Source organism: Myotis yumanensis, unplaced genomic scaffold, assembly GCF_028538775.1.
Source record: "Myotis yumanensis isolate MYYU_CA2020_CCGP unplaced genomic scaffold, mMyoYum1.0.hap1 SCAF_6, whole genome shotgun sequence".
Classification (NCBI taxonomy): Eukaryota; Metazoa; Chordata; class Mammalia; order Chiroptera; family Vespertilionidae; genus Myotis; species Myotis yumanensis.
In genome coordinates this window covers 96873567-96940648 of record NW_027223757.1, presented here as the reverse complement: position 1 = coordinate 96940648, position 67082 = coordinate 96873567, and the positions used below count along the sequence as shown (strand labels likewise).

General features: G+C 51.4%; 6 protein-coding genes and 1 non-coding gene across 14 annotated transcripts; 4 read left to right on the top strand and 3 right to left on the bottom strand.

The window, feature by feature from the left end:
* Positions 1-23856: 23856 nt before the first annotated feature.
* Positions 23857-24975, top strand: MCCD1 (mitochondrial coiled-coil domain 1). Its single transcript, XM_070418960.1, has 2 exons — positions 23857-24075; positions 24547-24975. Exons 1-2 carry the CDS (start codon positions 23908-23910, stop codon positions 24727-24729), a joined length of 351 nt encoding a protein of 116 aa, XP_070275061.1. The 5' UTR covers positions 23857-23907; the 3' UTR covers positions 24730-24975.
* Positions 24966-37868, bottom strand: DDX39B (DExD-box helicase 39B). The gene is made up of 11 exons (XM_070418959.1): positions 37762-37868; positions 36385-36714; positions 35193-35320; positions 34815-34907; positions 31154-31337; positions 30009-30127; positions 27743-27874; positions 26232-26341; positions 25994-26138; positions 25718-25865; positions 24966-25194 (listed from the first exon to the last, which is right to left on the bottom strand). Exons 2-11 carry the CDS (start codon positions 36593-36595, stop codon positions 25178-25180), a joined length of 1287 nt encoding a protein of 428 aa, XP_070275060.1. The 5' UTR covers positions 36596-36714; positions 37762-37868; the 3' UTR covers positions 24966-25177.
* LOC139013342 (small nucleolar RNA SNORD83) lies at positions 37052-37128 on the bottom strand. Its single transcript, XR_011471994.1, has one exon. It is a non-coding gene; the product is annotated as a small nucleolar RNA SNORD83 (small nucleolar RNA).
* A 961-nt stretch (positions 37869-38829) lies between the features above and the next one.
* On the bottom strand, positions 38830-41560 carry ATP6V1G2 (ATPase H+ transporting V1 subunit G2). Of its 3 annotated transcripts, none has more exons than XM_070418957.1 (4): positions 41537-41560; positions 40729-40812; positions 40365-40465; positions 38830-39892 (listed from the first exon to the last, which is right to left on the bottom strand). In XM_070418957.1, the coding sequence occupies exons 2-4, from the start codon at positions 40808-40810 to the stop codon at positions 39719-39721; spliced, it is 357 nt and encodes a 118-aa protein (XP_070275058.1). In that variant the 5' UTR covers positions 40811-40812; positions 41537-41560; the 3' UTR covers positions 38830-39718. The 3 variants fall into 3 exon arrangements, with proteins under 3 accessions (XP_070275058.1, XP_070275056.1, XP_070275057.1); XM_070418955.1 differs by lacking the exon at positions 41537-41560 and adding an exon at positions 41314-41530; XM_070418956.1 differs by lacking the exon at positions 41537-41560 and adding an exon at positions 41318-41530.
* NFKBIL1 (NFKB inhibitor like 1) lies at positions 41102-50520 on the top strand. 3 transcript variants are annotated; one of them, XM_070418948.1, is made up of 4 exons: positions 41102-41207; positions 42120-42395; positions 48388-48609; positions 48757-50520. In XM_070418948.1, exons 2-4 carry the CDS (start codon positions 42131-42133, stop codon positions 49317-49319), a joined length of 1050 nt encoding a protein of 349 aa, XP_070275049.1. In that variant the 5' UTR covers positions 41102-41207; positions 42120-42130; the 3' UTR covers positions 49320-50520. The 3 variants fall into 3 exon arrangements, with proteins under 3 accessions (XP_070275049.1, XP_070275046.1, XP_070275047.1); XM_070418945.1 differs by lacking the exon at positions 41102-41207 and adding an exon at positions 41717-41783; XM_070418946.1 differs by lacking the exon at positions 41102-41207 and adding an exon at positions 41837-41872.
* Positions 50521-55291: 4771 nt separating this feature from the next.
* LTA (lymphotoxin alpha) lies at positions 55292-59170 on the top strand. Of its 3 annotated transcripts, none has more exons than XM_070418950.1 (4): positions 55292-57418; positions 57737-57836; positions 57918-58017; positions 58236-59170. In XM_070418950.1, the coding sequence occupies exons 2-4, from the start codon at positions 57744-57746 to the stop codon at positions 58646-58648; spliced, it is 606 nt and encodes a 201-aa protein (XP_070275051.1). In that variant the 5' UTR covers positions 55292-57418; positions 57737-57743; the 3' UTR covers positions 58649-59170. The 3 variants fall into 3 exon arrangements, with proteins under 3 accessions (XP_070275051.1, XP_070275052.1, XP_070275050.1); XM_070418951.1 differs by lacking the exon at positions 55292-57418 and adding an exon at positions 57440-57517; XM_070418949.1 differs by lacking the exon at positions 55292-57418 and having other exon boundaries at positions 57531-57836.
* Positions 59171-60782: 1612 nt separating this feature from the next.
* On the top strand, positions 60783-63380 carry TNF (tumor necrosis factor). 2 transcript variants are annotated; one of them, XM_070419471.1, is made up of 4 exons: positions 60783-61104; positions 61648-61705; positions 61880-61927; positions 62233-63380. In XM_070419471.1, exons 1-4 carry the CDS (start codon positions 60919-60921, stop codon positions 62652-62654), a joined length of 714 nt encoding a protein of 237 aa, XP_070275572.1. In that variant the 5' UTR covers positions 60783-60918; the 3' UTR covers positions 62655-63380. The 2 variants fall into 2 exon arrangements, with proteins under 2 accessions (XP_070275572.1, XP_070275570.1); XM_070419469.1 differs by having other exon boundaries at positions 61645-61705.
* The last annotated feature ends 3702 nt before the right edge of the window (positions 63381-67082 follow it).

Sequence of the window (67082 nt, the reverse complement as noted above, 5' to 3'; positions counted from 1 at the left end):
CGAGCTCCACGCGTTGTGCTGAAGTGTGGTTAGTCTGAAAAACAAAGGGTTGATTATTGATAACTAGGGCAGCTGTGCCATTACTAGAACCATCAGTAAACACCAGAACTGCATGAGAAATTGGTTGAGCCTTGACTACCTTGGGGAAAATGAAGGAATGCTCTGTAAAAAATTGTATGAGTTTATTAGATGGGTAATGAGAGTCTACTGTACCGTGATAGCCCAGGAATGAGAGAGGCCCTTTATCATCCATATGAAATAGCCATTGCCTTTGTTGAGCCTTATAGGGTACCACGATGGTATGGGGCTCTTGACCAAAAAGTTCCAGAGATCTGAGACGTCCTGCAAAACTAAGATCTGCTACTGCTTCTGAGTGAGGATAAACTTCCTTTTTCGGGGAGGCATGCGGATGAATCCCCTCCAAGGGTCCCTGTTGCCATAAGAGGCCAGTAGGATACACTGGCGTAGCCAATACTAAATACAGCCATGGCTGTGAGTAATCAATTTTTTGTACAAATTGTTTCTTTAAGGCAGCTTCTATGTGACAGATAGCCTTGCGAGCTGCAGGAGTAAGCTGATGAGGGGAGAGCGGGTCGCTATCCCCACGAAGAATATCAAATAAAGGTTTAAGGTCATTAGTAGTTATGCCTAAAGTTGGCCTAATCCAGTTAACATCCCCTAAAAATTTTTGAAAATCATTTAAAGTCTCTAACTTGTCTATCCTGAGTTGAATCTTTTGAGGACGAATTTTTCTTTTTTCTTTTTTAATATATTTTATTGAGTTTTTACAGTGAGGAAGGGAGAGGGATAGAGAGTTAGGAACATTGATGAGAGAGAAACATCGATCAGATGCCTCCTGCACACTCCCCACTGGGGATGTGCCTGCAACCAAGGTACATGCCCTTGACCAGAATCGAACCTGGGACCTTTGAGTCCGAAGGCCGACACTCTATCCACTGAGCCAAACCGGTCAGGGCTTGAGGATGAATTTTTCTTCCTTCTATGATGTGTCCAAGATATAGGTAGGGGTCTCGTCTTTGAACTTTTTCAGGTGCAATAGTTAATCCAGATTTAAGAAGAGCCTATTGTAAGTCATCAAACACTTGTTCTAATTGACATTCCGTATAGTGAGCTAAAAGGGTGTCATCCATATAGTGTATGATACAAGCCTGCGGATGTTTCTCTCGAACTCCGCGAATTGCCTGACTAACAAACTTTTGACACAGGGTAGGGCTATTAGCCATTCCCTGAGGCAATACCTTCCAATGATAGCGGTGCATGGGTTCCTGAAAATTAGTAGATGGGACACTGAATGCAAATCGTTTGCAATCAGAGGGATCCAGAGAAATAGTGAAAAAACAATCCTTTAAATCTAGTACTAATAGCTTCATCCCATTAGAGATTGCTACAGAGGAAGGGAGACCAGGCTGTAAAGGTCCCATAATTTCCATAGTCTTGTTTATTGCCCTTAAATCCTGTAAAAGGTGTCAATTTCCTGATTTCTTTTTTATGATAAAAATAGGAGTATTCCAAGGACTGGTAGTCTCTTCTATATGCCCTAGCTGGAGTTGTTCCTGTACCAACTCATGAGCAGCTTGCATTTTTTCTTTGGAAAGGGGCCACTGCTCTACCCAACAGGGTCGTCTGACTTCCAAGATATCTTGTCAGCTGTGTGGATAACAGGAGAAACAATGACCCCCCCTAAAAACTCCCCTGAGCTGGGGTGGTAACAAGGGCAGCACCCAGGGCAGACAGAATGTCTCGTCCCCATAAATTCACAGGGATCCCTGGCAAGACATATGGTTGAAATAACCCAGAGTGACCCTCATTGTCTTGCCACTTTAACATTTGTGAACTCTGTAAAGGAGAGTTGGCCTGACCTATTCCTTTCTCTATAGGGCCACTGTTTAGGCCAGTGAGCCAAGCTTATGACAGAAATATCTGCTCCTGTATCTAAAATCCCTGTAAATCTTTCCCCTTGTATAAGTAAGATTCTCTCAGGCCTTGCATGAGAAATAGCTTGTACCCAATATGCCTTGTCCGAGGAGCCAAAACCCCTGGCTCCCTGAGACTCTGTGGAAAGTAGATTGCCTGTGGCCAGCAGAGGGAGCAAAATCAATTGAGCAATTTTCATGTCTGAGGTGATGGTGATATCTCTGGGGGCAGAGACCATAATTTTAATTTCCCCCTCATAATCTGCATCAATCACTCCTGGGAAAAGTTTGCAATCCTTTCATAGTTAAGCTGCTTCTACCTAGTAAAAGGCCAAACATCCCTTTAGGAGTAGGTCCATACACTCCTGTAGGGATGGCCTGTGGTCCCAATTCTGGAGTTAATACATATCGCCCTATGGATCCAAGGTCCAGCCCGGCACTTCCGGGGGTTGCTCGGAATAACTCTTGTATCCGTTTTGCTCCCTGGGGCAGCCAGCTGGCCTTGAGACGGCACAAGCAGAGAGCGGCGGGAACGGCCCCAGCGGCTTCTCTTTTTCTTGCCAAGAAGCTTTAATGTTTCTAAAAAGTGTTCTAACACATCCTCCATATCACTACCTCTTCAGTTCCAGCAGAAAAATATTCTTCCTCCTCTTTTGCCTGAACAACACCTGTATCATCATCATGATAAAGGGCAGCCGCTTCCTCAAGATCCTCCTCACCTTGAGGATTTAATTTGTCTTTAAAATTTACATTATTCCTTTTTAATATACTCTCTTTTTTAGAAGCCTGTTTTGTGCCATCACACTGCTTCTCTCTTTTTCCTGGCTTATGAGATGGTTGATTATGGTCATGCCTGGGATCTAAACAATCCCGTATCAAATTCCATAAGGAAAATGCATCAACCGGGGTCTTACTTGGCCCAAGGGCTTCATAATGATTGAGCATTTGTTCTCCAACTTTCTGCCATGTTTCTAAGTTAACGGTTCCTTCCTCAGGAAACCAAGGGCAGACCTCCTGAATGAATTTGAAAAAATTTTCTACTTGCTTGTCATTAACCTTAGTTCCTTTACTGTTGAGCATAGACTTTAACATTTGCCCATAAAGGGCATTTTCCCGAGATTCTAACTGTCCCATGCTTTACTCCCGACTATCAAAAAATTGCTCCTCCCTTACCTTAATGAGTGCACTCTTTATCCGGAGGAGTTCCTCCCATCTGCTTCCCAAGTCCTCGGGTCCCTGGCTTTCGGGCGCCAATTTGTCAGGGCCAGCCTGTCAGGTTGAGCCGGGCTGAGATAGGGAGGTGGGAATTGAGAAAAGAAAGAAAGACAGAAGAGCGGGATCGGGAGGACTGCAGCTCAATCGAGGAACTGCAGCAAGTTTATTAACCACACAATGCTATTTATACACAAGACACTGAATAGGAGGTCTGTCAAGAGGAATGTATTCTTTGTTCCTCTTCATCTCTAAGGGAGAGACAGAGCAGAAGGACAAGTTCTCAGTACAGCATATCTCAGTAAATAGCTACAGACTTCTTGGTAAGCCATGAAAGGCTGTTCTCATTCTACTGATAACCGCCATCCAAACAAGTCAGGGAAAACTGTGTGGGTAAGGGTCCCAGCCTTGCTAGCCCCTTCAGGTGCAAGGACCATGTCAGCTTACACGCGGTCTCCAACAATTATGAAAAACGGTATGGAATTTCCTCAAAAAATTAAATATGGAACTGCCATTTTACCCAGTAATCCCACTTCTAAGAATATATCCCAAGAAATCAGAAACACCATTCAGAAAGAATGTATGTACCCCTATGTCCACAGCAGCACAATTTACAATAGCTAAGATCTGGAAACAGCCCAAGTGCCCATCAGTGGATGAGTGGATAAAAAACCTCTGGGACATTTATACCATGGAATACTATGCAGCAGTAAACAGAAGGATCTCTTACCCTTTGAGACAGCATGGAGGGATCTGGGGAGTATCATGCTAAGTGAAAGAAGTCAGTCAGAGAAAGACAAGCACCACATGATCTTACTCGTGTGGAATCTAATGAACAGAATAAACTGATGAACAGAGTGGATCCAGAGACATGGAAGCATGGAACAGAGTGCAGAATCTCAGAGGAAAGGTGGTGGAGGGTAGGTGGATGGCAGGAGGAAGCTGATCAATGATGCTCTTTCCCTCCCTCTCCCTTCCTCTCTAAAACCAATTAAAAATATATTTTTAAAGGATGTACTGATTGGTTAGTCTCAGAATGTGAAGTAACAGTATAGGGAACATAGCCAATAATCTACACTAATAAAAGAGAAACATGCAAATTGGTGTCACTCCGCTACGCCGACCAGCCAATTGGATGAGTATGCAAATTAACCCAACAAAGATGATGGTTAATTTGCATATGCAGGCACGGAGTGGAGACTGAAGGCTCCAGCCAGAGTGAAGACTGAAGACGGAAGACTGAAGACTGAAGACTGAAGAGGCTTGGCTTCTCCGCTGCAGCTAGACCAGAGGCCTGGGTCCCAGGTGCCGGAGGAAAACCGGTGCCAGCAGCCAGGGGAAGGAAGGCCTATTGCATGTTGTTGTCTCCCTTGAGCGGTGGCCACGGAGCTGGAGGCTTGGGTCGCCCCTGGCAATGGAGGAAGCCAAGCTTCCAGCCCACCCTGGCTGCCGCTCGAGGGAGAGAACAGCACACAGGCACAGCCAAGAGCCTGAGAGATCAACACAGAGGGGCACCTGCTCCAAGCCTCCGTGGTGTGGCTGGGGGCAGACCCCCAGTGGGGACACACACACACACACACACACACACACACAGGGTGCTGCTCCGAGCCTCCGCGGTGCAGCTGGGGGCAGGCCCCCAGCGTATACACATACACACAAACACACACACAGGGCAACTGCTCCAAGCCTCCGACGCGGCTGGGGGCAGGCCCCCAGTGGACACACACACACAGACACACACACACACACGGAGCAACTGCTCTGAGCCTATGTGGTGCGGCTGGGGACAGGCCCCAGCGGACACACACACACACACACACACACACACGGGGTGCCTGCTCCAAGCCTCCGTGGTGCGGCTGGGGGCAGGCCCCCAGGGGACACACACACACACTTACACACACACACAGGGCAACTGCTCGAGCCTATGTGGTGTGGCTGGGGGCAGGCCCCAGCAGACACACACACACACAGACACACAGACACACAAACAAATACACACACACACACACACACGGTGCCTGCTCTGAGCCTCTGCTGCCACACTGGGGAGCGGGCCTAAGCCGTCAGTAGGACATCCACTGAGGGCTCCCAGACTGTAAGAGGGGGCAGACTGGGCTGAGGGACCACCCCCCAGTGCACGAATTTCGTGCACCGGGCCTCTAGTCCTATATAATAAAAGTCTAATATGCAAATCAACCAAATGGCAGAACGACCGGTGGAATGACCGGTTGCTGTGACGTGCACTGACCACCAGGGAGCAGACACTCAACTCAGGAGCTTCCCTCAGCCCGTAGGCCCCAGGCCAGCCAAGGCAGATGTGAGCAGGACCCCCCGATCGCCCTGCCGGTGACCCCACAGATCAGCCCTGATCGCGGGCCAGGCCTAGGGACCCTACCTGTGCATGAATTTTGTGAACCGGACCTCTAGTATTGTAATAACTATGTATGGTGTCAGGTGGGTACTGGACTTATTGGATGGATCACTCTGTAATTTATATAAATGTCTAACCACTATGCTGTACACCTGAAACTAATATAATATTGATGGGGGTAGCTTATAATCTGATAGAGCACCTGAATTAATATGAAAAATAATTATATTATTTTACATCTTAGAACACATATACTTATGTGAATAGAGGTAGAGGCTCAAGTTTTTTATGTATGAATAGGGGGTTAAATTTTTCTTAAAGTTTCCTTTTCAAGGCCTGTGCAAATCAATTGAGAAGGTGACTCAGCTGTGAATCTAGCAAGCAGAACCAATAAACATGGTCAGGTCAACCCACCAGGAGTCAAAACATCATCTCGTCAACATCATCTCATCACCTGATGACTAAGGACAATAACTGACATCTACAGACGCCCAGGCACGTAGCTGCATTCCTCACCTTAGCCCCTTTTTCTACACCTTGCTGGAAAACAGGATTTGATGACTGTAAGCCCCTGTTCTCTTGGTTGGCTGGCCTTCTCAGTGAACGCCTAATATGATTCCACCCTGCATTCGTTATTGGACACAGTGACAGGCAGCCCGAGCCCAACCAGGGGTTTCCCAGGAACAATATTGCATGTCAACCATCATTGAAAAATAAAGAGAGGAGAGGAAGGTGGCTGCCGACGGGACTGCAGGCTGCTAGATGGTGTGGGAGTGAGGGAACGAGGGGAGAGTGCGTGGACGTGCGGGAGTGTCAGTATTTGTGAGTGAGGGACAGCTATACTCCAAGGAAGTGTTGGGGACTGGTGGACTGGCCCCCATGACCGGGCAGCCTCTACTGCGGCTGGAATCTCTCCTGGAGGGGCCTGCTCTGCCGCAGAGGCCGTGCCATCTTGAAGGGGAGACAGCTGAACCCCAGCCTTACCTTCAAACCGGGAGATCTCGGATACCTCCCAGGACCTTACAACCACGACGCCCAGCGACCAGTTACCTCAGCTGCGAATCCACAGACACCAGAACTCCAACCTCCCTGACCACAGGCGCCTGGGAAGTCTGCTCAGAGGGAGAAAAACGTGCGAATTCACAGTGGGCCCTGCGCCTTCTCGCAAAGCAGAAGGAACAGCTGAATCAAAGAGCACCCACCCGGAACTGGCGAATTGAACACAGCTAGCATTGCCTAAAGAAAGGTGAGATTTGGGATCAAGGCTGGAGGGAGAAACACACGCAGTGGAAACTGGAGCCTCGGAGAAAGACTGCCCCCCACAAAATGTGTGGCTGTTGGGGTCAGTGTAGTCCTCGAATGTGGAAGGGGGTCCACAGGGCTGCTGGCAGAAGGGGATTCTGGATGTTAACCCACAGCTGGACTGGACCCAGAAGGGCAGCCTGAAGTACTGAACCGGCTGCGCAGAGTCATACACAGAGTTGCGCACAGAATTGGTGCAAAGCCAGAGAGGCCTTTTAGCCCCGGATATTAAGACAGAAACACTGCCACCCAGGGGCTGTAGCAGAAATGGACTCTTGTGTGTAAATACAACTAAAGACAGGCTGAGAACCAAAGAGAGCAGAGAGATCCCGCCTGCTTGAAAATAGGATTGTGGCTTAGACACAGAGGAGCGGTGGATCGCAGGGAACTTCAATACTGTGCTGACTACCTGCGGGAAAAAGACGTGCCAAGCCGAGCAGTGGAGGAACTGAACGACCTTCACTACTTCACATTTTATTTTTTATCTTTTACTTGAGAAACTAATTTTTTCTCTCACTTGATTTTACCTTATTTTTATTATATTTTTATCTATTAGTATTAATACTATTATTTTATCCTTTTTTAAAAGTTTTATTTTATGTTATTTTTCTTTATTTTATTTTGGGATTAGTGTTATATATTCTATTTTGATTTTCCCTTTAGCATTATTTTACTCTATCTCAATTTTTCCTTTATGCCAACACTCTCTTCACCACTTTCCCTCCTTTTTTAGTCCTGTTTCTCTTACCCTGTTCTGCTTTAGTTTTTCTCTACCCTTTTTTTTACTCCCTGTTAAAAATTGATCTTACTCATACATCTAACTTCCTCTCCCCTGCTCCAAACCTATACACACTTCTCTCTTCACTTTCTTCACTATCCAAATTCTTTTTCTTTTTTTGCCTTTTTTTTCTTTCTGTCTTGTTGCTGTTTGTTTGATTATTGGTTAGTTTTTTGTTTGTTTGTTAGTTGTTTTTTGCTTCTGTTTTTCCTCTCCTTGCTTGTTCTCTTCTTCTACTAATTCCAATCACCAACTCAGGCCTATCTACTCTCTATCCTCCTTTTCCAATAGCAAACAAATACATAGATAGATAGATTAAAGAAGGAAGAAAATTATATTTATGTATATATAAGTTTTCTTTTATATATATTTCAATATATATTTTTCTTTTTTTTGTATTTAGTGTTTTACTTTTCTTCTTATACACCCATTCTCTTTCTGCCTCCTCTATACTGAATTGTGGCTATTTCCCCATTCATTCAATTCCTTGACCTTACCTCCTGGAAATAAGCTCTGCCTCCTCAGATTCATCTGGTTATTAGTTGTTTGGAGGTTTGTTGTTTGCACTTTTTAAAAAAAATATATCCTATTTATTTTTTACAGAGAGGAAGGGAGAGAGATAGAGAGTTAGAAACATCGATGAGAGAGAAACATGATCAGCTGCCTCCTGCACACTCCCCACTGGAGATGTGCCCGCAACCCAGGTACATGCCCTTGACCAGAATCGAACCTGGGACCCCTCAGTCCACAGGTCGACGCTCCATCCACTGAGCCAAACCGGTTAGGGCTTGTTTGCACTTTTTTGGTTAGTTGTTCTTTGTAGTTTGCATTCATCTCTGGGTGTTTGTTGTTTGCATTTTTTGGATTAGTTGTTGTTTTATTGGAGTTTTCTCCTGGTATACATATTTTCCCCCTTTTTTTCCTTCTCTCTCTTACATTTTTTCCCTTTTCTCACTATCATTTTTGCACTCTTCTCTATTCCCTAATTCTCTTTTCTCTGGTGGTCACCTTTATTTAGGGGTATTAGTATTGTGAATGCATTTATGTTTGGTGCCCTGTGTGTTGTGTCTTGTTGTGTTGTATTTTATACCTTTAAGTCAACGCAGGAGAGAGAGAGCTACATAACCAGAAACCCTGAGAGGAGCGATCATGGGAAGACAAGGAAACAGCCCGCATACGAAAGAAAAGGAGGAATCACCAGAAAAGGAAGTAAAATGAAATGGAGGCAAGCAATATGAAAGAGAAAGAATTCAGAGCAATGGTCATAAGGTCACTGAAAAGGATGGAAGACAAATTCAACAATATGTGTAAGAACCAAGAGGAAATGAAAAATGACATCGCTGCAATAAAGAACTCAATAGAAAGCATCAACAGTAGACTAGAAGAAGCAGAGGACTGCATCAGTGAGCTAGAAGACAAGGTAGGAAAAAATACCCAAGCAGAGTAGCATCTAGAAAAAAAAAAACTTAAACAGGAGGAGAGCCTAAGGGAACTTTGGGACAACACGAAATGAAACAACATCCACATAATAGGGGTATCAGAAGGAGAGGAAATTGAGCAAGGAATAGAAAACCTGTTTGAAGAAATAATGACAGAAAACTTCCCTGATATAGGGAAGAAAAAACTCACACAAGTCCAAGAACCTCACAGAGTCCCAAACAAGATGAACCCCCAAAATGGACACCAAGACACATTATAATAAATTGGCAAACACCAATAACAAAGTAAGAATCTTAAGGCTTCCAGAGAGAGAGACAGGAAGTTACCTACAAAGGATCTCCCATCAGACTATCAACTGATTTCTCAACAGAAACACATCAGGCCAGAAGGGAATGGAATGAAATATACAAAATCATGCAAAGCAAGGGTCTGAATTCAAGAATACTGTACCCAGCAAGACTATCAATCAAAATTGAGTGTGAAATCAGGAGCTTCACAGACAAAAAAGGACTAAAGGAGTTTATTACCACCAAACCAGCAATGCAAGAAATGCTAAAGGGTCTGCTATAAAAAGAAGAAATAGGAAGGGAAGAAGGAACACAGGCATAAAGCATAAAAATGGCGACAAACAAGTACCTATTAATAATAACTTTAAAAAAAATAATAACTTTAAATGTAAATGGATTAAGTGCCCCAATCAAAAGACATAGGGTAGCTGAGTGAATGACCCATATATCTGCTTTCTACAGGAAACTCACCTTAGAACAAAGGACTCACACAGACTGATGTTGAAGGGATGGAAAAAGGTTTTTCAGGCAAATGGAAATGAAAAAAAAAGCTGGGGTAGCAATACTTATATCGGACAAATTAGATCTCAAAGTGAAGGCCATAACAAGAGATAAGGAAGGCCACTTCATAATACTAAAGGGAGCAATTCAAGAAGAAGATATAACTCTGATAAACATATATGCACCCAATACAGGAGCACCCAAATACATAAAAAACTTCTGGAGGATATCAAGGGAGAGATTGACAGCAATACCGTCATAGTAGGGGAATATCTCAGGGAGTGCAGGCCTGGGGACAAGGAGGGCCTGAGACCCAGCAGCCCTCCTCCCCTGGTAGAAGGGACGGGGGAAGGGGCCTGGTGGTTGAGAGGACAGGGCGGGGGCAGGGGGAGGACGGCTTCTGTGGTCTGGACCCAGGCAGGTGGAGACTAGAGACTTGCCTTCCCGGGTCCCGCGCCCCCGCCGGGTCCCCTCACTCCTCCTCGCAGAAGCCATTCCCTCCCGACCCAGCACTCACCTGCCTAGGGTCGGTCAGGACCAGGGCCCCCCAGAGCAGCAGGAGGAGGGTTCGGGGTCCCGTGACCCAGATCCTGAGGGCCTGAGGAGAATGAGTTCCAGTAGTTGGTGAGGACTTTACCACACAGAACCGCTGGTCGGCTTCAATAGAAACCTGACACCCAATGGGAGTGAGAACAGCCCCCATCATGAGTATCCAGGAAGGAGGCCCCCACACAAGTTGTGAGAGGAAGAAGTGAAACCCAGGGAGATGGGACTCCCCAACACTTAGTTTCTCTGCCCTCGGGCAGAGACCCTGAGAGGCTGGCCTGGGAACCTGAGACTTGGCCCTCCCCTCTGCCCCCTTCCCACACGGAGAGCTCTCTGTCGCCTTGTCTCCCTGAGTTCTGGCTGAGGGGCTGCCTGAGGAAACCAGGGAGAGACCCCCAGGCTGAGCCCAGCCCCCTTTTCCTCCCCTTCTCTCTCCGGATTCTCTCTACCTGAGCTGTACTCCTACTCCTGAACTTTCCCCTGCCGGAGTCCAGCCTCAGCAGTCCAGGGGTTCCCAAAGGTGTGAACGGAGTAGGCGAAGAATGAAGGACATGGAGATAGCATTCAGATGATCAGCATGGCCAGGTTCTCTCTTTATTCTCCTGTTACATCTGTATTTATACCATTTCATCCTATAAGCATGCCTCTATAGCAGACGTGGGCAAACTACGGCCCACAGGCTGGATCCGACCCATTTGAAATGAATAAAACTAAAAAAGACCATACCCTTTTATGTAATGATGTTTACTTTGAATTTATATTAGTTCACACAAACACTCCATCCATGCTTTTGTTCCAGTCCTCCGGTCCAGTTTAAGAACACATTGTGGCCCTCGAGTCAAAAAGTTTGCCCACCCCTGCTCTATAGTCACATCATGGTATGTTTTGGGTCCTGCCTTGACCTTCTATAGCAGGGGTCCTCAAACTTTTTAAACAGGGGGCCAGTTCACTGTCCCTCAGACTATAGTTTTTAAAAAAAAACTATGAACAAATTCCTATGCACACTGCACATATCTTATTTTGAAGTAAAAAAAACAAAACTTAAAAAAAAAGCTCTCCTAACTTCAAAAAAAAAGGCCCTACTAACTGCAAAAAAAAAAAAAAATAGACCTCCTAACTTCAAAAAAAAAAATCCTAACTTGTTCTTACCTCGGTCCTCAGGCAGCAGCAGGCTCTGCACAGGCAAGCTCTTGACTCGTCCAATCACACCCCAGACTGAGAGGAGGAGTCAAGAGACAGAGAGAAGGAGGGGAGTCGGAGAGTGCAGCGCACATTCCACACATGCACACTGCGGGCCCGGAACAAGTTGGCTGCTAAGCAATGTTATCTCCGTTCCAAAGTCACTACTCTACTGTTCTGTTAAGCTACAAGGAAGTAACTGAAGGAGCTTATCCTAAGTAAAGATTATGTAGCTTAAGCATGATTGTTCATAGTTAAGGTGATTAACTACCCGCCTGGCACTTAGTTAAGGGGTTTTACTGACTTATTCTCTTCCTTAGTCCTGTTAATTCCCAAATCCAGGGAAACATCCCCACCTGGGGAAACAACCTTTCTTGGGGAGGTGGCCCTGGTTAGAACACATAGTGCTAAGAAGGGGAGCAAACATATTGAGAACAGTATGCCAGGTCCCTTGAAACATATTCTTTGCAGATGTTTCTTCCCTGCAGCGACTGTGTCAAGCAAAAAGGATGGACCGGCTTCCGGCACTCCCCCTGCACCCTCGTGGAAGAACACTCACTCCCAAGGAATGTGATGCCAATACGAAGCTGGCCTTGGGAAAGTCGGTGAAGAAACAGTAAACCTTGCGCAGCCAAGGGGCATCAGTGCCAGAGGGCACCATTAGAAACTCCTTGTCTATGAACTGCAGTGGGGAACACAAGCTAATCTGTAAAGCTGTGGTTTTACCGTTCACATATAAACGTGTCTAAATAGCTCTGCAATGACTAAACAAAGCTCTTAAGTTTCACTTTACCAAACCAAGACTCCAGGTTTTTGTATTTTAAAACTCATTTGGAGCCCTGAGTTTGTGTGAGTCTTAGACACCTTCAGTCCAAAGAAGCACATAGGAGTATAATTTATTACCATGTATGATCTGTGCGGGGCCTTTATTTATAAAGGTGATTGAGTGATGCCGGGAGAGACTAATGCCATCGACAGAAGATTGTCTTACCACATTTCCCAAGAGGAAGGGGCCAGCACACCACACAGGGCCACATGGGGAGGCACCCAGATTGGTGGGGAGGCAGAAGGAGAGGAAGACAGCATGGCTGTCATGGTGTCCCATAGCTCCCTTAGGCTCTGTTCATCTGTCTTTAATTTTTTTTCTCTTTCTCAGACTTGATCATTTCAATTGTGCTATCTCCAAGTTTACCAATTCTTTCTTCTATTCAAAGCTAATTTTAAAACCCTCTAATGAATTTTTCATTTCAGCACCAGAATTTCTTTTTGGTTTCTTTGTATATTTTTGTTATCACTTTATTAATATTTTAATTTTGTTCATATATTATTTTCTTGATTTTCTCCATTTCTTTTTTAACTCTTTGAGCATCTCTTGGAGAGTTGTTTTAAATGTCACCTACTAAGTCAATCATCTGCTCTTTCACAGGAAGAGTTTCTATTTTCTTTTCCCTATGAATGGGCCATATATTCCCGTTCCTCTGTACATCTTGTAATTTTTATTGAAAACTGGACATTTGCATTTTTATTGTTGTAGGCTATGTGCTAGGAACCAGCCTGAAGTGTGAACCTGCTCCTTCTCATGTCTTTGCTGAACTCAGGCCTTCCCCTACATTCTGAATGTGGGTGATGACTTTCTAAATTCCGCCATGTAGGCATTTGCTTTTTAATGTTCCAGTCCTTAAATGTCTGGCTCCCAAAAGGGACAATGTCTGGCCTTTTCATTTCCCTGAAAATTGCCAGAGAGGATGGACTTGAACAGCATCAGTGAGGGTTGCAAGAGTAGTAGCCCACCTCAGTGTCTACACCTCTGCAATCAAATCAGTAATCATATGTCAGCACATCGAGCCCTTATTTTGAAAGATAGGGTCCTTATGGCCTCCCTTAGCTCCTGCATCTGCAAGCTGCTCCAAGAACTTGAGCAGGGCTGCCTGCCATAGGCTGGTGGGTGGTGGGTGGTACCATCTGCCACACAAAGAGCTGGAATTGACCGTGACATATTGTTCAAACCTTTCCATGGAAGTTACATGCCTTCCCATAGACTACACAGTCCCAAATTAGTTACATCAAACAAATTCTGCCAGTACAATTGCTGTCTAGATGTGTAGACAGGATTCCTGGTATATCCTACTCTGCCATCTTCCAAAACTCCTCTCTTGCACCCTGAATCCTTGCCAGCTTTATAATCCACGTTCTGAAATGCATGTTTTGTTTACCAGGGCCTCCGCCATACTTTCCACCTCTTGCTCACCCAATTCAATCAATATAATGTTGTCAATGTAATGAACTGATGTAATATTCTGCAGGTGTTCAGATGGACCCGATCTCCAAGGACTATGTTTTAAATGGCACTGAGATAAACTATAAATAAATACTGTGGTTTGTCCCACATGAATATAATCACCCCACATGCACTTTTCTAATTGAAATGTAAAAGAATATATTCACCAACTGTGAAGCTGCTTACTGCATGCGTAGGCCTTCTCGATCTGCTCCAGCTTGGTAGCACACCCGGCACAGCAGCTGTAATCGGTACTTCTGCTTGGTTAAGTCTAAAGTGATCTCATTCATTGTTAGGATCCATCAGGATTCTACAGAGACAGATTGCTTAATGAAATGGCAATAATAGGCAAACCCAACACCACCCTGCATCGTGTCTCCAACGTTGAGCCTAGTTTTCACAAGATCCACCTCCTGAAACACTGTTGTTTCTGATTTGAGCAGGATGGGGCCAGTTTCAAAGCTTCCTCTTAGCCCTTCCATTTGTTAGAGTCCTTACTCCACAGACCAGGGACCCATTATGAAGACTACTCAAACTGCAAAGTATATCAATGCAATTATCTACTCAGGGAATGGAAAGATGACTCGAGGTACTTAATATACCTAATTATGTACTAGGAGGTTCTGAAACATGGTCTGTTTTTGAGCTGGAACTTGATCGGGACTCCATTATTACTTGACCTCTGAAATCCCCCATTATAATAGTAGGACTTAATTGATGCTGTGGATGTCAATGTCAATTAAATATAATGTCTTATAGGCCTTGAAATGTATGGCTGTTCTCCTTTCTCCAGGGTACAGTCACCTGAGTAAATGGTGTTAAGCTCTTTCCCACAAGGACTGGGGAAACTGTCATAATATATACTTTCATGGTGCTCCAATTTCTTCCTCTTGGGGATATGAATATCTCTTCAATCAATGGACTTTGAATATGAAAATTGGCTCAGTTCTGGCAACTGAGAAAGGGATCATGATATTTTATGGATGCAACAATCTGCAGCCTCCTTTTCCTCAATTCTTGATTTTTAAAATTGTAGACGTTAAGCAGCAACCATATTGACTATCCCTCAACATCAACTATCCCAGGGTGTGGACACTTGAGACACGATGCTCTACAAGCCTCCTCCACAAGTGCCTGCAAGTCAAGCTCTCGAGGCTACTCCCCCAGAGTTGTCATACTTACTGTGGCCTCCTGAATTCTAGGCATTAATGGAGATAATAGACAAAACCAACCCACCACTCAGCCTTGAATTCTTCGGGGTCATTCCTTTCCCACCAATATTAATGAGCCCACCTCTATGACCACTTTCCTACCGTCATCCCTGGCCTTCAGAGCACAACACTACCAACCTTCCTGGTGATGCCAGTGCCTCTCACCAGCACATTCCTGATACCTTTGGTGAAAAAGGTGTCCTCTGGGTCCTCTTGTGGAGCCTGACCCAATGGCCCACTTCATATGCAAGCTTCCCTCAGGCTCTATCCTCTTCTCTACCAGCTGCCAGGGCAATTAAGTCATGCCTACTTTATTGAGAGCTGGACATTGTTGTTTCAGGTCCACACAGGCCACCCCCGCCTCGTTCCCTGCAGTACTTCATGAACCCATGCCTTGAGAAAGCCAATCAAATTTTGCTTCTCTAGCTGGCATACCGGCCTTTCAAAATCCAACCTCGAGGTGTTCCTTGGGCCCCTACATGTACATGCTGGCTGTGCTTGCAATTAGTTATAGGTAAAGCCTCTCCCCCTACCAACTCTACTATGTCCCTGTTGGATGATGCTGGGGTTTTAGCCCTAGTTATTGGGCTAAGGAGGCGGGCAGCTAGTGAGTGGGATATCCACAGAGGTGAGGCTGCTGCAGTATCTGCCCGCAGAGTGGAAGAGCTAAGCATTCCTAGAGAAGGGCAAGCCTCCACAGAAAGCCCAGGAGGTCCAGAAAGCATCCATCAGAACCACCTGTTCCAATCTGCAGAATCGCAGGCCCTGACTTTTACCTGACAAACCTGACTTGGCTGAGTGTCCAAACATCTAGAGCAGGGATCCTCAAACTTTTTAAACAGGGGGCCAGTTCACTGTCCCTCAGACCTTTGGAGGGCCGGACTATAGTTTTAAAAAAAAAACTATGAACAAATTCCTCTGCACACTGCACATATCTTATTTTGAAGTAAAAAAACAAAATGGGAACAAATACAGTACTTCTATTTGCATGTGGCCCGCGGGCCGTAGTTTGAGGACCCCTGATCTAGAGTGTATGAATCATGTACTCAGTAGCCATTCAACTCTACCTGCTGCCCTGTGCATGCGATAAAGGCGTCTCTATAAACTGCTGCAGAGGCTCTCACACTCACCAGTAATGATTTGTTAACAATCTTCAGATTCTCATCCTCCTTCCTAGGGCATCAATCCAGCTCGCAGTGACCAGCCAACTCTGCTTCTTAGCAGTCATTCCACTGCCTCACTCTCACTATTGACAAACCCTTCTATCATAAACACTTCCCAGAGCATCCCCTGAACCAAGACATTTTCTCAGCTCACCACAGTGACAGCCAGCTGTTCAGCTGCCATCATGTGCCCCACCTACCAATTGGACGACACTTCCTTGGCCTGCAGGCAGTGGGAGAAATAAGCTCAAATCCCCGTCTTTGGCCTGTGTTATTGGACCACTCCTGACACCACTGTGTTAGTGCAAAGAGCAGACACTAATACAGTATTAAATGTGTGCGATATTATTAGAGAAAACACCTGCAAGAGAAAATGGGAGGGAGCCAGAAAGGTTGGGGGAACCATCAAATCTCGGATGCAAGTCTGCATCCGAGTGGAGGAGAGAAAGGAGGAAGGTGGGCTGGAGGCGTCCTAGACCCAGGGCAGAGTAAGGAAAGTTCAGAGAGGGTGTCAGGGGGCCTGGAGCCCAACTCAGTCCTCAGAGGAGCGATGGACCTGCCTTAGTTTCCCTGCTGTTCTCAGTCACTGGCCAGATCAGCCAATGGAGGTGTGGCCTCAGCATAAATATGGCAATAGAATTCGGACGGTCCCAGCTGAAACCATCAGTCAATTATGCTTCTTCCACCTAAGGACTGTGGTGTGCATTCTCATGGTGTCCACATGCATCTATTTAAGAACAAAAAAGGATGATAGCCCTGGCGGTGTTGCTCAGTGGATAGAGTGTCGGCCTGCCAACCAAAGGGTCCCGGGTTTGATTCTGGTCAAGGGCACATACCTTGGTTGCAGGCTCTTTCCCGGCCTGGGCCCTAGTCTGGGCTTATGCAGGAGGCAACTAATCGGTGTGTTTCTCTCACACTAATGCTTCTCTCTGTCTTTCCCTCCCTCTTCCACTCTCCTTACAAATCAATGGAAAAATATCCTCAGTCCGTACTATGGCTATGTGATGTAGGAGATGCTGGGAGTGCTGGTGCCACTTTGGGTACCTGCTGTTTTTCCATAGATAAGTAGATCCATAGATAGATAAGTAGATAATAGATAGATATGAATTTCAGAATATTGATATATTTTATAACTTAATAAAACTGAATAAATATTTAAAAAAAGAAAGAAAAATATCCTCAGATGAGGATTAACAAAAAAAAAGTAATAATAAAGGACAGCAAAGAAGAAGAACTGCTGGACCAACACCTCTCAGTATACGAGAGGGATGAGGCCTGAGCGCCAGCAGGGACTGACTCGGGCTAGGAGTGTGGACAGCTGGCCTGTGGGGAAGGTCTCCAAATAGACGGTGTTGGAGATTTCTGTAATAATTGTCTTCTAATGTGCTTAGTTTTGTCAGTGACGCAGGCAACAAGGGCACCAGCAGTAAGAGATGGGGAAGGAGGCTGGATGTCTAGCAGAGGATGGGGGAGACTGAGGGAGCCGTGCAGGGCCAGGATGACTGTGGGCAGCGGTGTGGCCCCGGGTGGTCTGGGTCATGATGTTAACGTGGCAGCGTCAGGTCGCTGTGTGGTTCTCCGCCTCTTGTAGCTCATGGGGCAGGTGCAGGCCAGGCAGAGGTAGAAGTCACCGGCTGTGTAGTTTTTCCAAGCGGGTGGCAAAGCAAGGGAGAGCCACAGGAGGGCTCGAAACGGTACATCATGGAATGTAAGGAATGAGGAGAGGATATCGAGGGGTGAGGACAGAGAATGGATGGCAGGATAACAAATGGGGATCCCGTGGGGTCAAAGGATTGTTGGGGTTAGTGTAGCACAGGATGGACTCTGGCCTGGGAAGCAGGCACATTTGTGATGAATGGGCTGCCGATACTACATTACCAGACCCGATCCCGTCATCGCATCGGTTTCCAGAGCTTAGGCCGCCCTGCGGGGATGCCGGGGAGGTGGTGGCACAGCGTGGGAGCGGGAAATGCCGGCGGTGGAAGGGCGGGCTGTTGGCAATGACAAGGGCGAGGGACGGCAAGGGAGTTGGGCCCGGGAGAGCCGAGTGGAAGGTCAGGGAGGAGTGAGCGGCCGGCTGAGAGCACCGTTTCCGCTGGACGTGCCCTGTCCCTGTTGTAAAATCCCCGCCAACCGAGTGGCTTTACGCGCGGCCATTCATTATCTCGCGGCTGCAGGCTACACAGCCCCGGCCCTCACGGGGCCAGAACCAGGCGCGACAGGTCCCTGCTCCTCACGGGGCTCTGGAGGCACCACTGCCCAGCCCGGCGCTTGGTTGTCTGAATGCAGATTCCTGCGGAGCAGGGCTGAGGTCCCCTTCCTTGCTGGCTGTCAGCTGGAGCCCCCTGAGCTCCTAGGGGACGACTCGGGCCCTGGAACGTGCCCCGGCGGCACCGATCCTTCCCCCGTGGAACCTCCCTGACCTCCTGGCCCTCATCTCTCCTGCAGCGTCTCCCACTCCAGCCGGAGAAACTGCTCTGCCGGCCCACTCACCCAGCGCTCCCTGTCCAAGGTCCTGAACCGCAATGCACCACCCAAGTCTCTGCGTGTAAGGACACTGCCCAGCGGCTCCAAGGATTGGGCTAGACGTCTGTTCAGCCTTCCACGTCTGCTTGTGCTGAAAGCACCGAGGATCAAGGAGGGAGCACCCTGGGGAGAGTGACAGCAAGCGGGAGCTAAAAGGAGTGGGGGTCCCTGCAATGAGGGGGTGGGGGCTCCAATCTGACGATGGATTAGGGGGTGTTAGGGAAGAGGGAGGGTCAAAGCAGCTGAGGAGCAAGCACCCCACCCACCACAGGCCCCGAGGCACAAGGTCAGAGGGAGAGGAGACCCCATGGGAGGACCTCAGAGGAAGGGTGCCCTCGGGGAGGCCCGGTCTGTCAGAGCTGCCAGTGCAGGGACCTCCTGGGGAGGGCTGCGCAGGCTTGGCTGATCCTGGGCTGAGAATTCTGGGGGTGCAGTGGGAGGGGCAGGAGAGAAGACAGAGAAGGGATGTGCAGGCCTGTGGAGATGAGTGTGCAGGGTGTTTGGGGACCAAGGATGACAAACAAACAGGGAAAAGGACAGAATGAGGTCGGTCCTGGTGGATTCAGGGCAGATGGTGGTGTGTGAGGGGGTGGGAGGAGTGGGGGGCTGGGCTGTCACGGGGCTCTGGCAATGGGAATGAGGTTTGGGTGGTCGCATCTTAGTTCCTGTGTGGGGAGCCTTTCTTGACCCCTCGTTATGGGGTGCAGTGCCTGGGACAGAGGGGTCTTAGCAATGTGCATAGCCCACTCTTACCCCGAGGTGGGGGGCTGTGCTCACACCAGGTCAGTGTGGCACCTGGTGTCAGAGGTGTGACCTTGGGGCACCAGGAGTGACCCTGCGTGGGACCCTCTTGTCCTGCTGTGGGGCCAGAGGCCGGGGAGCCCAGTGCCTGCCCACACTGTGGGATATTGTGTGGACAGGGAGATGCTGTTTCCAAATAAGAGGATCTTATTTCAAAGCCTGAGTTAAAGCACAGAAATAGGGAGCAGAAGGAAATGTCTCTACTCTTCAGTCCCCCGAGGTGTTGCCATGAGGGGATGGAGGGAGGGGTTGCCGGGAGGGCTGGGACCCTGAGCGGAAGGGCTCTTGAGCGCCGCTCTACTGCAAACGAATGGCGGCAGCGGTGCAGGATGACAGTCTTATGTCACTGGAATTTTATAACACTAGGGAATTGCCACTATCTTCTTCACTCTAATAATAATAGTGTTGGAAGAAAAAAAGGTTATTTTTAAAGAGACAAATACTGAAATGTGTAGGGGTAAAGGTCATGATGTTGGCAGGTGATTTTCAAATATTTTAGCCAAAATTATCGAAATTCTATATAATAAAACCTAATATGCTAAGTGTCCGGTCGTCCGTTCAACCAATTAAAGGGTCATATGCTAATGATATGCTAAGGCTGTTCAACCACTCACTATGATGTACGCTGTCCACCAGAGGGCAGACACTCCAACTGGTAGGTTAGCTTGCTGCTGGGGTCCAGCCGATCAGGACTGAGTGAGATGGGCTAGACATGCCCTGGAGCCCTCCTGTGGGAGTCCCTCCCCAGCTGGCCAACCTCCCACATCCCTCCCCAGGATCATGCACTGGTGGGGTCCCTCAGCCTGGCCTGCGCCCTCTCACAATCCAGGACCCCTTGGGGGATGTTGGAGAGCTGGTTTTGGGCCAATCCCACAGGCCAGACTGAGGGACCCCACTGGTGCATGAATTCGTGCACCAGGCCTCTAATAATTACATAAAGAAAATATGGCAAAATATTAAAATGATTAAGCCAGGGTGACCATTGTGTTCTTCTTTCACACTTTAAGTATCCGAAATTTTTCACAATAATTTGGAGAAAAATTTTTAAATAATAATGCACAATGACATGGGAAACATTCACAAGATAATGTTCAGTGAAAAGTAGGCTTTAATTATGTGTGTGTGTGTGTGTGTGTGTGTGTGTCTGAATATGTGTCAGTGTGAGAATGTGTATTAGTGAGTGTATGAGAATGTTAGTGTGTGTCAGAATGTATATTAGTGTGAGCATATGAGAACGTGTGTGTGTATGTGTACCCATGGGTACGGTATCTGTGTATTGGGGTGTAGCAGTGTGTGTGTGAGAATGTGTGTCAGTATGTCAGTGTGTGTATGTGGGTGTGTCCCTGTGGGTGCAGTGTCTGTGTTGGTGGGGCAGTCTGGGGGTGCCTTCACTCATTCATTCATTCAACAGATGCTTTAAAATCAACAACCAGGCCCTTTTGGGACAATGGAAATGGAGCTGTGAAAATAGAGTCCCTGTCCTTGGCCACAAAGCTTATAATCTCAAGGAGGTACAGACAGTAAACAGAGAAATATATTAAAAATGTGTTAGTAACCCAGCTGGTGTGGCCCAGTGGTTGAGTGTCAACCTATGAACCAGGTCACGGTTTGATTCCCAATCAGGGCACATGCCTGGGTTGTGGGCTCAATCCACAGTAGGGGGCATGCAGGAGGCAGCTGATCAATGATTCTCATCATTGATGTTTCTATCTCTCCCTCTCCTTTCCTCTCTTTGAAATCAATAAAAACATTTTTTTAAAGTGGTAACCACAGTGCCGAAACCTACCAAAGGCAAACCCCCACAATATCATATGCAACAGGGACAAGAAAGGTCATACTGGGCCAGCAAGAGGAAAGGAAAATTAAGGGAAAATTAAGACTAAAGCCAGGTCAATAGGTAGTTTTCAAGTCAGGTAGGCCTGGGTATGAACTCTCCAGCTGTGGGGCCTGGAGTGCACCACAGACACCTGCTGGATACATGAGTGCTGAATGAAACCCTCCAAGCCAGCTTCCTCCTCCGCAAAACCAGACACAGTGGAACCTCAGTTCTCCAACTTAATTCGTTCTGGAAGGCTGTTCAAGAGCAATCTGTTTGAAAACCATTTCCTTTAGAAATAATGTAAAATGAATTCATTACAGACCCCCAAATGATTCCATTTTGATCTTTCTTATGTACAGTGTATGCCAAATGTGCTGTCTAATCTATAAACAGACACTTCTCTTCTTAAATGTATCGACCCACCCCTACTAGCCTCGAGAGACACTTTCAGCACTTGGTCCAGGGTGTCTTTCTGCTCAGCGTGGGGCATCTCCACTTGCTGTCACCTGCTAACCAAATCGCCTGTGATCAGTTTCTTTCACATGTTAGCAACATTAGCACTCTTGATGGCCTCTTTGCTTTAAAATTGTGCTAATCATCCATTTTGTCAGCAATAAACACACACACACACAAAATATTCACAGCACAATTTCCTGAAATGTTAGCATGGTAAACTGACTCACATTGGTGTATTTCTGTGGCCTGAGATTTTTGTCATGCTGACATCTTATATAATAAAAGCCTAGGTGGTGTCGCGAGACACCCTCGTGCGATGTCATCACAAGATGGCCGCCACAAGATGGCTGGCAGGAGAGGGCAGTTGTGGGCGACCAGGCCTTCAGGGGAGGGCAGTTGGGAGGGGACAAGGCCGTCAGGGGAGGGCAGTTGGGGGGGACCAGGCCTGCAGGGGAGGGCAGTTAGGGGCAACAAGGCCTGCAGGGGAGGGCAGTTGGGGGCCACTAGACTGGCAGAAGGTAGTTGGGGGCCACCAGGCTGGCAGGGGAGGTCAGTTGGGGGCAATTGGGCAGGCAGGGGAGCAGTGAGGCATCAATCAGACCAGCAGGGGACTGGTTAGGGGGTAATCAGGCTGGCAGGCAGAAGCGGTTAGGGGCAATCGGGCAGGTGAGGTTAGGAGCCAGCAGTCCCAGATTGTGAGTTGGACATCATCCAAGGAGTCCCAGATTGGAGAGGGTGCAGGCTGGGCTGAGGGACACCTCTCCCACACACCTCACACACCGCGCCCCCCGCACCACCGCCTCCCCCCCCCCCCCACTCCGAGCACAAATTTTGTGCACCGGGCCTCTAATCCTATATAATAGAGGGAATATGCAAATTGACAGTCACTCTGCCACAAAGATGGCAGTGCCCACAGCGGAGGCGGGGTTTCCACAACACAAGATGGCTCCACCCACAGTGGAGGCTAATTTCCCATAATGAGCCTTAACGAGCAATCAGCAGGGACCTGAAGCTGCGACCCCCCACCCCTGCCCCTGTGGGGCTTGACAGGGGACCTCAGGCCACGCCCACCACCCTGGTGCCAGGCCAGGGGACCTCAGGCTGCACCCTCTCACCTGGCAGGGCTTGACGAGGGACCTCAGGCTGCACCCCCACCCAGCGGGGCTTGACAAGGGACCTCAGGCTGCACCCCCCGTCCTGGCGCCAGACCAGGGGACCTGAGTCTGTGCCCCCTACTTGGAGGGGCTTGACAGGGGACCTCAAGGTGTGCCCCCCTGCCCTAGTGCTGGGCCAGGGGACCTCAGGCCACATCCCCCCAGCAGGGCTTGACAGGGGACCTGAGGCTGTGCCCCCCTCCCAGTGCCAGGCCACGGGACCTGAGGCTGTGCCCCCCCTGCCTGGTGGGGATTGACGGGGGACCTCAGACCACATCCCCTGCCCAGTGGGGCTTAACAAGGGTGGGACCAGCCAGGTCTGGATCTAGCCCAATGTGTGTGTGTGTGGGGGGGGGGGGGGGGCCTGGGTTTCGTGCAATTCCAAGGCACATGTGGGTGGGCGGGGACTTGACTCTTGAGTCCTGTGGTGTGCCCAACTCTGACAGGAGGAAGATTTTCATATATATTTTACTAATTCTTTCACCTCTGACACTTCTATTAGAAAGGGCAAATAGCAATATTAAAATATTTCCTCTAATTAATCCCCTTTTAATATGCACGAATTTTGTGCACCAGGCCACTAGTATCAGTATAAAAGGGTTGTCAGGTTGAAAACCAAAGCTTGTTCTGTGACCTGGTCTAGATTGGAGACAGAGAACCAAGGTTTGACTGTACTTCCTTACTCAAGGAATGGAAAGGATGCAAGAAAAGCCAGAGCTAAGGAAACAGACACGAGATGTGGTAGGCTGGGCATGTGTTCTAAAGCCAGCTCTGCCTAAGCTGGCAGTATTTTCACATCAGGAACAGGAGCCTGTCTAGGGCCAGGTTGGGAGGGAGGAGAGCGCAGGGGCAGGGCCAAGCACTGAAGCAAGACGAAGGCAAAGGCCCGGTAGAAGCCAGTTCCTGGCGGCAGTTGGGCAGCTGGCAGCTCCCAGCCTCACCCGCCATGGCCCTCCTTCTGCCCTGGCTCTCGCGGTGTTGCGTTCGTTGCCTCCTCCTGCCTTCCAGGCTGCTGGCCCCTGGCAGCTCCCAGAGATGCTGCTCCCAGAGACCCAAGCCAAGCACAAAGGAGCAGGCCAGCTCCACCGGCAGCGGGAAGAGGTCCCCCACCGCAGTAAGTGGCACCGAGAGTGAGGGTGGGAGGTGTGAGGGGAGATGTGTGCTGGGGAATCCCCAGTCTCACCCTGTGCCACAGGCCTAGAGCAGATACCACCCAGGCCCCTGAAGTCTGTTGCCCAGCTCCAATTCTCAGCTTCCCAGTATGCTCCCCACCCCCACTCCTCCAGACCTCAGGGCTTACTCCCAGCTTGCAGTCCACTGTCCTTGAGCAGGCATTCCCCTCGTTAAGTTAATGATTTCTGGGTGGTGGGGGAAGGGGCAGGCAGTCCTTCCTCCCTAGTCCTCAGAGCCCCTGAGCCAGTGATCTCTATCTGCCCTACCTCATGCTTACCAAGAGGCCAATGGCTAAGACAGGAAGCTACTCTTAAAGGAATGGTGTCACCAACTGGAGGCAGAATTCCTGACTCCCAGTCAGCCCCAGCCCCCTGCCGTGGCTGATGTTACCCTCCTCACATCCCTCCCCTAGGGTCCTGGGCTCCCTGCTGAGCTAGCCCAGGCGGAGGAGCTGCTGGAGCAGCAGCTGGAGCTGGCCCAGGCCCTGCAGGAAGGGCAGGAGGGGGCCTGGGAGGCCCAGGCCCTGGTGCTCAAGACCCAGAAGCTGAAGGAGCAGATGAGGAGACTCCGAGAGAGCCTGGGAGGAGGAACCTAGGCTGCTCTGGTGCCCACCTCACCTCCAACATGGGAAACACTGCACACCACCTGCCAAACACACCAGCCTCCCTCGGGCCACTAAGAAAAACAGAAGACCCCTCCAGAGGGCCAGACTGGAAAGCAGCGGGAACCATGACCTCTGCCGTCGTCTTAGCCACGTGCCCCCACTGTGACCCCTCCTGCTGACAACCTTGGCCCCACATAACCTCACCCCAAATTCAATAAAAGGAGCACTTAGACACCACAGACGCATGTTTTTTGTTTTGTTAAAAAAAGTTCTCACAAATAAGGAAACGGATTTAGAAGTGGTGATGCAAAAGAGGGAAGGCATGGGGTGGGGCTGGGCTGGCAGGGGCAGGGGCAGTAGTGTCTCCTTCACCCCCACGCCTGGTGTCATCTCCTGAAGAGGGACAGACTATCACACTCCAGAACAGGCGATGTGTCCTCTATCGTGTCTGTTCAACTGAAAAGAAAATGTGGCGGTTAGAATACGACAGGAGAGCCCGGCTGGGGTGGCTCAGTGGTTGAGCACAGACATATGAACCCGGAGGTCACAGTTCGATTTCCAGTCAGGGCCCTGGGGTTGCAGATCCCCAGTGTGAGGGGTGCAGGAGGCAGCCTATGAATGATTCTCTCTCATCACTGATGTTTCTCTCTCCTGCTTCCTTTCTGAAATCAATATATATTAAAAAAAAAAAAAAAAAAAAGAGTAACACACGAGAGAGGTGAGGTTGGCAGAAACGCATGCTCATACACGCAGATGTCTGTGTAGTGTCTGGTCTAAAGAGCAGACCTGGGGGAGTGAAGAGATCCCAAGTAGACGTGAACTAAACATCCCAACAGGGCGTCGTGTTCAGGGGGCATGAGCTAGTCACGTGCCCATTATGTAGGGGCTTTACCCACATGATGGGATTTAAGCCAAACACAGCAAGGAACAAGGAGAATTCCACGTGGTGGGGGAGCTGGTCCGTGTGATCAATACTCACTGTAGGAGGAGATGTCTATCTCATCAGGCAGCTCACTAATATTGACCTCAAAGCGATCCTGCACATCATTGAGGATCTTGGCATCATTCTCATCTGACACAAACGTGATGGCCAAACCCTTGGTACCAAACCGGCCTGCTCTGGCCACCTGGAGGGAGACAGAAGGTAGAACAGGAAGACCCAAAAGACAACACCCAAGAGGAATGAAGATGTATGCCACGAAGACGGAAATAAGGGGCGGGCGGTCACTGAATGGCCAGAGGGTGCGGGGCTTACCCGATGCAGGTAGGTGTCGGAGTCCTCAGGCATGTCGTAATTAAAGGCAATGTTCACCCTCTCGATGTCCATGCCTCGGCCAAACAGGTTGGTAGCCACAAGAATTCGTCGCTGAAAATCTTTAAATTGCTGATACCGAGAAAGCCTTTGTGAGAAAGGAAATTAGAAAACAATGAATCCTTTCTCTCAAGTCTCTTCCTCCCAAGAACACAAAAGATCTTCCCCATTTCCAACTCGCCTCTCCTCCTGGGGCATCCCGCGGTGGATGGCGATGGCTGGGAAGTTCTGCTCCACCAGGAGCTGGGCCAGGGCGATGCAGCGCTGCACAGACTTCACAAAGATCACCACCTGTGTGCGCGTGTGTGTGATGTAGGTCCATGCGAGTGTGAGGTTGTATGAAAAAGGAGTTTTCAGTCATTACTCTTCTAAAGGAATTCCTCAGTCCCTAGCATGTTTCCTCTTCTGCTCTAAATGTAACTTACCCCAAGTCTAGATAAATTTTATTGCAAATAAACTAAGTAATAGCCCTGGCTGGTTTGGCTCAGTGGATAGTATCAGCCTGTGGACTGAAGGGTCCTGAGCTTGATCCTGGTCAAGGGCACATGCCTGGGTTGCGGGCTTTATCCCCAGTGTGGGGCGTGCAGGAGGCAGCCAATCAATGATTCTCATCACTGTTTCTCTCTCCCTCTCCGAAATAATAATAAAAAAAAACCACACACAAAAATATCCTACATAGAGGTAAAGTGATGAAACACATCTCCTCAGTAAATAGTACTCGAAAAACAAATTTAAAAACCTAGAAGGATGATCAAGACATTTCGGAACCATTACAACCTTATTAAAACCCTTTAAGGATTTTATTTTGAGGTTTGCTTTTATGTACCAAGTACCTGTCTGTGCCAGCAGCTCCCACCTTGCCTGTGCTCAGCCCCAAGACATTTATCTTTAAAAGAATGTCATGCCCAGTCGGCGTGGCTCAGTGGTTGAGCATTGACCTATGAACCAGGTGGTCACGGTTTGATTCCCAGTCAGGACACATGCCCAGGTTGCGGACTCAATCTTCAGTGTTGGGGGTGCAGGAAACAGCCCATCCATGATTCTCTCTCATCACTGATGTTGCTCTCTATCCCTCTCCCTTCCTCTCTGAAATCAATAAAAATATATATATATATATATTTTTTTAAATATATTTTATTGATTTTTTTACAGAGAGGAAGGGAGAGAGATAGAGAGTTAGAAACATCGATGAGAGAGAAACATCGATCAGCTGCCTCCTGCACACCCCCCACTGGGGATGTGCCCACAACCTAGGTACATGCCCTTGACAGGAATCGAACCTGGGACCCTTCAGTACGCAGGCCGACGCTCTATCCACCGAGCCAAACCGGCTTTGGCTAAAAATAAATTTTTAAAAAAATTTTTTTTTCACTTAAGCCCTGGCCTGGAGGCTCAGTCGGTTGGAGCATTGTCCAGTACACCAAAAGAAAGGTTGTGATTCGATTCCCAGATAGGCTACAGGTACGATCCCTGGTTGCAGCGCACACAGCGAGGCAACAAATTGATGTCTCTCTCTCTCTCTAGTCAACGAAAATATCCTCAGGTAAAGACTTAAAAGATTTCACTTGAGAGAATGTCTCCACCATCCTCTTGCATCACCTACGTGGTTTCCTCTACAACCGGGTACTGAGCACAGACCTCGGCTACAGTCGGAGACGTGCTCATCCTCCCATTGGACCTGGAACAACTGACCTGGTTGAACTCAAGGACATCCAAAAGGTCAAAGAGCTTCCGGTTCTTCTCGTTGTCCTTCAGTTTCACGTAGTACTGCTGCAACCCGTGCAGCGTCAGCTTCGTCTCATCATCCACGAAGATCTCCATTGGCTGAGGGGGAGGGGGGAGGTAGGGGTGGGGAACGGGAGGAGGGCAGAGTGGGGGGGTTAAACCTGGGGGGGTGGAGGAAGTTGATCTCCAATACACCCCATGGGGGGAATGGGGAGAAGAGAAGACTGAAAACTTCACCCCGCTCCCAAAAACATGCCCATTTTCACAAGGTCTCTTCCACCCTTCACCTAATTTCCTCCCTATCAATGGAGTTCTAAGAATGCCCAACTGAAAACTGTCAGAGGAAGGAACTCTGCAGGGAGGGAAAGGAGCAGAGAAACCACCCCACGGCAAGATGCCATTACCTCAAATGGAGGCGGGGAAAGAAAAGTCAGTAGATTCTCAAAGGGAAACAATCCTAACACCTGGGAAAGCAGGGAAACACTGACTGGACGTCAAAATTCCATCCAAGCAAGTGTAAGAATGCGGGGAGGACAAGGACCGCTCCATGAGTGCTCCCTCCGCTGGGAGTCACATCCTCGTAAAGAGGATGGGAACCCTCGATGGACATGAGCAACATGCCATGAAAGGAGAAGCAACGATTCAAACTGAGAAACCACTTGCCCGCAACCACAAGGGCACAGCTCCAGATGAGCCTGGTCTCTGAGCGAAGACTCAGCCATCGGCAGTGTCACAGGAAGGCATCAGTAAGTGGTGCCAAGAAATCAGAGTTGCCCGGCTCAGGGGTTGAGGGTCGACCTACGAACCAGGAGGTCGACGTTCGATTCCCGGTCAGGCCTGGGGTTGCAGGCTCAATCCCCGGACAGCTGATCAATGATTCTCTCTCATCATTAATGTTTCTCTCTCTCTCTGAAATCAATAAAATATTTTTTAAAAGAAATTCAGAGCTGCAGATATGCACTTATGTTTTTACCCTTGAAGGGGAGGAAGGTAACATTAAAAAAGACAATTTTTTAAAATAAAAAAATTTTTAAAGATACAAATTGAGATAAAACCCAACTCTAGAGCCCAAATTTCCTAGCACTCTTCACTACCTTGGGAGCATAAACATTAAGACCCAGGGTCCAAGATTTTGGGAAAGGGTGTGTGTCACAGGAGACAGCCAGAAGCCAGTCGGAGAGGGAGGCTTTCCAAAAAGAGGTGCTGTGGCCTCCAAACTCACTGCAGCCCAAGTCCAGCTACAGACAAGGAGCTCTCATCCCATGGGAGAAGCAGAGCAGGGAGGCAAAGGACACACTCCACTGCGTACACGGCGGGCCGCCTACCCAATCCCTAACCCACCTGGTTACATCAAGTGGAGCGCTTCACTGTACCCTTCCCCTCTCCCGAGCATTACATAGAAGGGAAAAATCTACCACCCCATCCAGGACACTCCTCCCCACCCCACACGTATGGGGGAACAAGGAGCACGGCACGCCTTGGTTCAGGAAAAAAACCGGGAACAGAAAAAGAGGCTGGTTTGGTCCTCAGCTTCCTGGTCAGGTTTCCCCGCGGCTTCCGCTGCCGCCATCCACGCCGGTGCCGTCTGAATTCCCCCGCTGCGCCTCAGTGCTTCTCTCTGCTGCTGGCTCATGGCTCACATCAACCGAGGTTCCACGTGGGTGCGAGGAGGTTCGGGTGGGAAGGCGTAGGGGATCGGGGATTGAGGTGCCAAAGGCCCCCACCCCTGGAGGTGGGGAGGGAGCGGATTCATTTGTGCTGTTTGCTCTTCGTTTGCACATGCCTTGCCATCTGTCTGTCCCTCTCTTGCTCTCCTGCCACCGGGAGGTTACGAGTTTTGGGGAGCAGAAGGCTCCAGTTGTATGCTTGATGCCACCTTGAGGGTGCGTGGCTGTAGGGGATGTGTAGGAGACGATGGGTGGGTGGTAGGGCAGAAAACCCTGCCCTCCCCCAAAAGGGAGAAGAGGTTCAAAAATGCTGTGATTTAAAAAAAAAAGTCGAACACTACCCGCTCTCACGTTAACCCGACCAAGTCTTCCGGAATTTCCCTAGCACCCGCGCAGACCCTAACACTAGCTGTCTCTGCCTCTGTGCATCTCTTCAAGGAGCCATCACTCCCAGATGGGCGCGTGCCCTTCTTGGTGCTTGAAGGACAGGGAGTCTGGAGGGAGCGGGCCCGCAGGGGAGGAGGCAGTGGGCGGGAGTGGAGGGAGAGAAGGGAGAAGGTATTTACGTCTTGCATGAACTTGCGGCAGACGGGACGGATCTCTTTGCTCAAGGTGGCACTGAACATCATGACCTGCTTCTCGTGGGGGGTCATGCGAAAAATTTCCTGGACATCCCGACGCATGTCTACAAGGAAGGGAAAAGCAGCATGTGTCATGAAGACCTCCCAATGAGCTCGAGACCATTGGAAACGGGTAAGCAGGGTCCATTCAAGCAAAGATTTGCCTCAGGTCTCTCTACTCTATTTCCTCTAACCCTCACAAAATCACATCCATAGTAATAATACTAGTACATTAGAAAAAGCAATGAATTTGGAATCAAGATTTGGGATCAGAATCCAGTTGTGTGTGTGTTTTAAACAGGCAAGAAATATGATGAAGCCCCAAAGCCTACAACTACGAAACAGGGAGAGCGCCTACCACTGAGGCCCCAAGGATGAGACCTTTGAAAACACTTTACAAGTCCCTTCTCCCTACCCTCCCCAAGCCCCGGCTACCTACGAATGGGGCACACCTGTAATATTCCAGCTGTCAGAGTGCTCCCTGCTTCCTCTGGCTCACACTTTCCTACCAGTCAGGAAATGTGACATCTCTACCTGGAGCCCACCTCATAGCTTGCCATCCAGAACAGCCAAAGATCATTTGGAATGACTCACCCCTAAGGCTATGTCCACCCCTTGTCCCCCATTCACCAAATTTGAGTTCTTAGAGAATATGTTCTGTGACCCCACTTAGCACACTAGAATACCAAGCCACACAAATGCCCAGCAACACCCTCCATATTAACCCTACAACTTAAGTCTACATATCTATTCAGCTAGAAAGTCTCATGATATATGCTGTGCGAGGATGTCAGAGGGTAGACCGCCCCCTCCTCCAGTTGGGCATCTCCCCTAAGACACCCAGTAGAGGGATCTGTCAAGGAAAGGGTGATGTAACAGAGGCCCTCTGCCAGCCAGGTCCCTCCCCTCCAAGATAAAGAAACACTCAGCACACAATGGCTCAGAGGGCTGCTTGAAGAGCGTGATAAAGGCCAACCAAGGGAGCCAGCGCCATCGTGAGGGCGGCAGATGCAGAGTCGTCCTGCACGACAGTGCTCCTGTGTCAACCAAACAGCATTTGGTTCAGGCCCAGTCCCAGCACTGCCACTCACCGAGTTGTTCAAGCATCTTGTCACATTCATCCAAGATAAAGTGTTTAATGTGTTTGAGGTTGAGGCTCTTATTTCGAGCTAAGGCTAGGATGCGGCCAGGGGTCCCCACGACGATATGCGGGCAGTTCTTCTTCAGAACCTCTTCATCCTTCTTGATGGACAGACCTCCAAAAAACACTGCCACCTGCCAGCGGGGGAGAGCGTCTCACAATGAAGCAATGACTCCAGTCTCCACAGGTCCCATTCTCGCAGCTTCACCTACACCACTTCTGAACATTTCAGAGCTAAAAGGAACAGGAAGGGCCGTCTAACCTAAAATTACTGTCTCCTCACACACTGAGGGAGACACCATGACTTGCCTGAGGCTGCAGGGCTGACCCGGGCAGTCAGGTTAAGCCCCCGGCCCCCCGCCTTACCCTAGCCGCTTCCTTCCCAGGACTCCGACCAGGCTTCGCTCCAAGAACGAGAACAGCCGGAAGCACCAGGTCAAGGGCCACCACAAAGCTCAGGGAACATCAAGGTTCCCTGACTCACCCTAAACCCCTTTGTACAAGCCTATGCAATGGCTGATTCAGGCGAACCATATCACTCCTTATTAACACCATTGGGGGAATGGCTATTGAGGATCTGGGACTTAGTACAACACAACACCAAAAACTGCTTTCTAGTTTCAAGGGGGGAAGGTCAATCAAGGAATCAGGCTATCATAACCCTTGTCCTATAGTAAATCTAAAATCACTAAATATGGGTCACCCAGGTTTACAACAAAACAGGAGGTACACAGGATACCAATGAAGAATTCTTGCCCAGCCGAAACCGGTTTGGCTCAGTGGATAGAGCGTCGGCCTGCGGACTGAAAGGTCCCAGGTTCGATTCCGGTCAAGGGCATGTACCTGGGGTGCGGGCACATCCCCCGTGGGAGATGTGCAGGAGGCAGCTCATCGATGTTTTTAACTCTCTATCTCTCTCCCTTCCTCTCTGTAGAAAATCAATAAAATATATTAAAAAAAAAAAGAATTCTTGCCCAAAACTTTATTTACAGAAAATATTGGGAGAAAAGTACAAGCTAACTACCATAAGGAGTAAGGAGACAAGCCCTGGCAGAGTGGCTCAGTTGGTTGGAGCATCGTCCTATATACCAAAAAGGTTGCGAGCTCGATTACGGTCAGGGTCAGGGTGCATACAGGAGACAACGAATGGCCGTCTCTCTCACATCAATGTTCCCCACCCCCCCCTTTCTCAAAAAAATAAATATATCCATGAAAAACATAACCTCAGGTGAGGACTTAAAAGAGTTAACCAGAGGAACCCAGAGGTAGGACATCCTGCAGAACGGGCCCAGCCTCTTCAAGTCACTATAGCATAATTTTGGGCAAAAGAAAGTGTCATGACAATTTGTATTTGATCCTGACACCAAGAATATCGGCACAAAGGTGATGAGTTGGACCTATACACCTAGCCAAGTGGCTAGGAGGAAGTGCAATCCTAGCTCACCACAGAGCTCAATGATAAACGCTTCTACAGTTATAACAAGGAAGCTCGTTCCTAGTTTCCAAGTTTTAGAATCAACCCAGACAAGACTGCTTGGAGAAAGGACAGAAAGTCAATGCTATTGACACAGACGGTGTAAACACAGAGGCATACATCATGTGGACACCTAGATACATACAGCATTCAGAACATACTTAGAGAATTAGCATTCATGTTCCAAAAAAACAATGTAAGTGAGCTGAGTAAAAAAGGCCTATAAATTGGTAAATTGAGTAAACAGTGCTTAATACTTCATCTTACAAAACCAGCAGAATTTTCAAAAAAGGGTAACAATGATTCACTTCTGTGAAGCAGGGTTAGAGATGGGAGAACACAAACCCTTTCACTGTGAGGCCTTGCGGATTACTGAGGCATTCTTACCATGCAGCTACCACCAGCACCACACTTAAGTTGCTAAAATTATTTTTAAATTATAGTAACAGGGTTGCAGGCTCTATCCCTGGTAAAGGGCATATAAGAGGCAGCTGATCAATGTTTCTCTCTCTCAAAAAAATCAATTAAAAACGTGTATATATAACAGGAAAAATTGTAACAATCTAAACAAAAGTATTCTTTTGTTTTGTGTTTTATTTTTGTTGATTTCAAAGAGAGGAAGGGAGAGGGAGAGAGAGATAGGAAGATCAATGAGACAGAATCGTTCATCAGCTGCCTCTTGCACACCACCTACTGGGGATCCAGCCCGCAACCCAGACCAGGAATCAAACTGTGACCTCCATAGGTAGATGCTCAACCACTGGGCCACACCAGCAGGGTTGTGTTTTGTTTTGAAATAAAGCTTTGGTTAGTAAAGCCATAACCTGAAGGCAGCTTTTATTTTCAACCATAGTTTATTATTAGTACTGATATAATTTTTTAAATAATCCTTTATTGTTAAAAATATTACATATGTTCCCCTTTTCCCCCATTGACCCGCCCGCCAGCCTACCCCCACCCCCACCCCCGGCTTTCATCACCCTATTTATTGTCTGCCCCTTTCCCCTGAGATTCCCCACTCTCTTCCATGTCTCTGTATCCACTCTGTTCATCAGTTTTACTTAGATTCCACATATGAGTGAGATCATGTGGTACTCGTCCTTCTATAACTGACTTATTTCACTTAGCATGATACTCTCCAGGTCCCTCCATGCTGTCCCAAAGGGTAAGAGCTCCTTCTTTTTACTGCTGCAGAGTATCCCATGGTGTAAGTGTACCACAGCTTTTTACCCACTCATCTACTGATGGGCACTTGGGGGCTGTTTCCAGATCTTACCTATTGTAAATTGTGCTGCTATGAACATACGGGTGCATACATTCTTTCAGATTGGTGTTTCGGGTTTCTTAGGATATATTCCTAGAAGTGGGATCACTGGGTAAATGGCAGTTCCACATTTAATTTTTTGAGGAAAATATACTATTCCTCACACCATCCTAACCAGGAAGATTGGAGGTTATAAACATCAAGTTATACCACGGAGAACAACTTAAGCCAACTTTGTTATGACCCCCAGACATCTTTTAGTTTTCTGCCACTTTAAAATAATTCTCAAAATTCCCATCATACTAGGGCCATTTTGGAGTTTCCAGCATTCTCTTGCCATACACCCCCAAATTCTCAAACTGTCACCCAAAGCACACTGAAATGATCCAAAGCGTCAGCTTAAGAAAGCAGTAAGCAAAAGGGTGGTCCTGTGGAAACTTCCTTCACAGCCCAACCACCCAGTCTCCTATGCACAAGCGTATTTACACACTGTGTTAGAGAGTAAAACAAGGGGAACCCAGCTGGTGCTGCTCAGTGGTTGAAAGTTGACCCATGAACTAGGAGGTCACAGTTCAATTCATCAGGGCACATGCCTGGGTTGAGAGCTCAATCCCCAGTACGGGGTGTGCAGGGGTCAGCCAATCAATGATTCTCTCTCATCATTGATGTTTCTATCTCTCTCCCCCTCTCCCTTCCTCTCTGAAATCAATAAAAATAAAAGTTTGCAGGAACTTATTATTAGATGTAACTGAGGTTCACGTATAGGTACTGGAACTTAACATCTGTGGGACATGAAGACTGCTGGTCTGTAAGTCCCAAATGCCTCCAACTATCCACACCCTCAGGCTCCCCGGGCTCTTTACCCTGACTTACCTTGACATTGGGCATGTACTTAGAGAAGCGCTCATACTCCTTGCTGATCTGAAAAGCCAGCTCCCGGGTGTGACACATCACCAGCACAGACACCTTGAGGGGTAAGTAGATAGGAAGACAGTGTATCCCCTCACTACCCGTCTGGGGAAGTGACTATCACAAAAACATACCTGGCAGATCATAAATGACTTCAATTCTGAGATCGAAATCATTAACCCCAGGATTACTACAAAATATTCCCCATGGCCTCAAGGGCGACAGAGATCATCTGAGCAATAAGCACCCATGGTTGTGAATATATCATGTAGCTGAGCTAAAAACACTCTGCCCCAACATTCCTAACCCAAACGCCCTCCCCAACCCTCTCCCCAACTGTACCTGCCCAGTAACTGGCTCCAGCTGCTGCAGTGTGGCCAGCACAAACACTGCCGTCTTTCCCATGCCTGACTTGGCCTGGCATAAGACGTCCATTCCCAGAATGGCCTGAGGGATGCACTCATGCTGAACTAAATACAGAAGAAAAAAGATAAATTGGGCTTCAGTCTCCAGATAACATTTTTCACCAGCCACACCCATTTCATGCCACCAAATTAAGTGGTTTTTGTCAATTTCTAGAAACTTTCTACCTCTATGCTCCTTCAAATTCATCTCCAAATCAGACCCTCCTAGTCCCTTCTAGCTTCAGCTTCCTTCAGCACCAATCAAGCCCCCTCCCACGCCACCCCCCTAACCACCATTTGCATCCACCAACAGCCCACCTTCGGTGCTTCTGGCTGTCCTTATTTTCCTCCATCTTAAACAACCCATGGTATTTGTGCGCCTGCTACGGGCCATTTCTCCTGCTTAGATTGCCATCCTTTGGATCATGTAACCCTGCAACTTGCACTAAATGAAGGACTTGGTACCTGACCCACAAGCCAACCACCTTTAGAACAGCCATAAAGGTTTCCAGAGACCAGAGTTGGCCTGGCCCAAAAGAGAACTAAAAGTACAACCAACTCCTCTCTGGAAATTTAAAATTACAAGTTAAAGTGACAAAATCCAAAACTAGAAGACAAGGGGAAAACCCAGTCACAAAAATGAACAGCAGACCAGTAAATTGCTTTGTTTCATGCTAGCCTATCCTATATAATAAAAGGCTAATATGCAAATTGACAATGGTGGAACAACCGGTCGCTATGATGTGCACTGACCACTAGAGGGACCACCGCTCAGCCAGAAGCCAGGCTCAGAGCTGACCAGTGAGGACAGCAGCAGCAATAGCAGTGGCAGGAGCCTTTCCTGCCTCTGCAGCAGTCCGACATCCCCGTGGGCTCCTGGACTGCGAGAGGGTGATGGCGGGGCTGAGGGGAACACCCACCCCAGTGCATGAATTTTGTGCATCAGGCCTCTAGTCATGAATAAAAGACAACCTATACAAACCTCTTCCAATGCTAACAGTTTCTGGGACTCCTGGTACTTCCTTACTTTCTGGTCTATCCTAAATACAGGTCTGTATCACTGAGGGACCATGAACATGTTTCAGGATCATTAGTGCCTCATGAGTACCCTATGCCCAAGAGGAAACTACCTTCTGATGGATGCTCAAAGCCACAGTCAACAATGGCTCGGAGCAACTCTGGCTTGAGCAGGAAGTCCCGAAAGCCAGAGCTATGGATGGAGACGTAGGAGCCCTTCACATCCTTCTTGGCCGGGGCCTCAGCCCCGTCTCCCCCAGCTGCGGTCTCCACCTCGTCATCTTCATAGTCCAAGAGCTCGTTGTCCACATCGTTCTCCGCCATAACTGGGCCGGCCGGGGAGGAGGGAGGGTCTCGGAACGGGTTCACGCAGATTAAGTGAAAACAAAGGAGGAAAGTGGGGGCTTAAGGAGCAGAAGACACACTCGTTTCTGACAGAAGAGCTAGGAAAACAACAACAACAAAACAAACAAACAAAACAGAAAAAAAGGACATCAGTCTTGAGCAGCCTTCGCCACTTCTTTTCCATCCCCACGCCCTGCCCACTTCCCCTAAACTATGCAACCTTTTCCTGGGTGGGAAAGTAACGCACACACACAGGCGGGACCGGCAGGGGCCGGAGAGGGCTCCCGGGGAGGTGGCCAGGGCCAGCCGGGAGAGCAGCTGAGGAGCTCCCCCAGCAGCGAGGAGGCCCGGGGAGGAGAGGCAGACGCCCTCGGAGCGGAGAGGGCGAGGGCAAGGCGGCCGAAACCCTCCCGGAGACCCGCGCCCCGGCGCAGCAGCCATCAGTCCAGGGTGATAGATGAAGGTCATCACTGCGCAGAGCGCTCACCTCCAGAGCGGAAACATCATGTGGCTGCCGCCCACTCCCGCTCAGCCACCCCACCTGCGGCTTCAAACTCCGCGCGGTTAACCGACGGCGGGTGGCTCCGCCGACAGCAACACATCTCTCCATCACACACCGCGTCAGAGGCGGGAGGACGGCTCGGCCGGCGGGAGAGCCTTGGCCGAGCGCCTGCACCGCCGCCGCTCACCCTCAGCCGAGACGCTCCGCAAGCACTGGCAAAGCACTGCGCTCCCAGTGAACGCGGGCCGGCCGGGGCAGGGGGGGCCGCTAGGCCAGAGCGGGCTCCTCCGAGTCCCACGCGGGCCGGCCGAGAGGACCCAGAAACGAGGGGCGGGGGGAGAGCCCCGCCCAGCGCCGCCTCTCCCTGTCACTAAGGCCTCTAGGAAACGAGGCCGCCGGAGGAGCGGGGAGCTAAGGGGACACAATGGCGCGAGGCCACCATCTTGGATTGAGCCTTTTTAGTTCCCTACCTCCCCTCGGGAGCTCTTTGCTCTCGAAAGGGATGCAAGTGATGAAAATAACGACCCAACGAGGCCCCAGCGACCAGGCCATCGCCTGTGGAAGGGGTATCAGGACTCCATACGGCAGGATGGCTGCAGGGAAACGCAGATGGAAATGGATGGTACCGAAGGCCAAATCTTACCTGAGCAAGGCGAACGCGTATGGCGGCAGCAACAGCGAGGAAGGAGGCAATCTGCCTTCACTTCCGGTTCCCAGTTTCCCTCTACCCCGGCCTCCCGCCTTCTCGGCTGCTAGCGTCAGGCTCAAGGGACCGGAAGAAGGACCTTCCGTGGTTCTGTAGTTCCGGGGGCGCCTTTAGAAACTGCCTGTCTGAAGTTTTTTTTTAAAAAGCCACTTCTAACTCCTTCGCTACTGCTAGTGGCAAAAGACATAAAGGAAACTACATCCCCTCCCACTATCATCCCCTTTCTCTTGTTCCACTTTTCTCCACGCCCCGCGCCTCCTCGTTTAGGTTCTTGCCAAGCAGGCCTTCTCTCTGGGCACCCCTCTGTGGCGAGCGAGGCTGGCGAGGCTGCGGGTTCCCACGGGGTCCTTGGCCCGGTAGTCAAGGTGACCCGGGGCGTCCGCGCTGGAGCTAGGCAGCCCTGGGGACCGGGGCCTGACTTTTGCCCAAAAGTAGTGTTGGCCCATATAGCACATGTCCCAGGGCCCTAAGCTGGTGGGAAGGGGCTGCGAGTCAAGGCGCTCTGAACTCAGAGTGGACGGGGTCTAGATTGGCCCCCAGTGTTAAGTGATAGGGCTTGAGGGTTATGCAACATTCCTTAAGCACTGTTAATGCGACTACAATGTTCTGAGCCCCACCCCAACAGCCCCATTGTCCAGCCTGGATTTTTTCGTGAATGAAGCAACGGATACCCCTGTCTTTGATATGCTATAGAAACCAGGCTTGATGTCTGCTGCTTGACAAAAATAACAACAAACATTTGGCCCTGTAATTTTTGTTAATCATTTAACACTAAGGAGTGGAGACCATTATTCCCATTCTATTAACAAGCCCAGAGTGAAGAGATTAAAGCAACATGTGGGAAGTAATGCAGCTAGTAAGGTGACAGAGCCAGGATGTGAACACCTTATTCTCTACTAGAGGCCCGGTGCATGAATTCCTGCTCTGCAGCCCTTTTGGGTGTTTGGAGAATACAGAAACAAGACAAAAGAGAGGGGCTAAATGAGAAATGATGACACAAAAGGATTTGCCCATAATCATTTTATTGAGAGTTTTTATTGTTACAAAGGAAGTCCATGCATACACAGTGACAAGCTTCACTTTAAATCTCAGGAAGCAGCGATCATCTGATAGGTCTTTGGGGTAATAAGAAATGGGAGAAAACCAATAAAGAGAAAGACCAACTTAAGAGAGATGAAGGAGAGGCTAAAAAAATGCACCATCTTTCTGGAACTACAGTAAAGGGGCTAAATGAAATCATCATTTTATCTTTTCAGGGATCATAAGGTCTGGGAAAAGAGAGGTGGGAAGAACCAATTCTTCAGAGAATTACGAGGATCACAGAATGAGTGAGTAGAGTTAGGGCCACAGACAGAAGTGAGGAAACAGCTGTGTTTAGGTTTTGGCAGGTGGACATGGGGTGGTAATAATATCACGGGGTTGCCATTAATCAAATCATAACTATTACATGCCAGAAACCAAGCCAGGCTCTGGACAGAATGATTCCTAATTACTGCAGCAACACTGAAAGGTGGGCATTGTTCCAGGGGAGGCAGTGAGGCTACGGGTTAAGTAGCTTGTTCTGGTTGCCTGTCAACTAGTAGCAGGGTCAGGAGAGGGATCCAAGCCTGCTGGGCTCTCGAGTTAGGATGTTTTCTACATCCCTGCTTTTTCATGCTACAAATTTCACAGAGGGATTGGGTGAGGGTGACTTGGGAGTTTATAAGGTCTCAGTGAAGGTTAAAAAATAATAAGGAGATTCGGGTCTGAGCAGAACATCTATATTTCACAGGAGAATTATTGGGTCCTGCCTCCTAGAATTTCTAGGGAATGGAAAAGGAGAGTAGGATTAGGATGGGAGGTGATTCTGATTTAGGGATTTCTTTTGAGGAGGAGTTAGGCGCTAGGGTTTGTCCTAGGCAGCAATCCTGTAGTTGGGGTGGACCTGGGGCCTGACATCGCAGACCATGCCAAGAAGCTGGGCCAGGACGAGTTCTCGATTTTTCTGCTGGGAGCTCTGCATGCCCTGCACCTGGCGCCTGGTAGCCTGCTCCACTTCTGCGGACAGGTTTCCCTGGGAGCCCATGGCCTGGAGGGTGAGGAAGGGGTAGAAGAGAAAAAGGAAGAGACAGAGAAAGAGGGTCCAGGCATGTGGAGGAAAAGATCCTAGAGCAAGGCCAGAGAGAAAGGCCCTCTCCAACCCACCCATCCCGCAGAAACAGCCGGACACCAGGACAGCAACACAACCCCTTTCCTCCAAGACCTGGCATGCAACATCAGACTGTACAACCCCCACCCTCACCACCCATAACCACTGAGCTCTGCCCCCCAGCCAAATGTCATCATACTCCACACAGACTGTGGCAACTCCCCCACAAGCTGCTCAAGGCCTTCAAAATGCCCAGACTCTTAAATATCACAAAGCTTGACCAATGTCACATGGTCCCCACCAGGATCCCCTTCTGTCCTTGACCATCTTATTTTATCGTAGAATCACCCTCACCAGATGCATCCACCAACTTGCACTCTGGGGGGCCATCCCCAATTCTCCCCAGACTCACCGCCTGCTGTTTGCTCTGGAATTCCAGCTCTCGCTCCCGCCTGTATTGTTCCACTTCCATCTGTGCCTCTTCCTTTGCCTGCTTCAGACGCCGGGCCTTCCCTGGAAGCAAAAAAAGGATGGGGGTGGGTGAACCCGACACAAAATGTGATAGTGGGGGGTGAGTCCTTTCCAGAAAGTTATTCTGCGCTCAGCCAACCAGGTGCTAGATTCTAACACCCATTTCTTCCCTTCTAATCAGCCACCCCAGCCCCCAGCTCTCTCCCCAGCAGGGTTGGGTACCTCAGGACTCAAATGTTTGCTGTCCACACCCCCCCCCCCCAATTTTCTTTCCAGACTTCTAAGGGAGGAAGGGGGAGACTCACTCTTTCTGGCATCTGCCACCTTCTCAGCCGCCCGTTTCTCTGCTTGCAAGAGTTGCTGGATACCCTGGGATTGACTGGCCATTTCTGTTGTTATGGCAGATTCTGTTTCAGATGCTACCAAGGTACCAGATGGCTCCCAGCCCCCCACCCCACCGCCTACTTCTCCCCTTCCAGCTCGTTGCTGCAGTCCTCCACTATCCCTGGGTCTTAGTGCTCCCCCTTTCGCTTAGCCTGCACCGGGTGTCTCCCCAAAACTGATCCTCCCAATGGTGGCTGGTCCTCCTCTGCCACCTCTCCATCTGGCAGTACCGAGGAGGACCTCTCGGGGGCAGCAGAGACCAGGCCCAAAGCGGCCCAGTCCGGAGGTCGAGGAATGGGGGCCGGGGCTGAGAGGAGGGTATTGGGGAGAGAAGGAGGCAGGAGGGGTTGAGACTGCGTGAGAAAGTAAGGAAGTCACCATCCGTGGTGCGTTGGGAAGAGTACGTTGGACTTCTGAATTCGGCCAATATCTCCTCCCTTTTCTCTCCCACCCGTTTCCATTTCTTCTCTATCTTTTCCAAGTCCAAACTTCTGCATCCATCTCACCTGCCTTTTATGTGTTTTCATGCCTGTTTTTCTCTTTTTGATCTGCCCCCGTTCTCAGCCTCAATGTGGTTTTGTTTTTCTTTTTCACTGTGATTTTTATTCCCTTATCGCTCCTGTTTTCTCTCTTTTCTCATCTTTTCATCTATCTCGGAACCACTACTCTCTCTTCCCAGTTGGGGAGTCGGGGTAAACCTCCAGGCCGCCCTCCTTTTTCTGCGCCTACCCTCCAGTTTCCCGGTAGACCCTTTATCTTAAATTCCCTAGTTTCCCCCCGAGGCCAGACCGCGGAAACACACCTCCCCTCCCCCACCACCGCGCGTCCTCGGGGAGGAACCACATCCGGTAATGCGCCTTAGGTCATTTCCGTCCTTTATCTGCGTCTCAGTTGCGCCGTTTCCGCCAGCCTAGAGTGTCTCCGCCTTCCTGCGTCCCTCGCTCCGAGCGACTGGTTCCTCTGGGGTCCGGGGCAGGTCTGATGAGTAGCCCGCCCCCCTACCCCCCACCCCCACCCCCCGCCAGGTCCAGAGGGAGAAGCCTTTATTTTGCATCATTCGACCGGGTGCATTATATTCAATTTCTAGATCATTACTTGAAATTGTCGATGACTTTAAAATTCTAATTTCTGTTGATAAACATTTCCCCTAAAAGTCCCTTTTCCCCCTTTTCAAAGTTCTTTATTTAAGATTTAGCGCTGCTAATGAGCCGCAATGTGATATGAGAACCCGGCGGAAGGGAGGGACGGGATGGCCGGGCTGGCGGGCGGGCCGGCGAGGCTGGTCCCTCTGATGCCTCTTTTCCTTCTTCAGCCGCGAGTCCCATGGCCTCCACGGCCCGCCGCCGGCGCCGAGAGCGTCGCTTCCGGCGGTACTTGTCTGCGGGCCGGCTGGCCCGGGCCCAGGCCCTCCTCCAGCGGCACCCCGGCCTGGATGTCGATGCTGGGCGGCCCCCGCCACTGCACCGGGCCTGTGCCCGCCACGATGCCCCCGCCCTGTGCCTGCTGCTTCGGCTCGGGGCTGACCCTGCCCGCCGGGACCGCCACGGAAACACGGCGCTGCACGCTGCCGCCCGCCGGGGGCCTGGTGGTGAGTGTGCCCGCGGGACAGCTCATGAGCCACGGAGCGTCCTGGGACCTAGGGCGTAGATGACCAAGTTGGCATTGGCTGTCACCTGTGCCATTACCATACTGAACTACCATTGTCTGAGGAGCCCGACACTGAGGGTCACAGCTTTCTAGATTAGTAGCTCCTTTGTCTCTGGAGTGGTGGTTTGCCTGAAGTGCAAAAGGTAGCATAGAGGGTAGGCTTTAGAGCTGGGTGCCTGGGTTCAAATCCCAGCCGCACTCTTAATAGCTGGAACTTCTTGGGCAAGGTACCAAACTTCGTTTACCCACGTGCAAAATTAAATCATAACAACCCTTGCTATGTGCCAGGCACTTCTCACAAAGTAACTTGTTTAGTCCTCACAGCAACCGTGTAAGTACTAACAGAGAGGTAATTTGCCAAAATAGTGCATCAGTGATTGTAACCCAGGCAGCCCCGGCAGGGCGCTGTCCTGGGACAGGTACAGAATTGTTACAGAAATACCCAGTGATGGTGCCTGTGCTCAGCACCCCATGCTGGGGCGAGTGCTAAGACTCTACGAAGCAGGACACATGGCAAGCCCTCGGTAGATACTCACCGCTGTTCTGCCTGTTATCAGCATATCCATACTCCCTTACCAACGATTCTGAAACAAAAACACTGAGAGGCTAGCATTTACAGCAGCACGCCACCAGACTCATTCTGTGGCAGAGCCTAACCTGACGAAAGTGAGGCCATCTACCATTTGTCTTTATCATGCTGATGTCAACATTCAGAAGCTTTCGCGTGTCTGGCCCCGGAGGCTGCCCAGGTCCTCCTGGGCTATGCAGTACACGTGTACTTTCAGATCAGCTCTCAAGCCCCAGAACATTTGCAGAGCCTCGCTGCTGTGCTTTCCCGTGCGGGCCTGTGGATTCTGTGGGCAGTGGAGGCAGCTGTCTGGATTTGCCCTCAGGAGATTTTCCTTCTGGAGTAAGAACATCTGAGGAGAACCTCTAGGTTGGGATGAGCACCCTTTATTCAGTTTGATTGCTCCCCCAGTGCCCCAAGCACAGGAACCCATCTCCACCCCCACACCTTCCCTAATAGTAAAGAAACATTCCCCCTTTCTTTAATGTTTCTTAACATCAGTGAGATAGGCCAGCACGTGGGGAGGTTGTAAACTTAAAAATAAAGAAAGGAGGTTTGCAAAGTGCAGATGGCTGACTGAACAACTGACATTGCAGGTGGCAAAAGCTGAGCCCTCACCCAGGTTCCAGCCTGGCCACTGGGGTCCTGGGCTGGGCTGGGTGAGGGACCCGCAGCTCACCCTCTGTGACCTGATGTGCCTCTAAAATGCAGGTTGTGAGAGTTAAGAGGCAGGCACTTGGTACAGTTTAGCACTAACTCAATGAGAAGTAGTGTTCTATTCTGATATTACTTAATTAAGGCTATTTGAATAATAAAAATATTCTTCAGCCGAAACCGGTTTGGCTCAGTGGATAGAGTGTCGGCCTGCGGACTGAAAGGTCCCAGGTTCGATTCCGGTCAAGGGCATGTACCTTGGTTGCGGACACATCCCCAGTGGGAGGTGTGCAGGAGGCGGCTGATCGATGTTTCTCATCGATGTTTCTAACTCTCTATCTCTCTCCCTTCCTCTCTGTAAAAATTCAATAAAATATATATTTTAAAAAAATATATTCTTCATGGTAAGTGCTTTCTTCATTGTATTAAATCCCAAGAAGCCGGCAAGATTGATATTATTATCTCACAGGTGAGGAAAGGAGGGCCTAGAAAGTTCAGGAACTTTATTTTTTTTTAATATATTTTTATTGATTTCAGAGAGGAAAGGAGAGAGAGAGAGAAACATCAGTGATGAGAAAGAACCATTGATCTACTGCTTTCTGCACACCCCACACTGGGGATTGAGCCCGCAACCTGGGCATGTGTCCTGACTGGGAATCGAACTGGGACCTCCTGGTTCATCGGTGGACCCTCAACCACTGAACCCCACCTGCCCGGTGGTTCAGGAACTTTCTTCCCAGGGGGGATCCACGCTCAGGTCACACCCAAGCCCTTCCTTCCTCCCAGTCCCTGCCAGTCGCCACCAGGGGGCCTTCTAACTCCTGGGTAGGAAGGCCTGTCTTCTTCGTCTCCAGCTGCTTTAGAAACCACTGTGCCTTAAATGCAAATGTTCTCTTTGAGCTGATGAAATGATCTTGGATCCCTGAGGAGGTGCATTCCCCTCAGCTCCCAGGCAGGCCCAGGCCCGATGGACTTGCCTGTTCTGCTGGGTTGGCTGGGCTGGGTTGTCACACCCAGTGACATGCTGGTAAATCGCCCCTACCTTGGGCTTTTGGTAATTTCTCTTCGGACCCATCACCTGGTGGGGAAGTTATCTCAGCTGTCAGAGACCCCTGTGTACACACACCTCAGTCTGACAGTAACCATTCTCTGCATACAGCAAGAATTATCGAACACTGAGAAATGGGGTTGTTTTTCTCACAGTCTTTGCAAAAAGAATAAAATTGAGAGCCATCCTGATATTTTTTCGGATATATTATTTTTAATATGACATTCACTGCACTTCCGCTGTGTGCCAGACATTCACTGTCCGTTACCACTCGATCTGCACCGCAGAAGTAGGCTGTGGCCCTGTTCACAGGTGGCTGAGCCATGGGTCTGTGTTCCATTTGCCTTTCCAGCCTGACCTCCACGGCTCACCCAAAAGCTGCAGCTCCCCGCGAGGCTCTGTCTCCAGTGTCCCCAGCATGTTTTTCACAAGCCCGCCTCTCTCTTGCCTGTTGCTTTCCCGTCTGCCTGATTTCTGCTTTGCTAAATTACTCTCCCTTCCCAGACCAACATAAGCCACCTCCGCCTGGAAGCCCTCTTGGACCACCCTGCCCACCATGACCTTTTCTTCCTCTGTGCCTTCCTCAGTCAGTTGTCCTCAACATAAGCTTCTGATACTAGTGTTTTTTTCAGTGAGTTGTACCAGTTAGTGTGAACTTTGCTTTCAGGTAGAAATCGTCTTATGGGGAGGAGAAAAGCAGTGCTGTCATCACTAAGACAAAGTCTATTTTTACTTCAAAATGTTTTTCATATCTGTTTTTCCCAGTAGAAAAGCACACTGGGAAAAGTTGATCCATATGCTAAACTGATGGTAAAGTTGGCATTCCAAGTCACCGGAGGAAGGTGAGCTGTTTAACAAATGATATCAGAGCATTTGCTTCATCCAGGGAAAAGCAGAGTCCTCCCTCATTCCTGACGTAAAAGTAAGTTACGTGAGGGACCCGCAGCTCACCTAAATATGACAGGAAGGGCACATACCAAATTCATAGGAGGGGTTCCCTGGGGGAATAAAACTTAGAAGGCAGCATTGAAGAAAAATTTACTTTATCTATGATGGTTTTATTTCTTTAAAACGAAATGATGTTGCAAAAATGACAGTATGTTAACATACCCTGTGATAGGAATAGAGGTATTTATTATACTATACTTTCTACTTTTTTTTTGAATTTTTTAGGTTTCTAAAAATAAAAGTAAATATAGTAGAAAAACACAGGGGAATCATTTTATAATCTTGGAGTGAAGAAAACCTTCCTAAGAATGAAATAAAGTCAAAAGCTATTGATGCAGATTTAACTACATCAAACTTTTTTTACAAATATATTTTTATTGATTTCAGAGAGGAAGGGAGAGGGAAAGAGAGGTCGAAACATCAATAATGAGAGAATCATCCATCGGCTGCCTCCTTCACATCTCCCCCTCCCCCTTGCCACTGGAGATCAAGCCTACAGCCCAGGCCTGTGCCCTGACCAGGAATCGAACCATGACCTCCTGGTTCATAGGTCGGCACCCAGACACTTAGCACCCTGGCAAAAACTTGTTGGAATGGGAGAAAATACCGACAATACATGTAACACAGACACAAGGTTGATCTCTGTACGATATAAAGGGCTGTCATCTCTACACTATCGTTTCCGAGGGAAAAGTAGATGAATAAGAACAGGTCATTCACAACAGAAACACAAAGAGCCAAAAAGCATATGAAAAAGAAAAGTTCATAATTAAAATCTTTTTTTAATCTGTCAGATGGGCCAAATTAAAAGGTTGATGAGACTAAATTTTGGTAAAGGACGACGCAGATTTCCATAGGGTTGTGTGTTGGCACGAAAGAGAGCTTTTTGGCAAAACCTCACATATTCTTTGACTCAGAGATTCCACTTCTGAGAAGCAGCCCCGCAGAAATACCACAGGGAGCCCACAGAGACATGTAGGAAGCCAAACAGTTTGGAAACAAAGTCTGTCTCCTGCGGGGAGAGGGGGTGAGTTTGTTCCGCGCAGTGAAACGCCGCGCAGTCATGAAAAAGGAGGCCAGCGTGTTACTCCTGTGGAAAATGTAAGTAGACGTTAAGTGAAAAGAGCAAGTTGCCAAATAACACACGCAGTGCGGTCTCGTATCGCTGGCAGAAATTGTCAGCTCTGTGCGTTTATATCACCCAGATGGGGCTGGAAAAGACAGCGGCAAAGTGGGAAGAGCGATTACACTTATTCTTCATTCTTTAAGAGGAAAGGGATTCACCGTTAGTTACATCCATGCGCTTTAAAATGTCAAGTAGGAGTGGGGGAGCCACCCATAGTCCTCCCACCCAGAGGCCGGAGCCTTATATTTCTACACCTTCTCCAGCCAGAGCACTTGCTCTTTCCACACCATTGCAGTCCGGTCCCATGTACAGTTTTGTAGCCAGCTTTCCACACACAAACATCGTGCTTAGTTACTAGTTAATATCCTGTGTCACATTTTACTTACATTTCATGGTTGGAAGCCTTACTCCTTAAAACCTATGAACCTAAAACCTTCCCGTCCTAGCCTGAGCACCTGCCACCCTCCCCCTGCCGTGAGGCCTGGTCCTGACGGGGTCTGGAGTCGGGGGTACTCGAGTGTGCCAGGAGATGCGTGGGGGCCGCGGGCCTTGGCTGGCCAAGGCTGGGCCCGTCCTGTCTCCCTGCCTCCCTGGCAATGGGAGCACCCCTTCTCCTGACCCGTGCTTTTCTTAGATAGCCAGTGCCACAGAGTAAAGATGGAAGGGCCGCCAGCCACCTCCTCCTGCCCTGGCGAGAGGAAGCAGGCCACAGCGAGAGAGCCTCACGCACCCTCCTGGTCCCAGGAGTGAGGTGCTTGGGGGCCTGGGTGGGCAGTGAAGTGAGCAGCACGGCCCTGGCACATGGCCACTCTGGAGCCAATGCAGCGAAGTCAGGACTCAGGAAGGAGGGTTCCTGGGCGGAACCCCCTCTCAGCCCTCTCCCCTCCCCTAGGCCAGCAGTCATTGGAAAGAGCTTGCTGGTTGCTTGGAGCATTTCTCTGGTTCAAACTCTGCTGATCTGGCCCTCGACCTCCACCCCCCCCAGGATGCTCTGGGGAAGGCTGGCTGAGGGAAATTCCCCTAAAAACATTTATTTTATCCAGTTTATTGAAGAGTAATATAAAAAGATACCTATTTGATATTTGCATATTTATAATGTTAGAGTAGAATGTTCAAATATCTTACCAATCTGAAGTATAATGTGGGGTGAGAAACACAGGAAGAGGTATAAGGTGACAATATTTTCTTTTATCTCAGAGAGAGAGAGAAACATCAATGATGAGAGAATCGTTGATCGGCTGCCTCCTGCATGCCTCACACTGCGGATCGAGCCCATAACCTGGGCATGTGCCCTGACTGGGAATCAAACTGACTGGTTCATAGGTCGACACTCAACCACTGAGCCACGCTGGCTGTCCTAACGTGACAATATTTTCCAGCCCAAACTGGAATGCGTAGTCAGAGGTTTCTGACGTTGGCCCGGGTGGCAGGAGGCAGACTGAAAACATAAAGTAGTTCATGGGGACACGGGTCAGGATATTTTAAACTGCGGTAAACTGTCAGTAAGTGTGTGTCAGGTCTAGGTGGGCAGGACCCCAGATGCGCCCTGCCAAGGAGGCCCAGCTAACCCCCCGCCCTCCCGCCAACAGCCTACACGGACTTCTTCCTGCCACTGCTGCGCCGCTGTCCCTCTGCCATGGGAATAAAGAACACGGATGGGGAGACCCCTGGGCAAATTCTGGGCTGGGGACCCCCCTGGGATTCTGCCGAAGAGGAGGAGGACGACGAGGCGTCCAGGGAGCACCAGTGGAGGCAGAAGCTGCTGGGAGAGCTGGAGGACGAGTGGCAGGAGGCCACCGGGCGGCTGGAAGGTGAGGAGTCCGTTCCCCAACAGCTGCCCTTCCCAGCTGCTGCTTTGCCTGCACCCCCCCTGCACCGCGTCCCCTGTGCCGCCTGCTTCTCTTGCCCTGTGACCTCATGGCCTCTCCCCGACCACCCCTGTCCCCCCTCCCAAACAGACTATGCTGCCCATGAGGCCCAGGAACCCGAGTCCTTCTCAGCCTGGTCAGATCGCCTGGCCCGGGAGCACGCCCAGAAGTGCCAGCAGCAGCGCAAGGCAAAGGGAGCCCGCCGGCCCGCCCGGGCTGAGGGCTCCAGTCTCAGCTGGCGGCGGCAGGAGGAGGAGCGGAGACTCTTCCAAGAGCGGGCCAGGGCCAAGGAGGAGGAACTGCGGGAGAGCAGAGCCAGGCGGGCACAGGAGCAGGCGCAGGAGGCTCACAGGGCCCAGCCAGCCAGGGGAGCAGGGAGGGGCAACCTCTGGCGCTTCAATGACGTGCCCTGGCCCTGCCCTGGGGGAGGGGACCCGGAGGCCATGGCGGCAGCCCTGGTGGCCAGGGGTCCCCCCTTGGAGGAGCAAGAGGCTCTGAGGAGGTACTTGAGGGTCCAGCAGGTTCGCTGGCACCCGGACCGCTTCCTACAGCGGTTCGGGAGCCAGATTGAGACCTGGGAGCTAGGCCGCGTGATGGGAGCGGTGACAGCCCTTTCTCAGGCCCTGAATCGCCGTGCAGAGGCCCTCAAGTGACCCCAGGGACAGCAGGAGGAGCTGCAGGGAACGCAGCCTTCAAGACAGGGCGGCAGGAAGGGCATGATCAGAGGTGGGGGTGACGAGGACGAGGCAGGACCGGGCACTGTGCAGCAGAGGATGTGGGGTGGGAGCGAAACTTGTGATGAGCGGGGGTGGGAGGGCAGCCACCGGCACTGCTCCTTGACTCTGCCACTTCCTAATAAGACCTGGTTCCACGTCTCACTCCCAGGGCCCTGCCTTTTTCCACTGCGGTGGTTTTCATCGCCCATGACATCTTCCCCGCCCGTCTGCCGAACCCACAGCTCTACACACCTGTGACCCGCACGCACACGGCCGCGTCCGCACTGGCCGCTAGAGGCCTGCTGCCGGCCCGTTCGCAGGCTGGCCCTGAGCGGGCCAGTGCGCCCTCCAGTCTCGCTCTCTCCCTATGCCGGGCTCCCCTCGGTAATTGGGGGCCCAAGAGATGAATGTGAACACCGGCCAAAAAAGGGAACAGAACTAGTTTCCCTCCCTCCCCAGCCCCCCACCAGAACCACATCCTCCTCCCCACTCATTGCCTCCCCAGCAGACAGGGCTTTCCCTTTGCTGAGTCACTGAATGGTCCAAGTGGGGGGCAGCGGAGCTGGGGGCCACAAGGAGGTTGTGAGAGGTCGGGGCAGGAGCAGGATGGAGGAGGAGCCCTGTGGGGGAGTGGAATTTCGATTACTAAAATTAGGACCAGGGGAAGTAGGCGGAAAGAGCCAAATTATGTAACCTGGGTTGTCTGTTCTTGGGCAACCAGGGACCCACACCCGCGGCGAGTGAAGGAGTGACATGGACTCACTCTAGTCAAGCTGCTCAGTCACTACAGCCAAGTTGGTTGAGGCCCGAGGAACGATTCTGTGCTCATTAACCAGCTGGGAACTTAAACTTGGGAATTTTCCCGGCCTGTGTCAGTGCCTCCTGATACCCCCGATCACCCCTGAAGGCCTCACTACGCCTTGACCTGACATCCATCACCCAGACACGGTGTGACCAGACCAGCTGGGTCTGACTGGGCGCCATCCTGGACGGTGGGTCCTGGCTGAGCCTGCAGGACCGACCATTCTCAAGAGGAGGATGCTTAACTTTCCTTCTTATTCGGAAACACTTCTGGGGTTTTGCCTAGTTATGCTTCCAGTTTGCAAACCTGTGAATAAATCTTTATCGTGTATTTCTAGCCAAAGCCTCCAAACACATTGAGTTAGTTTGACAGCTCAAGCCTCAGTTCCCTCCATAGCTTCTGCCCCCATAAAGCCCGGGTTCCATCGCTGGGCAGCCAGGCCTGGCCGACAGAGAAACATCTGAGGGTGGAGGGAGAAGGCCTGGGGTTCCGCGGAGGACAGGGCGCCACCCCTCCCGCTGTTCATGCTCAGCTCTCAGCCCCTGGACTGGTGTGGGACTAGACAGCACCGACCCCATGGCCACCCCCCACCCCGGGCACAGCAGTGAAGTGAAAAGAAAGGGCAGGCCGGCAGCACAAGCAGGGTGGCCAGTGCCGTGGGCACTTGTCTGCTTCAGGGCGCTTATGCATCAAGCTTATCTTTCAGGTTGGGAGCCCCAGTCTCCGCGGGCCGGGAGAAGCCGGGAGTAGAAGGGGAGGCCTTGGAGGAGGGAAGGGGCAGCCTCGGAACGTGGCATGGGAATGTGGGGTGAGCGCGAGACCCCGGGGAGACAGAGCCAAGAGGCCCAAGGCCTTGAGGCACCGGCCAGATGTGGGGCAGGAAGAGGAAGGGCTGTGAGAGGAAGCTGCTGTGATTCAGAGAAGAGACAGGCTGTGAGCAACCCAGGCGTCCGGTTCCGCTCACAGCTGGGGGTTTCGGAAGTGGCATGCAAAGAGCTCAGGTTGGGGGGGGGGGCGGTGGGGTGACGGTCGGACTGGGAGCTGACAGGTGAGCATCAGGGAACTGGTGTCCAAATCTGCTCCTCCATCCAGGTTTTCCTCCGGTTTTTAAGCACATCGCTGGCCCTTTGCAAAAGTTACATAAACCACAGCACAACATGGCCTGCTCCCGGCCCCCAGGCCCCCCTCTTTCCAGTGTCCCTCCCTGTGTCTGGCCCCCAGCCCTGTTGGGGGTTCCCCTGAGATGAGGGCTGTTCACTTTCTCTGACCACATGGTTTCCGCTTCAGTGTCTCTTTTTCCTAGGCTGATAAAAATACTGAGCCTCAGAGGCCCTGCTTCCTCTGACCTCCTGGGCCAGGCGGCGGGCTTCCTGTCCACCAGGTGGGGGCAGGGAGGGGCCCAGGCATCCCGGGTGACTCTGCCTCCCGTGAGGGAGAGCACGTGTCCCCCGGAGATGGGGCCAGGAATCGGTTCTCCGGGAAGGTGTCTGGGTTTCATTAGAGAAACAGGGTTGGGAATGAGACTGGTGAGGTGGAAGAAGGTCTGTTTGGGGCTTGGGGTCCAGTCAGGTCTGGGTTGAGTTAGGAAAAGGGCCTGAAGGACTACCCAGCCGCACAGCAAGTAGCCTGAGAGACCCCAGCGGCGGCAGTGTGAGCCGAGGGGAAGGCGGCGGGTGGGTGAGGAGGGCGGGCATGTGAGCTGGCGCTGGCCAATGGGTAGTGTTTCTGTGTGCGGTGAGTGGGGGCACCAGAGGTCAGGGAAATGGCTTGAGCAGAGGCCGGGCGTCCAAAGCAGAGTATGTTGAGGAAAAGAGCGTGCGGGCGAGGAAGCCCAGGAGCGAGGGAGCGGGTGTTGGCGGCGGGCACGGCGTTGGCATGCCGAGATGCCAGCAGAGCGCTCGGGCTGCGTCCGGGGCAGTGGCACTGCGACCTGCTGTGCACACGCCATGGGAAGAAGAAGGTGATGTTTGAACACCTACTATGTATGACCAGGTTCCTTTCCTAACCCCAGTAATCCTGCCAGCGGCCGTCCAGTGTGCGGGGTGAGTCTCCATGCACGTCTGTGACGTGCTTGGGCCACACAGCTAAGGAATAATGGCATCCTCATCAGGCTCACTTGTGGCAATAAGACGCGTGTACAAACTCCGTAGGTCCCAACACTGCAGATGGTATTAAAAGAGGGAACAGATTTTATAAACTTCAAGAGGATGTCAAGACAAGACAACGGATTGGGTGGTACCAGTGAGGGAAGAGGAGTCTTAGATGACTCCAGGTTTTGAGCTTAGGGGATCGGAAAGGTGATAATGCCCTGAACAAAGGAGATGCGTGGCCGTGGGGAAAGGTGAGTCCATTTCAGACACAATCAGTACGTTTTTATCCAGCTGCCGGCGGGAGCCAGGTGCTCTGCTAGACAGTGGGCATAAGTGAGATAAAGTCACTGCCCTCAGCACGTGCCATCTACTGCAACACACACCACACGTGTACACGGAACAACCACGCAGTAATGGGAGGTGCGCTGCGTGGACGGGGGAGTGCGGGGAGGAGGCCCTGGCCCGGCAGGTGGAGGTTTGCAGCCAGCAGCGATGCAGCCCCAGGGCGTTGGGCCGGAGGAATCGATTTGGGGGTCACTCCTCTCCGTGGAGGTTGAACTCTGAGTGGACAGGATCCCCAAAGAGAGGGCGAGCGGCCGAGCATGAGGACGGTCAGAGGGGAGCCAAGCGGGAGAGAGGCACCTCTGGTGCTTCAAAGAGGTCGGGTTGGGAGGGCTGAAAAGATGGTTTAGGCTCAGGGCCTCGGTGATTACAGATTTTGAGAAGATAGTTTCCACTTACCAGAGGGGCAGAAGTCACCTTACATGGGCCGAGGCATGAGTAGGAGGTGAGGAAAGGGAGGTGGTGGGTACAAAGTCAGAGAATGGCGAATACGGAAGAAACTAAGAACTGTCTCTAGCTCAACCCACAGGTTTTACCGATGAGGGAAATTCTACCAGTTCCCGAAAAAGTGGCTGGTTAGGGTGGTGAGATGTCTCTTGAGACATCACACAGAAAAGGAAGGTGAGAGATGGAAGGGAGAAAGAGAGTCGGGAAGGATTTTTTTATTTTCAAGAAAAAAAAAATTTTGTAAAATGAAGAGGAGCAAGAAAAGAGAAAACCTCAGAGGGAGAAAGGGTCCGGTGAGAGGGAGTGGGGGACAGCTGAAGGGTCCGGTGAGAGGGAGTGGGGGACAGCCGAAGGGTCCGCCTTGGCAGGAGGAGTGCGCCTGAGTTGGGAGGAAGGGAAGGTCTGGGGTGCACAGGTGGCACCCCGGCTCCACGGGACAGTGCCCGGTGTTGCCTCTGCTCTGACCTGGCCTGTGCGGCCCAGGATCATAGCCACTGCCAAGTGACATCTCTACTTGGACGTCTGTCCAATCGATTCAGACAGATCCAACCTCAGGCTCCCGGGTCCCCCACCTCAGGAGCCTGCACTCTCCCAGTCTCCCCATCGTCACCCCCACCTGGCCATCCATCTGATCCATCCTGTCAATTCTACCCCTGAAATATATCCCAAATTTGCCTGCTTTTCTCCATCTTCATGGCTGCCACCATCTTCTCTCCAGGATTGCAGCAACTGCCTCCTAACCGGTGTTCCTGCTCTCAGTGCTGCCTCCTGTGATCCAGTCTAAACCAAGGGGCCACAGGGATCTTTTAAAAACATAAGTCCAATCACCTCCACCTCACATCTCACTGCGCCTTTCTCTCTCTCTCTCTGTATCTCGCACACGCACACTGAATCCTCCAAAGCGTACCACGGTTGACTAAACCCAGATGCTTTACCCTGCTCGCCTGGCCCCTGTGCGTGGTCTGGGCCCGCTCTCCCCTCTCCCTCCCACTGCATCTCCCAGCCCCTCCCCTTCCTCTCTGCTCCAGCCACACCAGCTCCCTTCTGTTCCTCCGCACCCTCCGGCGCCCACTCCTGGACTTTGCAGAAGCTGGCCCCTTTGCCTGGAATGCTTTTCCTCCAAACTTCACCTGGTCACTCTTGGCATTTGGGCCTCAGCTTAAATGCACCTACAGAGAGGCCCTTCCCGACCTGTCTAGCGGAGCTCCCTGCCCCTTGTCAGGCCACTGGCCGCCTTCTCGCAGCGCTCCTGGCCTATCCCTCCTCGGCCGTGATCCCTCCTCGGCGCTTCCTGCCCCTCGCCTCGCCTCCCCTCACTGGGCTGTGCGCTCCAGGAGCCGGGCCTGTCTGACTGGCCGCCACTGCGCCTCCGCCCACAGGAGCGTGAGGGAGGAACCGCGGGCAAAGCAGGCTAAATCTCACTCTAGCTTTGTGGCGCAGGCTGGTCTGCACTTAGAGTCGGGCTTAACCATAGGGTTGGGCATGGTGGCAGCTGGTTTCAAGATTAGCTCTAGAGACAAGGTTGGGTTAGTTTAGAGAATCAGTTTGTTTGGGGTTCATTTATTGAGATGTGTTTAGATTTGATGTTAGGGTTGGGTCTGAGCTGTGATTTGGGTTGAGGTTAAATTTGGGTTAGAGTCAAAGTCGGTATTAAATCCCAATTTCGATTTTGAGGCCAAGTTTAGGTTTGAGGCGAGCGCCGTGTCAGCCGGGTTGGAAGCCTTGGAGAGTCCCCTGGCCTCTGCCGAGACCACAGTGAGATGTGCCCCGAGCGGGGGCACAGGCTCCAGGCACCAGCACCCCCCCCCCGGGAAAGCCCCGGGCAAGCTGCTGGCCACCCCAAGAAAGAAACCAAATTTCACACAACCTCCCTCGAAACTGAGATCGAAACCAAGATTGGCCCATCTGAAGAGGTGCCTTCCACACAGCGCCCCCGTGACGGCCTCGCGGCCTTGCCTCCTCCTTTCTGCCCCCTCGCCTCCCCGCCACCCTCACCTTCCCCTTTCTGTCCATCAGTGCTCGGGCCTTCTCTCTGACCTCACGGTTTCTCTTTCTCACTGGTAATTTCGAGGCCCTTTCATACTTTTCTAGAGCGGCGGTCTCTGTCCACCAGCCCCTGCCATCAGGGAGGCAGAGACACCAGGAAGAAGGACGGACCTGGAGAAAGCTGGGCACAGAGCAAAGGAAAGGGGCAGGAGCCCGGGGGAGCCAACGGCGACCCAAGACAGTGAGGTTAAAAGAGCAGAACCCGAGATGCAGACCACAACACTTAAAGGCGCATCTGTGACCACTGCTCTTCCTCCATCACACCTGCTCAGCCACCAGGGCCTATAGGTTTTGCCTAGAAACTCTCCTCCTTTCTCCTGCTGCGGCCTCCGTAGAAATCAGGCTCCTGTCACCCACTTGCTGGGTCATTGCGAACCCTCCTGACTGGTCTGCACACTCTGGTTTCCCCTCCAGCCCTCCAGCTCCCGCACCCGCTCCACTTCCAAGTAGCTGCCAGACTCGTCTTTCTAACGTACCAGTCTGGGCGGGCCCTGCTCACCTAGCAGTTTGGGTGGCTCATCACAATCACAGCGGAAAGCAGACCTTTCCGTGGTCTCAGACCTCAGGATAGCTCTCAGCTACATGCCACCTCCTTCCCCTGCCGCCGGCACCCAGTCGCACCGCTCAGCACACGCCCTGTCATCTGCACACATGGTTCCCTCCGTCTGAACTTCTCGCCATCTTCTCTGCCTCGATGCCTGGTGCCTGAAGCCCACTCCCCAAGCGCCATGCTTTTCTGCGGGCTGCCGTGAGCGCCCCGTCATGGATCTGTCACACCTACTGTCATGTCCCAGTTACTGCCCTGCCTCCCACTCTGGATTTTGAGGTCCCGAAGGTCAGGAGCCTGTCTTTTGCATCTGTATTCTCAAGGTCTTGTGCAAGATGCTCAGTAAATGTTAGTGGAACAGAGAAAACACTAAGTATATGGGATGAGAACAAAAAGAAATAATAGATAAGACTGTGCGGCAGGAAAGGCAGCGCTGCAGGCTGCGGCGGGAGCGGAAAGCACCCTGTGCACACCCTGGAGGTCACTGAGCTCAGGACCCCGCCCCGGGGCTCAGTGCCAGGGGAAAGGGCCCAGCGCCCGGCGCCCAGGGAGGAGGCTGCGCCTCCATCACCCACCCTCAGCACCAGCCCCTCCAAAACTCTCCGAACGGAAGCCTACGACATTAGTGAGAGTGAGATTGTGTTCAGTCTCATGAAACATGAATAAAATCATCTTTAGAAACCTCGCTTTTTTTAAATCTGCAGCTTACAAGCTAAGTGAAAACTGGCTCATGTTCAAGAATGTTCGATGTTTTTCATGCTGGCCAATTCCAGGAACAGCCCAAAGGCCCTCAGCAGAAGAATGGATGAATCAATTAGAGTCTATTCACACAACAGACATCTCCTCACAGCCGTCCTGCCGCTCTCGCACGCAGCGGTGCCGGAAGAAACCACACACAAGTGAGCGCTCTGCGTGTGGTTTCATTTATCTGCCGTTCACAAGCAGGAAGAACTAATCGATGGTGAGAGGTCAGGGTGGCTGCTGTCCACGGAGGGCACTGACGGGGAGGGCCCTGAGAATATGCTGAGGGTGGTGGCTGCGTGGCTGCAAACGGGCGGAGGCCTGCCAGGCTGCTGCCTGAGAGGAGCCCCTCACATACTAACATGGAGACGCCGGGTCCCTCACACTGAAACAGCGCACTGGCTCTCCAAGTGCAGCCTCAAGGCTGGTGGCTCGGCTGCTACACCCCTCCATCCCGGGAGGTGTTTGTGGGGGGTTCTGGAGACCCGATCTGTGGGGGCCCGAAGGGAAGGCCGGGTGTGCGATGCAGCATCGTGTGTGGGTGGGGACCGTGCGTGTCTCCCAGGACAGCAGACAAGCGTCCCAGGCTCCTTGATATGAAACTTGACTGGGACAACGGGGCTGGAGCATTTGGGACAGACAGGGTGCAAGAGGAGCGGTGGGCCCAGAGAGAAGCCTGCAGCCAGAGATGCCGGGCTGTTAGCCGTAACCGCTCTCCAGGCAGCCAGGCCTCCAGCCCACACCCAGCTGCTGCCCTGGGCTCCCCGAATTCACCGTCCTTTTCTGGAACTCCTAAGCCTGACCCCACTCCCTGGCCCTCCCGGCCCACAAGTCCCCTGACCCCACACCCTTTCCCAGAACCCAGCCGTCCGCGCAGCCTGCGGTTCTCTGGGGCCTCAGCCTTCCTGCCTTCGGCTGAAAGGCAGCACCTCTGAGCCCTGGGGGCTTCCCCGGCCCAGCCGGCCTAGAACCGCCTGCCGCTGCCGCTTCCTCTATAAAGGGCCCCCCGGGCGCACAGCAGGTGAGCCTCTGCCACCCCATCTCCCCGCGCCCCTCGGTGCCTCTCCCCAGCGCCTCCTGCGCCTCCTGCCTGGGCCTGGGCCTGGGCCGTGGGGCTTTGGTTTGTTCCTCTCTCCGTCTCTCTCTGTCACACAGCCTGTTTCTGCCTCCATCCCGCTCTGCTCCCCCCCTCCCTTCCGTGTCTCTGTCTCTCCTGCTCGCTCACCTCGGTTCCCCGACTGCGTCTCTGCCTGTCACCGTATCTCATGGCGCTGTCGCCTGGGGAGGAGGCCGGCTTGGCAGTGCGCCCGCCCCGCCCGCTCACGTCTCCCCCCTGCAGGTCTCCCATGCCACCACCGGGACATCTCTCCCTGCGGAGGGGGCGTGGCGCCCCCCTCCTCCTCCTGGGGCTGCTGCTGGCCCTGCCACCTGCTGCCCAGGTGAGACAGCAGGAGAAGGGGGTGCAGGGGTGGCCCAGCCGAACCCTGGGCCCCAGAGCCCCCAACTCTGCTCTCCCCTAGGGGCTCCCCGATGTTGGCCTCTCAGCTGCGCAGACTGCCCATCAGCACCCCCAGAAGCACTTCGCACAAGGCACCCACAAACCTGCCGCTCACCTTGTTGGTAAACACCCTCCTGTCCCCCCAGACAGCCCCTGGCCCTCCTGCTACCCCCTTCAGGGCCCAAACAGCTGTCTACTCTACCTCCCCCAGCACCCCCCCCCCAACAGGCTCCCACTCCCTGTCCTCCCAACCACCCCGGAACCTGGGCCAGCACCTGCTTCTTCAGGGATTGAGACCTCGGGGCCCAGGGCCCTGACCCCCACCTCTGGCTCTTCCTAGGAGACCCCAGCGCCCGGCACGCGCTGCGCTGGAGAGCGAGCACGGACCGCGCCTTCCTCCGCCACGGCTTCATCCTGCGCAACAACTCGCTGCTGGTCCCCGCCAGCGGCCTCTACTTCATCTACTCCCAGGTGGTCTTCTCGGGGCAGGGCTGCTGCCCCGCGGCCAGCCGCGCCCCCATCTACCTGGCGCACGAGGTGCAGCTCTTCTCCGCCCAGTACCGCTCCCACGTGTCCCTCCTCAGCGCTCAGAAGTCCGTGAGCCCCGGGCCGCAGGGGCCCTGGGTGCGCTCGGTGTACCAGGGCGCCGTGTTCCTGCTCACCCGGGGCGACCAGCTCTCCACCAGCACCGACGGCATCGACCACCTGCTCCTCGGGCCCAGTACTGTCTTCTTTGGAGCTTTCGCGCTGTAGAAAATTCCAGAAAGAAAAAAGATTGGTTTCAAGGCCTTCTCCCCATCTTGCCTCCACCCTGACCATCTCAAAGGTCACCTTGCCTGTGACCATTCCAGCAGTCTCGGATCTCCCTGCTCATGTTACCTGGAGCTTCAAAGAAGGCGCCCTGGGCACCCAGGGTCCCCTCCCCAGCCGCCCAGATCCCACTGCGCTCCCACCCAGAGCTCTGCTCTGTGCTGCCCGGCCTCGCGGACAGGGAGGGCGGGGACAGGGACTGGAGCGGGCACGTCGGGAGCAGGTGGCTGTCTGGAGGCGGGGAGGGGGATTATTTATAAGGAGAAAAAAATAAGTTATTTATTTATGGAGGATGGAGGGAAGGGAGAAATAGGGGACATGAGAGGAGACAGAGATAAGTGTGCCCACCCGATGGGGCGGGGGACATCTCGGGATGCCCTGGAGGGGCCAGGTGGTCGCGGCCAGGCCCTAGGAGAAGAGCCCCATCGCCCAACACCTGCCAGGAGACATCGGCACCTCCCTGAGGCCTAATAAACCTTTTTCTGCGAGATGCGTCTGGCTCTGTCCGTCTGTCTGGGAGGGAAGGATGTCTCGGGGCTGTTTAAGGAATGGAGGGAGGACAGAGGTCTTGGAGGGGGGAGCTGGGAGCATACAGAGAGGCAGGGGCCTGCTGTGGGGGAGGGGCAGCCAGGCCCTTCAGGGAACCAAAGGGTTAGCTAAGAGGGCGAAGGAATAGTGTGGGTTCAGGTCTGGAGTGGGGTTACAGGGAGCTTCCAGAGAGAAGTGACCCCACCGAAGGGTCTTCAGGACTATGGGGCGGAGCATGGGGTCCCCTGAAAGCCTCCAAGGTGAGGGGCTGGGAAACCCCGGGGACGTTTGAGGGAGGTGGTCACGCCCAGGGGCTCTGGGACTAGGCCCTTTCCAGGGACCCGAGGGAGCAGGCGTTCTCTGGGGTCACGTGGCCACACACTGGGCTTCAAACGAAAATCAGAGCCTCGGGTGCCTTTGGAGCCAAGGCTGAAACAGCACTGAGTCCGTCAGAGCGAAAGCGGAAGGCCTGCCTGTGGGGTTTGGGATTCCCAGGCTGCCTCGCTCCCTCTGGGTTGCCCAGGCTTGCCCCTGCTCCTCCCCCTGGCCTCCAGGGGCCCCATCCCCTCCTCTCCCAGAGACCGAGCCCCCCAGCAGGTTTCCCCTTTTTCTTCCTGTCAAGGACTCAGCTCTCTGAAACCCCTCCCGTCTCCAGTGCTGCCCCTATGTGAGTCCTGTGTCGAGTAACACTCCCTCCACGTTCTGCGTGGAGTAGGGTTCGGTATCTGAAAGTGGAGCCGCACAACAAATGAGAGAAAAAGACACAAGATAATTTTGCAATATTGGGGGACCAGGCGGGCAAGTCCCGAAGGACTTCCACCGATGCTCAGGCCGCTCCAAGCTTTTATTTGGTCTTGGGTAGCCCTAGGGTAAGGAGGTTTGAATGACACATGGATTACCAGACAATTTCCAGAAGTAGGCAGAATATCTGATCAACAATAATCAACAAGTATCTAAGGAATTAAGGGAACTAAGGTGGGGATGCTTCAGCTATTATTTCCTAAATTAACTGGGTGGTTCCTAGATTAACTGGGTGGTGCAGTTCTGACCTTTGCTAGGACTTCAAAGGTTACTAGCTTTTGGGGGTCTCTGTCTAAACTCAGCTAGTGAAGACAATGAACGGACTCCGGCATCCTGCCTGCAAATCAGAGGGAGACAGGCCACAGCCCTGGTCCCCAAAAGGAATGGAGACCATGGGAATTTGGGGGCAGAAGGGAACTGGGGTCCTGCCTTTAAGGTCCTACATTCACAACACTGACTGGCCCAGCAAGGCCACCTCCAAATCCAGGCGGGGAGGGCGGCCAGTATCCTTGATGCCTGGGTGTCCCCAACTTTCCAAATCCCCACCCCCGCAATGGAGAAGAAACCAAACCGAGACTGAAGGTGCAGGGCCCACTACCGCTTCCTCCAGATGAGCTCATGGGTTTCTCCACCAAGGAAGTTTTCCGCTGGTTGAATGAGAGCTCCCCGCCCTCCACCCCCCAGGCTATAAAGGCAGCTGCTGGCACAGGCAGCCAACAGAAGCTGCTGAGCGAGGACACGGGAGAGAGACCAGCTCCGGACCCCGGGAAGTGACCCCTCCGCGACACAACCCCCAGAGAAGCGCCAGGCAGCTCTCTCCCGCGGACACCCTCTCACAGCCGCAGCCACAGCCGCAGCTGCCCTGTGCGTCGCTGGGACACAGCATGAGCACTGAAAGCATGATCCGGGACGTGGAGCTGGCGGAGGAGGCGCTACCCAAGAAGGCAGGGGGCCCGCAGGGCTCCAGGCGGTGCTTGTGCCTCAGCCTCTTCTCCTTCCTCCTCGTGGCAGGAGCCACCACACTCTTCTGCCTGCTGCACTTGGGGGTGATCGGCCCCCAGAGGGAAGAGGTGAGTGCCCCGCCAGCCTCGGCTCCCCCCACCACCAAGAGAGAAATGGGGGGAAAGAGGGTGAGAGGTGGGGAGGGAACACTGGAGAAAGACGGGGAGGCAGAAAGAGAAGTGGAGAGATCAGTGAGAGAGAAGGTTGGAGAAAGAGGTCCTGTCACCTAGAAGGTGCTCACTAAACATGTGTTGAGTGAATGAATGAGCAAGCGGACAAGCACATATCAAGAGATGTGTAGAGGGCTGTGGGGCACGAGTAGAGAGCTAGGGAGAAAACAGGTGCTATGAATGAAGGTGCTGAGATGAGCAGAGATGGGAGCTATGAAGGAGATGAGGTGGAGGAAGGAGAAATACAGAAAGATAAAGATAGGGCGTCTGCCTCCTGGAAAGCTCTCAACAAAGATTGTCGCATAGACGGGTGAGTGAGTGAAAGTGTGGATGGAGAGAAAACTAGACACAGTGGGCAGAGAGGACACACCAGCCAAGCAGCCAGCTCTTTCTCCCCGGGGGACCTGCTCTGATGCTAATCCTCCTCCTTCTCCCCAGCAGCACCCTCCTCCTCCCCAGCAGTTCCAGATGGGCACCCTCCCGCTGGCGCAGACCCTCGGTGAGTGTCGCCTAAGCCTCTCTGGGTTTGGGTGGAGTTGGTGTTAGTCCTGGGATGGCAGCAGCGGGGAAATTTACACCTGGGGGTGGAGGGATGAGGAGTGGAGGTCAAAGTAGCAGGCTATTTTGGGGGAAACTTAAGGGTCTCACCTTTTTTTTCCTCTTTCCTCCTCAGGGTTATCTTCTCGAACCCCAGGTGACAAGCCTGTGGCCCATGTTGTAGGTAAGAGCTCTGAAGATGGTCTGGGGGTGTAGAAGCAGGTGGGCTGGGGAGGGCTAGGGTTTGGGAGCTGAGCCCAGGCTGAAGGCAGACAGTCCTTGGAGACCCTGTGAGAAGAACTCACTGAATTCAAGGGGAGGGAGGAGAAGCACCACGGCCTCGGGGGGATACTCAGAGCCCCGTGGGCAGATGGGATATGGGAAGACATAGGGGACAGGAACAGGATGTGGGGGGTGGGCAGGACTCGAGGGCCAGGATGTGGGAGTAGAACTGACAGGGTCACCCTGACTCCCTTTTCCTCCCTCCAGCAAACCAGCAAACTATGGGGCAGCTGCTGTGGCAGAACAAGGTGGCCAACGCACTCCTGGCCAACGGTGTCAGCCTGACAGACAACCAGCTGGTGGTGCCATTGAATGGGCTGTACCTGATCTACTCCCAGGTCCTCTTCAAGGGCCAAGGCTGCCCTCACACCCCCCTGCTGCTCACTCACACCGTCAGCCGCTTTGCCGTCTCCTACAAGAACAAGATCAACCTCCTCTCTGCCATCAAGAGCCCCTGCCAGCGGGAGACCCCAGAGGGGGCTGAGGCCATGCCCTGGTACGAGCCCATCTACCTGGGAGGAGTCTTCCGGCTGGAGAAGGGTGATCGGCTCAGTGCCGAGATCAACCTGCCTGACTATCTCGATTTTGCGGAGTCCGGGCAGGTCTACTTTGGGATCGTTGCCCTTTGAGGGAGCAGGATGTCTGTTCTCATCCGCCTCAGTCCCTGTGCTACCCACTCCTTCAGACCATTCCATCCCCTCTGGGTTAGCAAGGGGACTAGGGGCTCAGGGCTAGGCTCCGAGCTTAAAACTTTAAACAACACTTAGAAACCTAGAACGCACTGTGGTTGGCCTGGACAGCGGGGCACCGGCCACTTCCAAGCATTCAAAACGCAGGTTTGGATGCCTGAATGCAGCCGGGACACCTGGGTGTGGGGGCCGGGGAACCTTTCGTTCTGGCCAGACACTTCAGGACATCCCGTGAGAAGATCTTACCTCCCTTTCTGCAAATGTTCCCGGAAGCTTCCCTGAGACAGAGCGCCCAGAGGGCCAGCTCCTCTATTTATGTTTGCACTTGTGATTATTTATTATTTATTTATTATTTATTTATTTGCTAATAAAAGTATTTATTCGGGAGGTCAGGTGTCCAGGGAGACCCAGCACAAGGGCTGCCTTGGCTCAGACATGTTTTCTGTGAAAATGGAGCTGAACGCTAGGCTCTTCCCACCTGGCCTCCTGGTCTCTGTGTCTCCCTTTGCTTATGTTTTTAAAAATGTTTATCTGATCAAGGTGTCTAAATAATGTTGATTTAGTGACTGACTGTCGCTACATCGCTGAACCTCTGCTCCCCAGGGGAGCTGTGCCTGTAACCGCCCTACTGGTCAGTGGCGAGAAATAAAGTGGCTTAGAAAAGCAGCTCGGTCTCTTGGAATTAACTCTGCATCGGTCGTGCGGTCTGCTCCCTGGAGTCCTCTCTCCACAGGGCTTGGGGTACCTGGACCCCGTCCTAAGGAGACCCCACAGGAGACAGAGCTCAGACAGCCCCACCCAGAGGAACGTGCAGCCCAGCCTAATTACCTCCGCCTCGGGCGTGGGAATTTCCAACTCTGGGAATTCCAACCGGAGCGGGGAAGTCCTGCAGCTCAGGTGCTCAGGTGAGATTTCTGGCTGTTGTGAGAGAGAACCGGGAGGAGCCATGTTCTCTGGCACCTGAGTCACAGCCCAGGGCTTCCAGACATTCAGGCATCTGGACTCCAAATCCCCCTGGGGGCCTGCAGCCCACCTGGCCCACCGGAACCAGTCACTGAACCTCATCTGTCAAATGGAGAGAGGAATGCCCACCACAGACGCAGCCACCAGAGAAAAGCTGCCGCGGTGCCCAGCACAGCACTTGACTCGGGCACTCGGTGAACCCTGGCTTTTCTCCTTTCTTCAGCCCCAGCCTTTCTAGCCCCTCCACCTCTCAGTGGGTAGGACTGAAGCGATAGAAGAAAAGAAAAAGCTAGCAATAAGGTGTGGGGGAAGGGTCCACGGCAGCTTGGTCTCCCTGAATTTTTTGGCAAATGATGAGGGGAGGGATGTGAGGAGGGTGACTTGGAAAGAGAAAAGCACCCCCTACCCCCAGGAGGCTCTTCTGGACACAGTCACAAACAAATATGAAGTCAAAAATGGAGGCGCAGAGAATATGAGCTCTCACTGGGCTCAGAAGTTGGGTTTCCTCCCTGCCTCTGAGGAATAGCACAAAGAAATAAAATGTCACTATAGACAAGCAGCTAAATTACTAAAATCAAGTAGGTTGAGGCCAGAGGAAACAATTTTATTCTTGCTTTAACCAGTCTTGGAACTTAACCTTTTGAACTTTCCAGTCCTGTGTCAATATCTAGATGTACATCAAACCTCCTGATAACCCTCTGTTGAGCCCCTGAAGGACGAAGGGACGAATGTCCATGTAGCCAGACCACCTGGCATCCAGCAAACAGACTGCCCGCCCATCATCTCGAGAATTACTATCTGGAACCAACCCAGAGGCTAAGCATGTGGAGCTGTTTCTTCCCAAGAAAGTACTGTTTCCTATAAGAGCCCTCAGCTTTCTTTCTTTCTCTGAACGCTCTGCATCTTGCCTAGCGGTGTGGCCAGTTTGTAAACCTAGGCCCTTCGAATAAATCTTCACTGGGGATTACTAGCCAAAGCCTCGTGATCCAGCTGCGCTCAGCATTATGGCGGCAGCCGTGGGCGCGAAGGACACTCTGCTTTAGCTCTGGGGCTGCCCCCTTGGGTTGAGCAAGGTGTGTGCTCGAGCCCTTTGTGCTGTGTCGTCTCCATGACAGTCCCGGGATTCCAGTGGTGAGTCCTCTAGGTTATGAATCTCCTTCTGTTACCAGAGAATCAAATTCCTTCCTTGCTTGTGGGAGTGGGGTTCTTACAATATCTCTAGAACTTTCTAAGATTTGCATGGGAGAATGGTGGTTTTCACTGGCGTGGAGTTACATTTCTCAGGTTGTAAAGTCCCTGCCCTTACCCCAGTCCTGAAGGAGGTGCGCTGGGGATCCGGCAGAGCCGAGAGGAGGGCCAGTGTCCAGAGCTTCCACCCATGCTGCAGCCGGGTCCAGCTCAGCCTCAAGCTCATTAAAGTCCCTTCCTCCGTTGTGCAGAGTCCTCATGGCGGTAGGCCATGCGGGTGAATGCAGGAGTCCCAAGAGGGCCTGAGGGCCAAAGACCAAGAGCCAAGAGAGAGAACACCCTTTGTTCATAAATTTAAATATTCAGGTTTCTCACCCTTGCAGTGGCCATGCCTATTCCAGCCACAGCACTCAGACCTCACGGGGCACGTGTCCAGTGCCTTCTCCGTCACCATGGGGAGCAGACTTGGAGAGCGTTCAGCTACAGCTTCCTGGAAAAACTGTGTCCATGGTATGTCTGGTCTTCCCTTTACTCCGTTCCGGTGAATGATAACCAGGTTGTTATAACAGAGTCACTCCCTTTGGTTGAGGTTCAGAACTTTTCCTCTTGGGCTCCCTGACACTGGTGTCTGTGATGGGATGTCCTCTCTCTAAATCTGCTACAGGACAACCCCGTCCGGAACACCAGCTGTCTACGTGTTCAAAACTTAGGATTTATTCTCTATCAAATCATTATCCCAAAGGACCTCAAGCACAACTTAGGACTGCAGTAGCCACTTTAGAGATCTTTTGAAATTCCAAAATTAGTTACATCTTAGGATGTTAAACAACCTGGATGAGAAGCATTTTTCGGTTGGAATTTAGAGGCCTCTAAGAAATGAAATAATTTGCCCTAACCGGTTTGGCTCAGTGGATAGAGCGTTGGCCTGCGGACTGAAGGGTCCCAGGTTCGATTCTGGTCAAGGGCATGTACCTTGGTTGCGGGCACATCCCCAGTGGGGGGTGTGCAGGAGGCAGCTGATTGATGTTTCTCTCTCATCGATGTTTCTGACTCTCTATTCCTTTCTCTTCCTCTCTGTAAAAAACAATAAAAAAAATATATTTTTAAAAAAGAAAAGAAATGAAATGATTCAAAGATAGACAACATCTCCTTGTCTTATTGTCTAACCTTGAGGCTGAACTGGACCAAACATCGATGAGAGAGAAACATCGATCAGCTGCCTCCTCCTGCACACCCCCTACTGGGGATGTGCCCGCAATCAAGGTACATGCCCTTGACCGGAATCGAACCTGGGACCCTTGAGTCCGCAGGCCGACGCTCTATCCACTGAGCCAAACCGGTTAGGGCCATGATTCTCTTTCAAAGGTAAGGGGAACTTACCTTTAACATGGGGCCCCTGAAAAATCCCCAAAAGCTTCTCCCCCAGGAACTCTAGCTAGCCAGTTAGATATACAAACATTTCTGTTCCTCCTCATGTGCCTTTTGGCACAAAATAGACCACCTTAGCCAAAATAACTTAAAACTCTAATAGCCATTAAGAGAAAACTTTAAGTCCACCTCAAGGGCGCTCCCTTAAAGAAATAATTTCAAACCTCTTGGGGGTATTGGAATGAATTCTTTGATTGATATGCAGAAGCTTCTAATCTAAAAGATAAATTGAGCCCTGGCCGGTTCAGTGGATTGAGCCTCGGCCTGCGGACTGAAGGGTCCCCGGTTTGTTTCTGGTCAAGGGCACATGCCTGGGTTGCAGGCTCGATCCCCACTAGAGGGTGTGCCAGAGGAGACCGATCCATGATTCTCCTTCATCAATGATGTTTCTATCTCTCTCCCTCTCCCTACCTCTCTGAAATCAATAAAAATATATTTAAAAAAATAAATAAAAGACAAATTGATTTTACCCTGGATGGTATGTTCAGTGGTTAGAGAGTCAGCCCACACACTGAAGGGTCACGGGTTCGATTCCTGGTCAAGGGCACATACCTGGGTTGGTCCGGGTATGTGCAGGAGGCAACCAATTAAGTCTCTCTCTCTCTCTCTCTCTCTCTCCCTCTCCCTCTCTTTCTCTTTCTCTCTCTTTCTCTTTCTCTCCCCTCCCTCCCTCCCTCCCTTCCAGTCTCTCTAAAAATCAATGGAAAAAATATCCTCAGGTGAGGATTAACAAACAAAAAAAGACAAATTGATTTTAAAAGCGGTTCTAAAATGGTCCTGAGGAAGCTT

What these genes read in the sequence shown, in the direction of transcription:
- MCCD1 (XM_070418960.1), top strand. Translation starts at nt 23,908, where the DNA reads ATGGCCCTCCTTCTGCCCTGGCTCTCGCGGTGTTGCGTTCGTTGCCTC. An exon ending in GGAAGAGGTCCCCCACCGCA is followed by an intron (nt 24,076 to 24,546) that starts GTAAGTGGCACC and finishes TCCCTCCCCTAG; the next exon opens with GGTCCTGGGCTCCCTGCTGA.
- DDX39B (XM_070418959.1), bottom strand. Translation starts at nt 36,595, where the DNA reads ATGGCGGAGAACGATGTGGACAACGAGCTCTTGGACTATGAAGATGAC. An exon ending in CAAGATGCTTGAACAACTCG is followed by an intron (nt 30,128 to 31,153) that starts GTGAGTGGCAGT and finishes CCTTCCTTGTAG; the next exon opens with ACATGCGTCGGGATGTCCAG. An exon ending in ATGTCCTTGAGTTCAACCAG is followed by an intron (nt 26,342 to 27,742) that starts GTCAGTTGTTCC and finishes ACGCGCACACAG; the next exon opens with GTGGTGATCTTTGTGAAGTC.
- ATP6V1G2 (XM_070418957.1), bottom strand. Translation starts at nt 40,810, where the DNA reads ATGGCCAGTCAATCCCAGGGTATCCAGCAACTCTTGCAAGCAGAGAAA. An exon ending in GGTGGCAGATGCCAGAAAGA is followed by an intron (nt 40,466 to 40,728) that starts GTGAGTCTCCCC and finishes TTTTGCTTCCAG; the next exon opens with GGAAGGCCCGGCGTCTGAAG. An exon ending in TCCAGAGCAAACAGCAGGCG is followed by an intron (nt 39,893 to 40,364) that starts GTGAGTCTGGGG and finishes CTCACCCTCCAG; the next exon opens with GCCATGGGCTCCCAGGGAAA.
- NFKBIL1 (XM_070418948.1), top strand. Translation starts at nt 42,131, where the DNA reads ATGGCCTCCACGGCCCGCCGCCGGCGCCGAGAGCGTCGCTTCCGGCGG. An exon ending in CGCCCGCCGGGGGCCTGGTG is followed by an intron (nt 42,396 to 48,387) that starts GTGAGTGTGCCC and finishes TCCCGCCAACAG; the next exon opens with CCTACACGGACTTCTTCCTG. An exon ending in GGCCACCGGGCGGCTGGAAG is followed by an intron (nt 48,610 to 48,756) that starts GTGAGGAGTCCG and finishes CCTCCCAAACAG; the next exon opens with ACTATGCTGCCCATGAGGCC.
- LTA (XM_070418949.1), top strand. Translation starts at nt 57,663, where the DNA reads ATGGCGCTGTCGCCTGGGGAGGAGGCCGGCTTGGCAGTGCGCCCGCCC. An exon ending in CCCTGCCACCTGCTGCCCAG is followed by an intron (nt 57,837 to 57,917) that starts GTGAGACAGCAG and finishes GCTCTCCCCTAG; the next exon opens with GGGCTCCCCGATGTTGGCCT. An exon ending in ACCTGCCGCTCACCTTGTTG is followed by an intron (nt 58,018 to 58,235) that starts GTAAACACCCTC and finishes GGCTCTTCCTAG; the next exon opens with GAGACCCCAGCGCCCGGCAC.
- TNF (XM_070419469.1), top strand. Translation starts at nt 60,919, where the DNA reads ATGAGCACTGAAAGCATGATCCGGGACGTGGAGCTGGCGGAGGAGGCG. An exon ending in TCGGCCCCCAGAGGGAAGAG is followed by an intron (nt 61,105 to 61,644) that starts GTGAGTGCCCCG and finishes CCTTCTCCCCAG; the next exon opens with CAGCACCCTCCTCCTCCCCA. An exon ending in CCCGCTGGCGCAGACCCTCG is followed by an intron (nt 61,706 to 61,879) that starts GTGAGTGTCGCC and finishes TTTCCTCCTCAG; the next exon opens with GGTTATCTTCTCGAACCCCA.